Source organism: Eurytemora carolleeae, unplaced genomic scaffold (genome assembly GCF_000591075.1).
Source record: "Eurytemora carolleeae unplaced genomic scaffold, Eaff_2.0 scaffold56, whole genome shotgun sequence".
Classification (NCBI taxonomy): Eukaryota; Metazoa; Arthropoda; class Copepoda; order Calanoida; family Temoridae; genus Eurytemora; species Eurytemora carolleeae.
The window spans coordinates 440,365-505,105 of NW_019396129.1; the positions used below are offsets into that span (position 1 = coordinate 440,365).

Here is a 64,741-nt window from a genome sequence, read left to right on the forward strand (position 1 = left end):
TCCTTTTCTTTTCTAACCGTCTGCTAGGCTCTCCTTGTCTGATCTAACCATGTACTAGGCTCTCATTGTCAAATTTAACTGTAAAATAGACTCTCCTTGTCTGTTTTAACCATAAACTAAGCTCTCCTTGTTTGTTAAAACCTATCATATGGGCCCTCCTTTTCTGTTCTAACCGTCTACTAGGCTCTCATTGTCTGATCTAACCATGTACTAGGCTCTCCTTGTCAGATCTAACCATGTGCTAGGCTCTCCTTGTCTGATCTAACCATGTACTAGACTCTCCTTGTCTGATCTAACCATGTGCTAGGCTCTCCTTGTCTGATCTAACAGTGAACTAGTCTCTCCTTGTCTGTTCAAACCTATTACTAGTCTCTCCTTGTCTGTTATAACCATGTTCTAGGCTCTCCTTTCATATAATACCATTGTTATTATTGCCCGTAGGGAGCAGATTGCTTTTATTGAAACCAAGGATATCTTTTACCTCGATGCTGTTCAATCATCACTACCTTTATCCGCAGAAGTAAAAAACCCCGAATATGAAGCAATGCAGTCCAAGCTTACTATGTACAAGGTTGTAATTTTTATGTTATGTACTTTCCATAAGGCATTTTCACAATGGTATTTCCCTAAGTGGCAACATGTCAATTGTGCAATTTTCTAAGCTTTAACTTCCAAAGTCTGTCCTAGCCACAGTGCTTGACCCACAGTAATCTTCTCCCATTGCAACTTTTGGTGCATCAGAAGGCATAATCTAACCTTTAATGTACATTTGGGAAGGTGCAACTTGCAAATTTGCAGATTTGGAAAGTTGACCCATTGAAAATTGTCCCCTGGGAAGTTGAGCTAGGGAAAATACCTAACACCGTTATTTCTATGTATGGAATATATGTGCAAAAACCCACATTTATTTTCTAGGGTTGCTTGTTAATTAGAATGATGGAGAACTTTTTAACCCCAGAAGTATTTAGACAGGGCATAAGAAATTATTTAAAGGTTTGTTAAAAATAATGGCATCTACACTTAAGGTCCACATTCTACAGCGGATCAAAAGAATTCCAGAATAGGAAGACAACAGGGATGAAAGATCATATGTTTTGAGTTTATTATAGAGCAAACAGTTTAGATAATTTTACCATATTCATTGAACTATTTAAAATCATAATTCTTTTGTCAAAAATCGCCTTCTTTAGTGCCAAACATTGTACGGAAATATTTTCAAAACCCGAACTTTTGATTACGATGAAGCTAAGTCACAAAGCTATTAATTCATTTCAATCTTAACTTTTGATGGTTTTAGTGGAAATATAACGAATGTTGCAGATTAGCTAGATCCATTTAAACAAAAGTCTTTGGCTCTGAAAACTTGTGATAAGATAAAACACCTACTTAAATAAATAGATCTTTCAAATTTGCTTTTAAAGTGTAAATCCCCTTCTTCTCATTTAATAGGAACACGCTTATGATAATGCTGTCGAAGACAATTTATGGGATTCTCTTGGAGAACATGCTCAAGACAGATCCCTCCCAAATGATATGACAATGAAGAATGTTATGGATACCTGGACACTACAACAAGGATATCCATTTATTCATGTAAATTTTGCTGAGGGAAGCTGGAATATTTATCAGCAAAAGTTTACTCTTAATTCTGAAACCAACAAGGAACCAAACTTTATAAATTGCAAGAAATTGTTGAACTACGGTGGTAGGCGATACTATCAATATCATGAATTCAACTTTTCTATTTAAGTTTTTATTGATAACAAGCTTTTTTTGAATTATAAGTTTACAAGTATTTAGGGAAAAGCTTATCTTTCCATTTTTTGTGCACATCCATGATGCTTAAAAGAAAGTTGTCTTCATTGTATTGATATGATCGCCTACCATCGTATGTAGAGAAGGTTTAATTACATATCTCTAAGGCTGGTTTAACTTGAAGTTTTAAAATTTTGAACCATCCTACAGTGAAGAGCAGAGTTTTTTTTCAGCAAATAGATTTATGAATTCTATTTTTTCAACACTCTGATTGGTTGGCATTGTCAGCGAATTGTCTGTTTCAGCCGACTTCAAATTAGGGTTGTTTAAAGTCTTAAACTTTGAATCAGGTATTCAGAATTTGAGCCAGTGAGTACTTGAGAAGTAGTTGAACCCATGATTTCTCCCATTCATTAAATTTGGTCCCAGAAGGATGAATTTCTCTGGGTGATTCCAATTTCATATAAGAGTATATCTGGAAATCTATCAGATACCTCAGGTAAGCTGGACTTCTGGATCACAGAAATCTCATGTCTATTAAAAGTACAGCACTGTGACTTTAAGCTCCAGGTAGATTAAGTTGTACAATACCTGAAAAGTACAGGATTGTGACTTAAAGCCAGGTAGATCAAGTTGTACAATATCTGAACAGGACTGTGACTCAGGTAGATCAAGTTGTACAATATCTGAATAGGACTGTGACTTTAAGCCAGGTAGATCAAGTTTTACAACATCTGTGCTCTTAAGCTCCAGGTAGATCAAGTTGTACAATGTCTAAAAATGACATTTTCTGTGCGAATAATATGGAGAGTTTTTTAATGGTGTGTTGAGAAACCCTTTAGCTATTCCTAAAAGTTTTATGAATTTTCAGAGTACTACAAATCCCCACACAATGTTAACTGTTTCAAAACGTTTTCTCGACAAAATGCCCCCTGCTTCAAAATGTTTACTTTGAGAAATGTTTCCAGTCTATGTTTATTTGTTAAGAATTGATTTTATAATTTTTATTGAATAATCTTAAAATATTCTTTACTTTTAAATTTGAATTAACATAAACTACTAACAAAAAATCTCCAATTCGGAGTGAAAAGAAAAACATGGAAAACATTGTTTGTTTTCAGGTGAATTACTCATGCTATGTAAACTCTATTTTTTTCCTGGTGTAAATTGTCAAAACATTTATCAATTTATTTTTGAAAATATGTTCAATATTCACAATTAATAATCAAGCTAAAGAAACAAGCATTTAGTGGAAACTTTTGAGTAGTTCACATTTTGTAATAGGATCAGCTTCTTTTTAGGGAAACATTTAATAATAGAAAAATTTTGTTAAAGTTTACATTATGTTTTGTAGTAGGAAACGTTTTGTGGTTAAAATGTTATGTGAGGAATCATTTTATGGCAGGAAACACATTGTGGAGGAAATATAGAGCAAAGGAAAATTTAATGTAGAAAACGTTTTATGGCCTGAAATTTTCTTTGGTGGAGAAGTTCTAATAGAAATCTTTAGTGGGGAACATTGCGCGAAGGAAACCTGTAATGAGAAAAATGCTCCGTACATTCTATGTCACACACATAAAACTAACTACACTTTTAAGTACATAGACGAGTTCGAATTTGTCACTTAATTTACACATTAATTGGGATACCTTGTACATCCAAATTATAAAAATAGAGCCCCACAAAAGAGTACAAAAAGCAAATACGAATCTCCATTTAATGGGTCAAAATGGATTTTAAAGTAAGGACTTACCAACAAGGACCTCTATAGTTTACCAAGAACAGTATTCAGCTTTCATTTATAGAAGCTTCCGAAGTGGTCTGAAATTGCTAATTCTCTGAAATTTCTAAGTTTATAAACTAATTTGTTTTAGTGAACTTTTGGTTAACAGGAAAGTCGGCTTCTTTTCCAGCTCGTAGCAAAGAATTATGTATCTTCAATGCAGGTAGTACTTGTAAACAATGAAATGAACCACACTCTGCTAGGCCTTTTGGAACCACGGACAGGTTCAACCAACCCATCTTCTTATGGAATAATTAAGTTTGCTATTAAAAGCCATTAAAATGGGTTTGATCATTTCTTAACAGAAAAATTTCTAACTAATAATTTGGAACCAAGTTTTACCTAGACACTCTTGTTTCTGTGTAACTGAAGAATTTTTTTTAGTTTTTTACATGGGGATCTCTATTTAGATTATGCTTGTTGATTATGTAGATAGATAGAAAAGTCTATTCCAGTACTGCTCTTGTAATATCAGAATAGACATCAGTGAATCTATTATGGATTAAACTCTACTTGATAGTATGTAACTAAACTTTCCCTAAAAGTAACAAAGCTAAATCATTACAGTAGTTCCGCCGAGTTTCAAAAAGAAACTGTGAGACAAATCGGTTAAGTGGTTCATGACTCATGAGTTTTAATTGGACATAAAAGCAGAACAATAGACGAACAGAGATCAGAAATATAAATATATAGATATAGATCATAATATTGAACGTTTTTGAGTTTAGGTCGAATGGGGTATTACAGGGTTAATTACTCTCCTGCACTATGGGATGAGATTATTGAAAATTTTCCCAAACTTCCAAATGTGGTCCGATCACAACTAGTGGATGATGCTCTTTTTCTATCCCGCATTGGTGAACTATCCTACTTTTCCACATTTAATCTTCTCAATAATCTCAGGTTTGGAACTTTGTAAGTACCAAGAATACATTGAAAGGGTCACTTATTTGGGAAATTTCAGGGTAGACTAAATAGCCAATTAGCATCTCATTGTTGTTTGTTTTGTTATTATCTTTTCAGTATCAGTTCCACCTCTGTTCTCAAGCGTACAACACCCTTTCATTATATACCTCCCCCTCTCTGATGGGGGTTCCATCTGTTTCTTACCTTCCCGGTGCCCCACTGCTCCTGCCCCACTGATTGGTTGACGGGAATTCAATCATCACAAAATAGAACCTCTAGCAATAGACCTCATCTGGAGTCAGAAGCTGAAGCTGGACCTGATCCATTTCAAGCATCTTCTTCTATCTCTCATACCAGATTCTCTTATTTGTAAACCTCCTGGTTTCTCAATCATGTCTGGAGAACGATAGATCCTGTCCTTGTAGATCCTCATGTAGATCCCGTCCTCGTAGATCCTCATGATCTCTTCTTTACCTGGAATCTTTGGTCTATATTGGTATTCTAGCTGCTCAATATCTCGGGTGTCTCTGTTGAAAGAACCAGCTCGAAAATATGGAGCTTCTGCATGTCCTAGAGGTCCTGGCTGCTCTGTATCTTGGTTGTCAATGTCAATAGAACCAACTTGAGAATATGAAGCTTCTGTATGCCAAAGAGGTCCTGGCTGCTCTGCATCTCGGGTGTCTCTGCCAATAGAACCAACTCGAGAATATGGAGCTTCTGCATGTCCTATAAATACTTTAGCTGCTCCAAGCCCCCAGTAACTCTGTTCATAGATCCAGCTGGAGAACAAAGACTGGATCCTCTTGCTGCTCTATGTCTCCAGTGGTTCTGTCCGAGAACAAGCTGGAGAGTAAAGAGAGTCCTCTGATATTTTTAGTGATGCTGAGGATTGGGAGGATGTTTTTTCATGTTGGAGAAGGGGAAGATCCTGGGGTCCTTCTTAGTCCTCTGGTAGTCATGATGAAGATATATCAGTCTGAGAGCTGTCCATGAAGTGGAAGAAGTCCCCAGGCTTAGTCTCAAATGTCTATCCTGTATATGGTCTTGGAGTGCACTGTTTCTTTTCACCAGGTTCTCTACTCAGCTTAGATATAGCTAATACCATTTATTTTGAAAATGTCAAAAAATTAATGTCGGAGGTGGATTGTTCCATACTTGTCTTTGAGAAGTATTTTTACAAGCTGTAAAGATTTATTAAAGGGATTACAGCAACTCTATTAAAATAATTTTGTACACTTTTGTATAAATCTTTAATGAAAATTTAAAAAAATGACTAATACCAATAAATATTTGAATGCTATTTGATTTACCCTGAAATAACCACGTAAGTGAACGGTGCCTTTATGAGTTTGATGTCTGATTTAGGCGCTTGTCGGAGTAAATCATTTCCCTTATTTGAAGTTACATTTGATTAAATTCTAGAATCCCAAAAATGAATTATTCTCCAAATACTGAACTTAGATATCTTTATCTGCAAAATAAAACTAAAAGGTCTTTAATTTTCAAATTTTTTTTCACTATTGAATAAAATTATAATTTTTGATTTGCTGTGTTCATATTTTCCATCTTATATGAGGAACTTTACTAGAACTTTTAGTGGGTTGGACTTTGAAAGGTACCACACAAACTCTGCAAACTTGTGAAGGTTTGTTCAAACATTTTAAAACAATTTTAAAGAAAAAACATACCAAAAAAACTATCCTTCTTGGGTTGTTTTCTGTTCGCATATCTTTCTCAAAGTCAAAATTTGGTAAAGGAAGCAAATGTTTAGAATAAAAACAGTTTTAGTATTTGCAAAACTGTTCAGATTTTTGTGGAACCTTTTAAAAGTCTTTAAACATAAAACTCTCATATCCAATACTAGATATAAATGCACTGTTTGTTACAGAACTGAGACTGACTATGTAGTTCTATCAGCTGCTGAGAATGGTTTAAAGTTCTTGATGAATATGCTGGTTGATGATAGAAGATATCCAGCTTTTCTCAAGTTCACCAAGAGTCTGGTAGTGAAGGTTTATGATGAGGTATTTGTAAGGTTTTAACTGTTAGCTTAGTAGTAAAAACAAACGGAAAGAACTTTAATTGAACAATGTCGATGCTTATCCTCGCCTAAACTAAAATTTCTAATGCAAGACAGGTATAAGCAAATTGTTTACATAAATTGCACAGGTGAGTAAAAGTACTTCCGTCAGATACCAAGACGTAGTCAGAAGAAACTTAGTTATGAAATGGACATGCTCTTTGGATATCAAGGACTGTATTGATAGAGCTGAGAAAAAGTTTAAAATCTGGAAACAAACAGAAGAAAATTATGAGCTAAGGTAACCAGAAAAAAGTTAATTTACATTTGCACCTTTTTCTTTGGTTCCAGTAAAATATCTTTCTCACAAAGTGTGATTTTCTAATGATTAAATTTTTGCAACCCACTGCTAATTTAGACCTTAGATATTTGAAACTATGAATCCTGTTATATCAAATAATCCTAGTTTAAAATATCAAATTTTTACACCATCAGAGGCCAGTGTCCGGATTTAATGAAATTGAGCCGCATTTTAAATCCGCCAAAAACCAGTTACAATTGAGCGCCGGCTTAAATCTTGAAACATTGAATGCAATTTTAAGTGAAACCAACCATTTCTTTAAATTTGGCCTCAGATTTCAAGAATTTGAGCTGCAATTCAAAAATAGTTGGCTCCAATTAAAAAAGTGTTTTGACATTTAAGACGGTGCTCCATTGTAACAGGCTTTTGGTCGATCAGCGACACGGTTTAAATTCTTTAAATTCGGACTCTCGTTGCACAAACACAGGGATTAAAAAAATTGAACCCTCGTGTTTAGCGTAGGTCCTGATGAAAAAGAGTGGGTGTATTGTTATGGTCTAAAATATGGATCTCAGGAGGACTGGGATCTTGTGTGGAAAAGGACTCAGGTTTAAATTAAGTGCTTTGCAGTAAAACAATTAGAAACCCATGTGGAGTTAAAGGCTGCTACCTCGAAAATTACCCACAATAAGATTCAAAATAAGTTTGTGGCCTTAGTGCTTGGCTCTAGAGCTTGTTCTAGCCGCAGTGCTTGGCCTCTAGTTTGTTCTAGCCACAGAGCTTAGCCTATAGCCTGTTTTATCTGCAGTGCTTGGCCCCTTGCCTGTTCTAGCCCCAGTGTTTATCCTCTAACTTGTTCTATCTGCAGTGCTATGTCTCTAGTCTGTTCTATTGGCAGTAATTCATCTCTATCCTCTTCTATCCGCAGTGCTTTGTCTCTAGCCAGTTCCAACCGTAGTACTTGGCCTTTAGCCTGTTCTAGCCGCAGCGCTTGGCCTATAGTCTGTTCTTTCCAAGGTTCAAACGGTATATATATATATATATATGTTTTGTATTTTATTATGCGTAACTTTCAAGGTTGCACACTTTTTTCTCAGGGGGGGGGGGGGAGTCCACAGAGTGTCGACTAGGATTAAGGCAAAATTTGCTAAAACTGTTTAGGAAACTAAAATAGTGCGTGAAAAATCTGCTCTGTATGAAGCTCTCGCATGCACTGACAGTATCAGTCTTCTTGATAAATACTTGGACATTTCTATTGATCCTAATTCTACAATCAGGTCTCTTTTTTATTAAAAATGATCGCTAACAATAGGAGAAAATGGTTAAAAACGCCTCATACCCATGAGCGTAGAACCCTTGATGAATTCATGGAAAACATGTTTTACTTGTTTGGGTCACTAGGTGTCTCTAGCTCTCATTATTTTAGGGATTTCAAATTCGTTTTAAATCTAATTGACTTAATTACGCTTTGGATTGAAAAATGAAACGCACTAATGAGTATGAAGCGCTTTTTTCACTTAAACATACGTGTGCAGTCCTTTTAATGATAACTAAATTAAGGAAGCAAGATAAGAGATATGTGTATTCTGCAATTGGTAAAAATAATGTAAATGGAGCAGTGCGTATGCTTGATTGGCTTGATGAGAACTGGGAACAGATATTGGTAATTTTTTCTTGAATCATTTTTGTCTTGTCTTAAAACTTTGAGTTAAACCATTTTTTGCTACTACTTTTTGCCAGAAAAATAATGTTGAAATCTTTTTTTTTTAGAAATATTATGAAGGAAATTTCCCATACAACGCAAAATTTATGATTGAGCCCTATTCTGAAAATGCTTGTACCCAGGAGCGTTTTGATAAGTTAAATCAGTTCTATAACAAGAACAAGGCTAAGCTTGGCACTGCAGGACAAATTGTTGAAGAAGTTTTAGACAAAATCAAAGCCAACTTCAATTGGAGGGAAACGTTTTTTGATGCTGTTTTCAGGCATTTAGAAAGAGTGCTAAAAGAAACAAGAGCAGGCAATGAAGAGACCACCAATACCAATGAAAATGATAAAATTATTGTTGATGAAGGACCAGGTGACAATGAAGAAGGATCTATAACTGGCCATGAAGGTTCTGAAACTGGCAATGAAGGATCTGGAACTAATAATGAAGGATCTTCAACAAACAATCAAGGATTGTCAACTGACTATAAAGAAACTAAAAAAAGCAATGATAAAACACCAGAAGAAGATGAATATGAAACAGGTAATGCATATTCCAATGTATTATTGTAAATTCTGGTTTATTTAAAGTACTAGGCCATCCTTCAGGCAGACTAAAGGATTTTTTTGCAAACTAACTAACCATGTCAAATTAACATTTACTCATGCAATGATTTTGTGATGTTCATCATTCACCCCAGTCTAACAGAAGTACTTTCTCAAAGGCTTATTTGCAAGCGGTAACTTCCCAAGGGTATTTTCCTAAGTGACAGCTTCCCAAATGTTCAATTCTCCAAGCGGCAACTTTCCAAGTCTGTCCTAGCCCCAGAGCTTGGCCTCCTGGCCTTTTCTAGCTGCAGCATGCTGCCCCCAGGCACAACCTAGCCTTATCATTCGGCCCTTTGCAGCCTGCTGCGCCTCAGAAGCCTTAGCCAAACCTTTGGAAAGTTGCTGCTTGGGTAAAAGTACATTAGGGAAATTTTCAACTTGGGAAGTCGCCCTTGGGAAAATGACATTGGGAACATTCCTAACACCATCTAAACGGTGCATGATTCGTGCTGGTACAACACATACAATATATGTATTCAGTCGTATTAACTTGATGTAGAGTCAATATTTTTATTTAAAAGGAATGTCGTCCTAGATTTCAGTGACCTTTAATTTCAAGTGTTACTTTACCCTACTCACACCGGTCCGATTTAGCTAATTATCGGGTTAACAATGAGAAAGATGTCATTTTTATTTCCTTAAAATTTAGAATTAAACTCTTTCATTTTTTTTTCATTGCTTCTTTTGTATATGTACAATTAAAAAAATTCAATTGTAAGATAAAGCAAAGGATGTATAAATGATTTTGAAATTACGCCGACAGTTTCTTACAGAAACTGAAAATAATATTTTAACTACAGAAGCAACAACCACTACAGAAGCAACAACCACTACAGGAGCAACAACCACTACAGAAGCAACAACCACTGGCAAAATAAGAAGTGGGCAACGGAACTCCTGGTGGAGAACCATGATTGATTTTCTGATGAAAAACGGTTGGATGTATCAAGAAGCTAAAGCTATTATCACAGACAGAAGTCGGTTGAACAATATACTGTTGAATTTAAGGTATCTGTCTTTTTTTTAAATTTTTAATATTTTCATAAAGTATTGAGTCTTTGCCACAAACTTTGATTTCTATAAATCCCTTTGTCTTTGCTACTCAATGTCGTAGATCTTAGATGTTTCAAACTAAAAATTCCGTTGGATCAAAAATCTAAGTTGAAAATTTTAACCACCTAAACCAGCAGGTTGCGAAGATATAGGGATTCTAAAATCCAAACTTTTTTTCTTACCCCCTGTGGTTTGGTAATGTGTATAATGGGCCTGATTTACAGTGTCACCAGGCACCTATTTCTTGTTTTAACCGTACCCATGCCCACTTTAAGTATTTTTATAGTCAACGTGTTTTTTCTAACTTCAGTTTTATTGAAGTATTAAAAAAATCTAGTAGATTTTCGCCCTAATTTCGATAAATTTACGAATCTAAGGCGCAGATTTGATAATGAAATGTTTAGAGGTTAAATGTGGAATCTTGAAGACGACTGAAATGAAAAGATCACGCGGCAACATTTTTCATGAACAATTTGAATATGAAGACGATTATTATAAAGATAATTATTAATTTGGATTATTTTTCCCCCTCATGTAAAACGTTTGTATAATAATGTAGTTGGAAATAAAGTATATTAAACATTCATTTTTAATATTTCTGTTAATAAAAATGTTTATGGGAGGTGCACTCTTCTTTTATTTATTTTATTATTATCAGTTGATAATGCAGAGAGGTTTTAATATAATAAGGTTGGTTACTCTCTATGCGCTCCAATGTACGAAAAATGTCGTCTTCTAAGATAGATAAAAACATCATGTGACGTCACTCTAGCCTCTGTAAAAAGTGACGTCATATGATGTTTGTATCTATCCAGGGAGCAAGGAATAGAAGGGAGAGACAACTGACGTGGTTCGCCCTACCATATGATTATATCATTATACATGCTTTGCAGACGGTACTCCATTTTATATCGAGCTGTTTGGTTTCTTTAGTAGGGCCCTACAGGAAAAATATGTATTGGCGAAACTGGTGAAAGAAAATTGAGCCAATACATATTTTTCCTGTGGGGCCCTACTAAAAAATCAAACAGCTCGATAAAAAATGGAGTACCGTCTGCAAAGCATGTATAATCATATGGTAGGGCGAACCGCGTCAGTTGTCTCTCCCTTCTATTCCTTGCTCCCTGTATCTATCTCAGGAGACATTTTCCGTACATTGAGGCGCCTCGACAGTAACCTTCTTTTTTATACAGTAAGTCCTTATGACATTCAGTTATTGACATTTAGTTCTATATGTCCATAGCATAACATTCAGTTTGTGACATATCTTGACATTTAGCTCTGAACATTTAGTTCTATATGACATATCTTGACATTTAATTCTGAACATTTAGTTTTTAATATCTTTTCTTCCAAACAAATTCTTTTTTTATATGCTTGATTTTTTGACAATCATTTATTGACTTTTTTATTCTAGACACAACGCCAATTTTTTAATTTGTTTACATTAACATTTATAATTTTGTACTTCCATTTCTTAGATTTTTATGCAATTTTTAACAATTAACTCTTGATATTTCAGTACGTGCAGATTTTACATCAGTTATATACAAAGCTCTCTTTTATTTGATAAATATATATAAAGTAAGTTTAAACTGTGTTCTAAGGAACGGAAAGTTGAGGTGACATCTTGCTATAAACCTAAATTAATTCATACAAATTATCATACTGTTGCAAATTTAACGCTCGTATATGCAAATTATTCTGTATATTTGCGCGGCAAAGTTCACAACTCACAGGTTGGAATCATAGACACAAGAAACTACAGGGTGTCCCAATAAACATGGGAATTCAGTGAGGACTTTTATATCGTCTTCAATCCATGCAGGATTTCATGAACACAATTGATGCAGTATTCCAGCTCAAGCATCCAATATCGAAAACGCCTGGTCTTGAGATTTTCAAACTGTGGTCTACCATTTTTGGATCTTCAAAATTCACGGAGATAATGCAAATTTCAATAAATCAAAATTCCAAAGGTTCCTAGGAGAGTCCTAGTTGTTCCTGGAGGTTCCTAGGAGAGTCCTAGTTACCTGGACGTTCTTAGGATAGTCAAAGTTCCCTGGAGGTTCTTAGGAAAGTTCTAGTTCACAAGAGATCCATAGGAGAGTCCTAGTTCCGCGGAGGTTCCTAGGAGAGCCCTAGTTCCCAGGAGGTTCCTAGGAGAGCCCTAAATCCCCAGAGGTTCCTGGGAGAGTTCTAGTTCACTGGAGGATTGAAGGAGAACCCTAGTTCCCCCGTAAGTTCCCAAGAGAGTCCCATGGTTCCTGAGAGGTTTGCAGGAGAGTCCTAGATCATTTGTGGTTTCTTGGATATTCTTTGATCTATAAGAGTTAAAGTTTAGCATTTTTCACTAAAAACTTAAGGTAGCTTTATGCAGTGAACTATTGCTACTAAACTAAATGGCACTTATGTGACCATGTGAACTGAAGAAACCTTAATGATTTGGGAATTTGCGCGATATTTGCTCAACAATTGAGGAATATTCTGATGGGAGCCTTGCAAAACGTTGAAAAATTATCTCCGGTTTTCTCTCCCTTCAGTCCCTCGAGTCCTTGTCTAGATTGTTAGGGCAGAAATATTTACTTCTATATAAAAAAAGTTTTCGCCGAACTTATTGGAAAAGTAATTGAGTCTTTGCCACAAACTCAAATGTTCAAATCCCTATCTTTACAACCTGATGGTATTTCAAACTTAGTATATTGAATCTAGGAGAAATCATAGTATGAAAAATCGAAGGTCTGCAACATTGGGTTGCAAGGATATAGGGATTAAAAAATTAGAGTTTGTGGCAAAGACTCAATTAATTTTCAAAAATGTTGCGAGTAACTACAAATCTTATAAATGAAGGACTGCGGCGTGGAATACCTCTGACTATAGAACCGCACAGTTATAAGACGAGATCAGTATTGAAGGTTGTGTTGCAGATCCCTCTGTCTACAGCACTGTGTTTGTTCTGTCTGGATGATGTGTGGTAGATAGAATGGCCGAGCTCAAACTCCATAGATGTTCAGGATTTCGCTTACTGCAGGATTAACTGAAGAGGAGAAATGTTCATTGTTAAGATGAGATTTGCATTGGAAAAGATGAAACAACTCATGTTACTGGTCCTGTCACGTCTATCTATCAACTCATGTTACTGGTCCTGTCACGTCTATCTATCAACTCATGTTACTGGTCCTGTCACGTCCATCTATCAACTCATGTTACTGGTCCTGTCACGTCTATCTATCAACTCATGTTACTGGTCCTGTCACGTCTATCTATCAACTCATGTTATTGGTCCTGTCACGTCTATCTATCAACTCATTTTACTGGTCCTGTCACGTCTATCTATCAACTCATGTTACTGGTCCTGTCACGTCTATTTATCACTGCAAACCAAGATGGTCACCCTCTCAAGCAAAAATAAAACAGTGTTTTGCCAATTACTCCTTTTGAACAAGTTATTTGCAATTTTAAAATGTATTTGTCTGGGGCTACAAAAAACGTATTAGTAAGTTGGTGTAGTAAAACCAAAGGCCAAGGCGTTGTGACACTTCAAAGCAGAGGCTGTCTAAAAATGTATAGATATAAAAAATGTGCATGATATAATAACCACACCTCATGGCATCAAAACTGCCCGGCCTCCTCCTATCAAAGATAGTGCTGGGCACATTTAGACTTTTTTTTCAAACCATTCATTTACTTTTCTAATTACCGGAACAGACAACCTCATCAATTAGCAGATATTTTAAATAACTTAACTGATTCTATACAATTTAACACACAACATCGGAGACATCAAAAGAATTAAAAAAATATTGTTATGACAATTTTTCAATGTGTTTTATATAGGGTCTCCAGCAAAGAGGGGAAGTCGTTTTGCGAAAGTTTCGCATTTGTTCGCCATTTTCGCTGTTTTTTGCGAAATTGGCTTTAAGTTTAACGAAAAAATGCGAAAATTTCGCGAAAAAAATGCATATTTGCGAATTTTTCATCAAACATTTATTAAAGTAAAGGAAGAGAAATCATTAATTATAAATAATAAAACTTCTGTAGTTTAAAACTAATTATACCTAAATCTGAGTAATTGTAAAAATAAACAAATAGCAATGAAATATTTGGGAACAGTTTTTAAGAGCTTCAAATAATAATTCAATAAAAAGCTAAATATCTGTGGCATTCCTTAACAGTAGGTTAAGAAAACGACATTTAATTTATCTTTTGATTCTCAAAAATTCTGGGTTAAACTGTAGCAAGTTATACAAGTTACACTGTAGCACGTTATACAAGTTAAACTGTAGCACGTTATACAAGTTAAACTGTAGCACGTTATACAAGTTACAATTTGGAATCTTTTACTGGCAATAGCAGAAGATTAATTCCAATATTCCTTTACTGTATTCACACTTCATTAACCCTCTCAGAATTAAGACTACGACATTTTAAACATTTAGTGCTTGTAAATTTGAATACTGTCATTTGAACTACTGATCCTATGAACTAATATATAATTGAACTAAAGCTTCTTTTATTACAGGCATGGTTTTATTTCCAGTATATTAAATATACTGGAATATATCACTTATGTTAACTTTTAAGGAACGTTTTCAAAAATACTAATGTGTCCAGTCTTATATAATAGTTTATTCTCTTTTTTATCTGTATAATGTCTAAGATTCTAACCAGAAATGTGAACTTTACCGCGCGAATATACAGAATAATTTGCATTGCAGCTTTAGATTTGCAACAGTATGATAATTTGCATGAATTAATTTGTTTTGAATGAGAAAAAGTAAAAGAGACAATGTTGAAAATTTAAGCGAAAGTCAAAAAATAAAGCTAAGTAAAAATGCCAAGAATATGTGTCAAAAACCTTGTGACAAAATTTTAAAATTCGAATGTAAAAAAATAAATAAAAAAAATGTAAAATAAAAAAGAATAGTGCTTTATTAGTTTTTAAAATAACTAAACGTCCATAACTGAAAAAATCCGTTATGGACATTACAAGATATGGACGTTACAACTAAGATATGAACGCTACGACCAAGAACTAGACGCTACGACCAAGAACTTGATTTAACAGTCAAGATTTGGACGTTAACGACCAATATATGGACGTTACAACTAAGATATGAATGTCGAGACCAAGAAATGGACGTTATGGCCAAGAAATGGACGTTACTACCAAGATATGGACGCTACAACAAAGATATGGACGTTGAGACCAAGAAATGGACGTAACGACCAAGAAATGGACATTAAAACTAAGATATGGACGCTACAACCAAGATATAGACGTATGAACAAGCTATTAACGCTACGATCAAGAAATGGACGCCAAAGATTAAGATATAGACGTTTCCACTAGTAATGGATTGTTTCCATTTTTTTATAAACGATCGTTTCGTTTTTATAAAGACAAAGAAAAACTAAACGATCATTTTTTGAAAAATATCGTTTGTTAAAAACGGTCGTTATCAAAAAGGATGAAAAACCCTAGTTATAACCAAGTTATGGACGTTAAAGACCAAGATATGGACGTTAAGACCAAGATATGGACGTTTCAACCAAGATATGGACATTACGACCAAGATATGGACGTTACCAATTAAGATATGTATGTAACGACCAAAATATGGATGTTACAACCAAGATATGGACGTTACGACCAAGATATGGACGTTACAACCAAGACATGGACATTACAAATAAGAGATGGAGGTTACGATCAAGATATGGACGTTAAAACCAATACATGGACGTTCAAACCAAGATATGGACGTTCAAACCAAGATATGGACGTTACAACCAAGATATGGACGTTGCAACCAAGATATGGACCGTGGATATTACAACTAAGATATGGAGGTTACGACCAAGATATGGATATTACAACCATGATATGGACGTTGCAACCAAGATATGGACGGTGGACGTTACAACTAAGATATGGAGGTTACGACCAAGATATGGACGTTACAACCAAGATAACTGGACGTTACGACTAAGATATGGACATTACAACCACGATATGGACGTTATAACTAAGATATGGAGGTTACGACCAAGATATGGACGTTGCAACCAAGATATGGACGTTACAACCAAGATATGGACGTTACAACCAAGTTATGGACGTTACAACCAAGATATGGACGTTACAACCAATATATGGACGTTACAACCAAGATATGGACCTTACGACCAAGATATGGAAGTTAAGACCAAGATATAAAAATACCAAGATAAAGGTTTAAAGGGCACATCGCGTCGTTGTGAATAGAAAATGTTCATCTTTAAAGGAGAGATCTTGAATTTACGTCGGTTTATATTACTATATATTCAAAATCATTATTCATAATATTTATCTTCATATTCAAATTTTGCATAAAAAATGTTGCCGCATGTTTAGTTTAGTCCTTTCAGTCGTCTTTTCAATCACAGGTTCAAAATCTAAACATTTAACCATCGTCAGCGCCCTGGATTTGGGAACTGAGCGTAATTCACGCGAAAATTTAAAATATTACTCAAATTATCAATCCCCCAGTTTTATTGATAGGAAAAGGAGTAGAGTGTTTGCCAAAAAAATGTCATATCTCTGCATGATGTCGTAAACCTTTGACATTTCAAACTATGATTTATAGATTCTATTGGACTAAATAGTATACGTTTGAAATATCAAAGGGTTACACCATCAGGTTGCAGAGACATGGATATTTTAGAATTTTCGGCAGCAACTCAAGCTTTTTTAATTAAAAAATTCTAAGTGTTAGAATAGTCTGATACCTGTTATCAAGTATTTTTTTTAACCTATTTTCGTCTCTGACAATAGCTTTAGCCTCTTGATAGGGGTATCCGTTTCTCATCAGATAATGAATCATGGATCTCCACCGTCTAGAGTTTCTTCTCCCACTTTTTCTTCCACCATTGGTTGTTACCTCTGTATCTGTTAAATCTTCTTTATCGGTTGTTACCTCTGTATCGCTTGTTTCTTCTTCGGTTACTTCTTTATCGGTTGTTACTTCATTAGTAAAAATATTAATTTTAGTTTCTAAAAGTTACCGTCGGCGTACTTTCAAGTGTCTTTAATTTCAAGATTTGCATTGAATCATGGAGTTCCGTCTCCCGATTTTTATTCTGCAATGGGAAAATGAAAATCTAGTGTTTTTTATGCCTTTTTATAAAACTGTGGTTACATTCATGCAATTAAATCATTTTAAAGTGCATTAATTAAAGCAGACTTTTAAGTCGTTTTTCATCTCCAAGGGATTTTCTTAAGTTGAAGTTGAAGTTAAAATAATTACCAACGAAAAAGAAAAAAATGATATGAAACTTTTCGAAAATTTAAACAAGGGCTTTTTTACGCTCTTTATCTTCATAGAAAAAAAAAACGAAAAATGCCTTTATTCGCATGGTCATTGGACCAAACTTTATACCACATAATTCGCATTTAGACGGCCTGGTAAATAAACCAGAATACTCAGTGATACTTTGCGATATTCATATATTTGCGATATTACCTTGTTCTTCATAGTCAGTTGACGATCCTTGATTGTCAGTTGAGGATCCATCATTATTAGATCCAGATCCTTCATTGCCAGTTGAGGATCCTTGGTTATCGGTTTCTGATCTGTCATTGCCAGTTGCAGATCTTTCATTGCCAGTTGGAGATTCTTCATTACCAGTTGCAGATCCTTCGTTGCCAGTTTCAGATTCTTCATTGCCAGTTTCAGATCCTTCACTGTCAGTTCCAGATCCTTCATTGCCAGTTGCTAGTCCTTCATTGTTGGTTTCAGATCCTACATTGTCAGTTTCAGATCCGTCATTGCCAGTTGCTAATCCTTCAATGCCAGTTTCAGATTCATCATCGCCAGATCCAGATTCTTCATTGTCAGTCCCAGATACTTCATTACCAGCTTCTAATCCTTCATTGCCAGTTTCAGATCCGTCATTGCCAGTTGCAGATCCTCCATTGCCAGTTGCAGATTCTTCATTGCCAGTAGGGGTTTCTGTATTTCCAGTTCCAGATCCTTCATTATCACTTGGCCCTTCTTCAACAACAATTCCATCTATTTCATTGGAATTAGTGGTCACTTCATTGCCTGCTGTTGTTTCTTTTACAACCCTTTCTAGATCTCTGAAAAGATCTTCATAAGAAATTTTTCTCCATCTGAGGTTGGCTTTGATTTTATCTAAAACTTCTTCAACAATCTGCCCTGAAGTACCAAGCTCTGCTTTGTTCTTGTTATAGAACTGATTTAACTTATCAAAACGCTCCTGGGTACAAGCATTTTCAGAATAGGGCTCAATCATAAATTTTGCGTTGTATGGGAAATTTCCTTCATAATATTTCTAAAAAAAAAGTTTTTTTATTCGAAAAAAAGAAGTTGTCTCTCGATAAAAGAAATACTGGAATAAATGCTGTGTTTTACTTTTAACTAAAGTTAAGACAAAAATGATTCAAGAAAAAATTACCAATATCTGTTCCCAGTTCTCATCAAGCCAATCAAGCATACGCACTGCTCCATTTACATTATTTTTACCAATTGCAGAATACACATATCTCTTATCTTGCTTCCTTAATTTAGTTATCATTAAAAGGACTGCACACCCAAAGTGATTCTGAAGACGTATGTTTAAGTGACCAACCATTTACTATGAAATATTGGACTTATTACGATACACTTAACATATGTACACACATTAACATTAATTACTTTCAATTGTGGTTTCTTATAGATTTTGTTGCAGAACAACGATATCTTCCACATTGTTGATCAGAAAGTATGTAACGGGTACTTTTGTGAATTGTAAGTGTCCCTCTATTTAACTGAAGTACTTTGCATTGACATCTCTTTCAGGGTGTGTAAAAAAAAACAAAATTATATTTCTCATCAGAAAGGAAAAGATTATTTTGATTATTGAGATGATTTAGATTATACTTTAAAAAATTTGCTAACTTCAGAGTTACTTCACTTAGGTTAATACAAACTTCTAATAAAATGTACACATGGTGACATGATATCCTCATGTACACATGGTGACATGATATCCTCATGTACACATGGTGACATGATATCCTCATGTACACATGGTGATGTACACATGGTGACATGATATCCTCATGTACACATGGTGACATGATATCCTCATGTACACATGGTGACATGATATCCTCATGTACACATGGTGACATGATATCCTCATTTCAAATTTAGGTTTAAGCAACATTTTCAAGAAGCACGCTTGGCATAGTCGCAACCGATAAAAGTAAAATTAGTGGCATACAATAACGAATTCAATTCGATATCAGCCTATATCATTTTTCGAGAGCACTCCCTTTGAGATGACACCTGATTTTAGAATTAGGGAGCAATCCCTTTAGAATGAGACCTGATTGTAGAATAAGGGAGCAATCCCTTTAGAATGAGACCTGATTGTAGAATTAGGGAGGAATCCCTTTAGAATGAGTCCTGATTGTAGAATTATGGAGCAATCCCTTTAGAATGAGACCTGATTGAAGAATTAGGGAGCAATCCCTTTAGAATGAGACCTGATTGTAGAATTAGGGAGCAATCTCTTTAGAATGAGACCTGATTGTAGAATTAGGGAGCAATCCCTTTAGAATGAGTCCTGATTGTAGAATTAGGGAGCAATCCCTTTAGAATGAGACCTGATTGTAGAATTAGGATCAATAGAAATGTCCAAGTATTTATCAAGAAGGCTGATACTGTCCGTGCATGCGAGAGCTTCATACAGAGCAGATTTTTCACGGATATTTTTCGTTTCCTAAACAGTTAGATAGATAAGATACAGTTAGATAGATAAGATACAGTTAGATAGATAAGATACAGTTAGATAGATAAGATACAGTTAGATAGATAAGATTCAGTTAGATAGATAAGATACAGTTAGAAAGATAAGATACATTTAGATAGATAAGATACAGTTTTAGCAAATTAAAAGTCAAATTGGTGGGGGGAGGGATTATTTTCATTTATTATTCCAAAGCTGTTTAAACCTGAGTCCTTTTCCAAATAAAATCCCAGTCTCTTTCCGATCTTCCGAACTTCAAACCATAGCAATACACCCACTCCTTATCATCAGGACTAACGCTAAAACATGGGTTGAGAAAACTGATGCAGTGTTTGTTAACAAAAATCTTAAACCTATGAATTTGACAACTTGAAATTTCTAATCCCTAAAAATGTGCAACCAGATGGTGTGAACAATCGATATTTCAAACTTAGATTATTTGTTCGGTGAAATATCAATAAGACTAATGATTAAGAACAAATGAACAAAAAAAATGTTCATTTGAACTATAATTAAAATTTTCATCATTTTGACACAATTTCCAAATTCAAACGAATACATTTTAGAACAAATGAACAAAAAATGTTCATTTGTACTAATTATGCTAAAATTTTCATATATTTTTGCAACAATTTCCAAATTAGTTTAAACAAACACATTTTAGAAAAAATGAACAAATAAATTTTCATTTGTACTGAATGCTAAAATTTTCATAAATTTGCCACAATTTCCAAGTTAGTTCAAACGAACAATTTTTCTGTCGAAAATGTTCATTAGGACTAACGTCCAAAAGCACTTTAAATTTTTAAGAACATATTTAGTCCATTTGAACAATTTTTTGTGTGGAAAATGTTCGTTATGACTAACGTTCAATTGCACTAAATTTCTGAGAAAATATTTAGTCCATTTGAACAATTTTTATGTGGAAAATGTTCAATTTAAATAATTTTCAAATGCCATAAAATAGCACGAAGATCAATGATAAATTTTAATAAATAAAAATTGGCGGGAAAAATATATAATAAGTTTAATTGAACATGTTGAATGTGGATTTTGTTCATATGGAATGATGATCAAATGGACTACAAACCGGTTTGTGAACAGCTAACTTTAGTGTAATTGTACGTTAGTCCAATCGGCCTTTAGTCCTATCGATATAGCATCTATCTATAGTTTGAAAAATCTAAGAACGACGATATTGGGTTCAAAGATATAGGGCTTAGAAAATCTGAGTTACAAATTACCAAGAACATGGTTGAAATGTTATTTTTTAATGCATTTACAATTGTAAAAGATCAAAAGGTTGATGTACCCTTAAAAGCTTTGTCTGATAAGTTTAAATCAGATATCATATTGGAACTGATTATTTTCAATTAGGGTTTCTCTACACTTGACTTGCGCATTACTACTACAGAAAAACATATGAGAATTTCTAGAATTAAACACTATTATGGCTAGAAAAACGATAGTATCTTTAATATTATTGATCAAATTAAGGTTTCAAGGGTACCATTGTGAATCGTACATTTCCATGGAGAATCACTGAAAAAATGCAGTTACATTTTCTTTAAAGTGAAAAGGTTGTTTTCTTCAGAATTGAAGTCTAGATTTTGCATGTTTAATAAAAGCAAACGTTTACACAAAAGAAACAGTTCTACCTCCTAGATTTTTGGGAAGCCGAAAAAAATAAAAGAATCCAATAGCATCCAGGACACTAATCACAAGTATTAATGGTTACAGGTTACCTTAGCTCATAATTCTTTTCAGTTTGTTTCCAGATTTTAAACATGTATTCAGCTCTAGCAATACAATCATTGATATTTAAAGAGCAGGCCCATTTCATAACTAAGCTTCTTTTAACTACATCTTGGTATCTGACGGAAGTACTGTCTCTCACCTGTACAATTTATATAAATAATTTGGCTTAGACAATAGACAATAGATATGTATACATATACTATGCTTGTCTGTCTGGGTGTTTTTTGTCTGTTTGTATCTTATAAACGTCAAAACAGCTGAACCCATCGGGCAAAAATTGTTTGTGGGACCTCGCGTGACCCGATGGAAGGGTTCTGGATGATTTTTGAAAATTTTAAAAATCCACGAAATTTTTTTATAAAACCAGCTAAATTTTTATTTTTTTTATTTTACAATGTTTTCAAAGAAAATATGTTCACAATTGCCTAGTTTTTAAAGGGTTTGGTTTTAAACATTCCAAAGTTTTAGTTCGGAAAAATTTGGCCTAACATTGGAAAATTTCAATTGAAATTGCCCATTGACAATGTTACCCTTGAACCTTAATCTGATCAAAAACGTGGAAGAAACCGTCGCTTCTTTTTGTGATTTTTCATATAAAACAAGGAATCCCAAGGAACTTTTGCAGAGAAATCTTAGATGAAAATATTTAAAGAGACAAAAACATTAATATCTAATTCTGTTGACTTTAAAAGTCACTATAGTAAAATAAAGAGATCTAAAATGGATATTTCTAACATTTATTTAAAAAACGAAAGTTTTGAAATATTTGCATTTAAGGTGGAGTTAAAATTGGTTGATTTAGAAATTAACAAAGGAATTAATGATGAATATTTGTGGGTACTTCATGGGAGTGATGTAGAGCTTCATGTTGGTGGAGCAGATCAACAGGAGCGTCGCACTGAGTATCTGCGTCATCATCATAAAGGAGTCAAGAGGCTCCCTGTGTCGGAGCTGTTACCAGCTCAACTCTCCAAACCTAACTGAGCTGGGATGTGTTATAGAGGGGTGAGGCGGGGAAAGAAGGAGCGAGGGTTACATGTGTGTACTTCATGGCGGAAATGGATCTTGTGTACACACGCATCTTGAGAAAAGGCTACTGCATTTGAGTCGGAAAAATCATCTTCCTTATATTTTGAATTTGTGTTAACAAATTCATATCAAATTTATACATGTATATTAAGCATTGTTAATATTAATACTGCATATTATATATTAATTTTCAAAATTTACAGCTTCTCTTTGTTACTTGTAAACTTGTATGTAAAACAGTCTGTTAGAAATCAAAAATCAAATAGATAAGTCGTCTTTATGTGAAAAAAACCTGTTAGAAATCAAAAATCAAACAGAAAAGTAGTCTTCATGTGAAAAAACCTGTTAGAAATCAAAAATCAAATAGAAAAGTCGTCTTCGTGTGAAAAAACCTGTTAGAAAGCAAAAATCAAAGAGAAAAGTCGTCTTCATGTAAAAAACAACCTGCTAGAAATAAAAAATGAATAGATATGTCGTCTTCATTGAATCAATAAAAACACCGACGTACCTCGTAATACACCTTCTCTACCAGGGTTTTAATGAAGTCGAGAAAAGTGTCATATCTTCTATCATCAACCAGCATATTCATCAAGAACTTTAATCCATTCTCAGCAGCTGATAGAACCACATAGTCAGTCTCAGTTCTATAATAAACAGTGCACTTATATTGAGCGTCCCATAGCTGAAAACTTTAGAATGGGATATCCTTAATCCTGATCGGATAATTAATCTGGAGATTAAAAATGAGAGGAGAACAAGCAATATTTAATCTCGAGATTAAGAAAAAGAGTGGATTCAGCATTAATCCCGTTATCCACCATTCTAAAGTTTTCAGCTCATATCATATTATCTCCAATCTTTAACGCCAAAATACTCACATGATACTCAAAAAATTTAGCATTTTCTACAAATAAAATTTTCTATTAGCCTTATTAAATTTTTCAAAATGATTCATTCTTCTTAAATTATCTGATTTGTCCCCAAATCGTAATTTAGACCCATTGGCGCGGTCTAATTTGATGTTGGACACCCTGTATCTAGTTTTGGACAAGAGAGTTTTATGTTTTTAGACTTTTAAAGGATTTCACAAAATTCAAAACCTTTTTTTCTAAACAATTCCCTACCAAATTTTGATAAAAATATTAGCAAAAAAAATGCACCAAATCGATAGATGTTTTGGTTAGGTCTTCTAGAGTTTTCTCTTAGATTAAAAACATTGCATTGTTTAATAAAAGCAAACTTTTATGTTATAGTTATGAAATGTTGGAACCATAAAAAGTATTTGTTTGGTGCTTTTTAAAAGTCCAAAACCTCTAAAAGTTCTGGAAAACGAAAGTTATTGTCCATAACGATAGATTAATTAAGATAACAGATAAGACACTAGATGTCGTCTTTTCAAGATTTCTGTGCATGTGTTACGTTCACAATAACCCTGAGGCAAAAGCCCAAAGGAGTAACATGTAGTGGACGTAGAACAGGCTTCTGTCTCAGGGTTATTGTGAACGTAACACACAATAATCTTGTATCAATCAACATTGCAAATTATGGAAGAAGGCAATTTAAACCATAGAGAATAGAATATATAGAGAGGAATTAACTAGAAAAAAGTGTAAAACGGGCATTTTGTTGTACTGTTTCCATACTGCAGGTGTACTTCACATATTTATGCTATATAACCTGTTGGGCACTGGAATATCATTTTATAGAAAATCTAAAATTATTGTTAAAAGAAAACCAAATTATGAAATAGGCTGGTTTCATAATTAACCTATGATCATTTCACATAGACTCTTTGCCTTCCACTTTACAAACGATGATTTTCCATTATAACTATAAATCAAAAGGTTTTTTTTTATTCACCTAATTCATTATAAAGTTTATTTAACAGTTTAAAAAATTCGAAATTGAAATGGATAGTCTAGGGAACATACTGTATTAATGTACTCTACTGCATATAATTTGTGAACATTTACATGATTTGTACACTTTGAACTCCCTTTCAGGCTGAAAGGGACTGAAAAAATTCATACCGAGAGATTCTTTTAATTCCTCTCTATATATTCTATTCTCTATGATTTAAACTATTCACCAACTGTCATGTTTCGTGGGACACCCTGTAATAGTCCTATTCACGTAATTTCAAGTGACCCATTTGAAGATGATCGTTACTCAAGAGTAATACTCAGATAAACACTTGAATTGGCATTATTTATGTGAAAAAGATATTTTTGAGAAGGAAAGAAAGGAATCATGAGTCTTTGTATCAAACTCAACTCAGATTTTCTAACCCCTATATCTTTGCAACCCAATATCATAAATATTAGACATTTCAAAATATGAATTCTGTTCGCTCAAATAGTTTGTAATATAAAAGGTTTTCACCATCAGACTGCAAAGTTATAGGAATTAGAAAGTTTGAGTTTGTGGCAAAGACTAAATTCCTTTTTCGTGAATGATCGTGTCTTTCAGAACAAAACGAACGATGGACATACGACTTAGATTATTCAGAGAAATAAAAAACGGTGGCTTTTAATACAAGCGAAAAAAAAATATTTAAGATCGTTTGGACGATCTTGATCATTCAAGAAAGATTTCTTAATTGTTTGTTCTAATGCACGATTTTACTGAATGGGCGTTCAATGAGAAAGTGAACAACGAAATAGAATATATTTTTGAACAATTGAAAAACACGAAATGATCGGTCATGAACGATGAACGGAGAAAGGGAAAAAAGCCGAAGCCACCCATCTCGTCAGGGGTCTTTTTTCAATAAACTTTAAATGTAGGAAGGGTCACCCGGAAATTACGTCTAGACCTCTAGACCTTTTACAGATATTTTTGATGCTGAGAGAGTTGCAAACCTGAGATTATTTAAAAGCTTAAATGTTTGGGAGTAGAACATCGAATTAGTCCGGGATAGGAAAAGAGCATCGTCCACTAGTTGTGCTCGAACCACATTTGGAAGTTTTGAAAAATTTTCAATTACCCGATCCCATAGTTCAATAGAGTAACTAACCCTGTAGTACCCCATTCGACCTAAACTCAAAATAAAATTTGTTTATCTAAATATATTTACTATAGGCTTTAATGGAGCTTCACGCCCCTTTTTCCTGTAAATAATTTTAGCATTTATGATTCAACTGTTGCTCTGTAATTCGGGCATTTTAAAACATATTTTCAAATCTTGGCGAGTTTTTCTTTTCGAATTGGCGCAATTTTATTTCATACAAACAGACAAGCAAAGCATCTTCTAAATATATACATAAAGTTGTTATTTTCTTTTTGTTTGTGTATCTGTTTGTTTGTCCAATCAAAACTCAGGAACCCCTGGACCGATATGCCTCAAAATTTAGTTGGGTGACTCGAAAGACCCACAGGAATGTTCTTAGTTTGGTTTTGAGATTCTATGTTGAGTGAGTCGACTTTAATAGCGAAAATTTAGTTTTCCGTTAAAATCGTTCAAGTGCGGGTAAACGGGTGGGAGTAACTTTTAGTAACATTGACAGTGCTGATTTCCCAAGCTCACTGTATTTCCATCGTCCCAAAACTGGAATGCCTCGTAAGGACTCCTGATTTAAAAAGGCTATTTAGCTTGATTTCTCCCTCTAATAGGAAGTTGAGCCCAAACCTCCTTGTTATACTTCTCTTATGACTCATTTACTCGAGCTTTGAAGCAGAATGTAATACCTCAAAGAGGAAGGAAAAGATTAGTCCTAAGGCAGCAAGGTCATTTCCATCCAGAGTTCCTTAAATAGGAAGCTGTCGGAAAACGGCCCTGGTACCTTAGGAACACACTTTTCCTTCCTTATATAGGAATGACAAATGTTTCAAAGCAGACTACATGCGTCATAAGAGAAGTATAACATGGAGGTTTGGGCTCAACTTCCTATTAGAGGGAGAAATCAAGCTAAACTTGCAGTGTAGTGTATATATTTTTCTCAAAACTGATTTTTTTCAAATTCACTTAGTTGACAAATTTGTGAAAAAAAAAGATGATGACGTGAACTTTTTCATATTTTCATTGAAATGATTCCTCCCATTGTTCCTAATAAAACTATTCTCTTTTATTCTTATTTATCTTAAACCCGTTTTGTTTCATTCATATTTATTTTGAACTTTGTTGCAAAAACTTTTGGGTCAGTAACTATACTAAAAGTGCATTCCATTATTCGCAAAACTATGAGCGTTTTTCTTTTTTTGTTTTTTAATAAAAAAAATTACAAATTGCCGAAAAAAATCTGGAATTTGTTAAAATAAAATGCTTGCATAAACTTGTGGGTCTATTTGTTTACATGTGTTACCTGCGTTGAAGAAAAGTAATTCTTTGTTACGAGCTGGCAAAGTAGCGGCGCTTTCTGTTAACCAAAAATTCACTATAAACAAATAATTGTATTTTTAATCTACATATAAATTTGAGTCATGCAGATACAGAAAATCTACATTTAATGGGTGAAAATGGGCTCTAAAATTAGATCTCACTGGTCTTTTACCAGGACCGTTAATTTACCGTGATGAGGACCATAATTAACAATTTTAAAACTACGATATTGCTTTCAGACTACTTTTAGATCTGAAACTGAAAACTACATGTGAGTTTTTTATAGATATCTAGTCTGTGTTTACATCTTTTAGAAAATACGTTGATATATAACTTTGAGGAATATCAAAAAAGTTTCTCAATGCATCGCTGATCTTTTATAATTTTAATGACGTTTAAAGGTTTTCGTTTACAATAACCCTGAGGCAGAAGCCCGAAGGAGTTACGCGCATGCTACGTTGAATGACAGGACAGAGAGAGATGGTGTTCTATCTGTATTGTTATTAATCTATGTCTCGAGGTATGAAAAAAAACGTTCACATTATTCGTACTTTAAGAGTATGCTTCATTTGGCGCCCTGACCAATATTTAGTAAACCTGAGTTTACTTGATGGGTTCTGAGGCTGAATAAACCACTTCCTATATCCTTCAAGTACAGCAATTTGGATAGATAAGCTTCATCTAAATTGTCAGGCACATTCTCTTTAGACTTTTGAACTTTAAAACGCGCCCGGGCGCTCAAAAGAGGGCGGATGAGCGCAGAAGCTGAAAAGAACAGATGATAGCACCGGAACCGAACGGACGAGATCGATCTTATTTTCAACTCATGTAATCAACATATTCATTTAACTTTTAAATACTTAGATATAGATATGAAAATGGGGTCATCAGAAGCGGTGAGCACCCATCCTGCATTAGCCGGTTAAAGGTTCAGCTTACCTGTAGTATCTGACAGATTTTCCAATATGCTCTTATATGAGATTGGAATCACCCAGAGAAAGGAATCACCCTGGGACCAAATTTAATCAATTAGAAGAAAAATTGCTAAACTATCTAAATATTTCCAGCAAAAAGGGGAAATCCTTTCGCGAAAATTTCGCATTTTTTCGCATTTCTTTCGCTTACGAAGTAAAAAATATTTCGCAAAAAACGCGAAAATTTTATAAAAATAAATTGCTGAAAAAGACAAAATTTCGTAAAAAAAAATATGCTAATTTCAGTTAAATTAATTAAATTACACATTTATAAAAAATTGTAAAAAAAAGAGGGAGGGGGGTAATTTTTTAAACTTTATGTGTCCCTGTTTGAAAAAGGCATATTTATAGATTTTTCTGACTTACTTTTTTCATTTTTAAAATGGGCCTTTACCCTGAAAACATTTTTACTATGCAGCTTTTGATTAACAGAACGGGGGGATGACACAAATCCCTTAATCTTAAAATATGTAAAATATGCAATAACCCAAGAATGTAATGCAAGGAAAGTCAATTGCGGTTGTGTATACTCTGTGTACATATTGAAACCAGTTCTCTCTGGGCGGAATTTGTAAACAAGAATAGATGCATCAGTGTCCGTTTAGTATCCGAGGAGGTTAAAAGCATTAAATTTTGATAATTTTGATAATTCACATAATAATTTCCTATGACCAGAATTTTTCATTGATTTTTCATGTGAAAGATGGATCCCATGTCAGGCTTCGACATCAATCTTGTGTTTACATTACCGCCCAGAGACAGTACACTGCAGTACAAAAGATCTGTACACTTCTGAAATGACTTTCCTTGCCTTACATCCTTGCAATAATCCAACATATATAAAATTCCCTTCATCAAACTTGTAAAGTAAAGACAAATACTCTGACAATTCCATCCATTCATCAGAATGCCAAAAATACATAAAATTCATAATTTAAAAACTTTCTGTTGAACCAGCCGCAGATATGTAATTAAACTGTCTCTGCATGGTTCCCCTAGAATTCTTTGCCGCTAATTTACACATGTGGATCTGTAATTGAATTATAAGATTCGAATAGAAAGATAAATAGATACAGGGTGTCCCAAAAAAACATGGGAATTCAGTGACGAATTCGATATCGTCTTTTCAAATAATTCTTTGATTTAGTATAGTGATACCTACTGAGAAAGCTGTAATCTGTAAGAGTTTCGTCTGCTATGTTTACATTTTGTTTGTTTATGTTTTGACTGCAACAACAAAATGGCCGTTTTACACTTTTTCTAGTAAATTCCCCTCTAATATATATTCTATTCTCTTTGTCTGTAATGTAAACACAAGACGGTTGTCACAGCCTGACATGGGATCCATCTTTCACATAAAAAATCAATGAAATATTCTGGTCATAGGAAACTATTATGTGAATTATTATTGTATATGAAAGAAAATAAATAGATGCAAACACTTGTATTAATTAATATTCCACGAGTCGGTTTTTCTTACAATTTATTATTTACAAAGATACAAAAATGAAACGGTTGATACTATACTAATAAAATATTTTGAATTGAAGCAGTTTCAGAGTGATGGGGAATCTTCAAGGGAACCTCAGTTTAAGGGAGCTGACGACCAACTAACTCTTTTTCCCCAGATTTCGCTCCACCCTGGGTTCGCATTTAACCTTAGCCTCCCCGTGAGCTGGCCGGCTAACCCACCAGCCCCAGGTTTCTGGGATAACGGTTTCTCCGCGTGGCTTGGGTTATTTATAGAATTTAAACACAAACAAGAATAAATCCGTTAGATCTGACGAGGGATGGAAGAAGGGGTGGGGGGGGGGAGAAACTGAAAATGATGGAAAGAAGGAAAAAATACTATTTATGATCGCAGGAAAGATCAATCCATCACTTTCCTGCTACATTATCAAAATTAAATGCTTTTATCCGCCTCAGATACTTGAGGAACACTGATGCATCTTTTCTTGTTTACAGACAGAGAGAAATGTCGCTTTTTAATTAACATTGCTATAGCTTTCTATGGACCAAGTTAGTTTAATATTCCTTCTTAAGACGGTTTTTTAAAGTGCCATGCCAATGCAAGGTAATAATAAGGCAAGGAAAGTTTCAGGCTAGTTCAATATCAACAAAAGAACTTCCGGATAAGAAAATAATTTACTAATTGGCAAAATAAAAACAAGAAGTGTCAAACATACTAATATTTGTCATTTCAAGGTAGTGGGGTCTCATAAATTTTTAAGACAGGGTCGACTTTGAAGTATCGCATCGCCTTGGATTAGATTTTACTGCTTATGATTAGATTAGATTTTACTGCTTATGATTTTTTCATAATTTTCTGTAGCCCTTTACATTTACATCGATTTTTGCTCAAGAGCGTTAGACCTTTCAAATTACCTTAGTACTAATAAAACCGTTGGGAATACAGTGTAGAGTGTAGATGTTTAACAAACCTTAAAATAATTTCTCAGACCCTGTCTAAACACTTCTGGGGTTAAAAAGTTCTCCATCATTCTGATCAACAAGCAACCCTAGAGAATAAATTCAGACTTTTAATCCTAACTAATATTCTATTCATAAAAATGTCAACCTTGTACATAGCTAGCTGGGGCTGCATCCCCTCAAATTCCGGGTTTTTAACTTCTGCAGATAATGGTTTTGCTGATTTAACTGCGTCAAGAACGAAGATATCTTTGGTTTCAATAAAAGCAATCTGTTCCCTAGAAGCAATAATAGTTAGTATATATGATGTTCTTCACAGGGAACAATTTCAACAAAGCAATGAGAGCCAAGTGTTACAGCTAGAACAGAGAAAATTATCCTGGTGCAGCGACAAGAACAGAAAATGAGAATTTATAGTAGAGCTAGAATTAACTGGTTCCAGGTGTGTGTAGAGTAGAGTAGAGCTAGAATTATCTGGTTCCAGGTATGTGTAGAGTAGAGCTAGAATTATATGTTTCCATGTGTGTGTATTGTAGAGCTAGAATTATATGGTTCCAGGTGTGTGTAGAGTAAAGCTATAGAATTATATGGTTCCAGGTGTGTGTATAGAGTAGAGTTAGAATTATATGGTTCCAGGTGTGTGTAGAGTAGAGCTAGAATTATCTGGTTCCAGGTGTGTGTATAGTAGATTTAGAATTATCTGGTTCCAGGTGTGTGTAGAGTAGAGCTAGAATCAGGTGTGTGTAGAGTAGAGCTAGAATTAGATGGTTCCAGGTGTGTGTAGAGTAGAGCTAGAATTATATGGTTCCAGGTGTGTGTAGAGCTAGAATTATAGAGTAGAGTAGAGCTAGAATTATATGGTTCCAGGTGTGTGTAGAGTAGAGCTAGAATTATATGGTTCCAGGTGTGTGTAGAGTAGAGCTAGAATTATATGGTTCCAGGTATGTGTAGAGTAGAGCTAGCATTATCTGGTTCCAGGTGTGTGTAGAGTAGAGCTAGAATTATATGGTTCCAGGTGTGTGTAGAGTAGAGTTAGAATTATATGGTTCCAGGTATGTGTAGAGTAGAGCTAGCATTATCTGGTTCCAGGTGTGTGTAGAGCAGAGCTAGAATTATCTGGTTCCAGGTGTGTGTATAGAGTAGAGCTAGAATTAGCTAGTTCCAACTTACAGTAAATCTTCAATCTCTAGACTTTAAGTTAATTATCCTCCGCTGGATGTGCCATCTATCTCTCTATCTATACATCTATCCATCCTTCTATCCATCCTACTATCCATCTATATATCTATATATCTCTCTATACTGGAGTGAAATAAGACAATGGGTGAGGATTAGACAGATATTAGGCCAAGTTTTCTCTCTTCTATCTATATTTAACCAGCTGAAAAACAATGTATAGAACCTTTCCTTAAAATACATAACATACAAACAAATAAATAGATAGTAAACTAGATGGATACAGGATTATCCAAAAATATTGAGACTTCAGAGACAACTAAACAGAATGTTTAGTCTCTTTTGTCATATTCATGGTTCCTTGCAACTTGTTTCTTTCTTTATAAAATCTTCTAAATTCTAATAAACTTTTAAAAGACTTTTAAGTGGCAGAAATCTAATTCAAGCTTCAAGTCGCTGTAACCAAAGTGTTTCAGGTCGTCATTATAAACTCATTCCTTGTGGGTAACCCTGTAGATAGAGACAGTAGTGATTGAGTCTCAATAAACCATGCAATTTGAAATATTGAATATGCAATTCTAAAAGGGGGCACATTAACTGTGGAATAGGACATCTTGACTCAAGTTGTATTTAAATAGTTTAATAGACTTAAAACACAGCAATTGTGCAGTGTACACAGACCCATCTCACTTAATAAGCTTATTCTCAAGCTAATGTAAACCTATTTATTTTATTTTCACATTAAAAGAAATAATGCTGATAAAATAAAATGTTGTCTTCCGCTATTCTATAGTATTATATAGTTCTCTCTAAAGATGTAAGAAACCATTTCAAAATGAAGAAAAATCTCTATTTTCTTTCAAATAGTTTTGGCAATGGGATGTAGGGCAGCATTACAGGCATATTCAATACCAAACTTGATAGACATGTTTTTTTTGGACAAGCTGTAGATGCGGGACCTTCCCCCCCCCCCACCCCTTTAACTATATAACTATACTGTAAAGCTTAGACTGTATAAAATGTTTGAAAGAGAAGAAAATATCTTAATATATAATTCTTCAAACTGAACAATTTTTATCAATAATTTTAGTACAATATATCATTCATATTATCATTGATTGATATCTCAATTTATTTGAAAGAAGCAATATAATCCTTTCTAGATATTTGAAGATTACTCTTAAAGTTTGTAAAATAAAAAGTTTTACTTACAATAATTTTGTTTCAGGGCTGATAGAGTTTACAGCAACATACGCCATATAAGTGCCAAACCCTAGAAATAACAATTATTTAGGAACATATTATTTCTTAGGACAGTACATGTCTAATTTATAATAATACCCTTTATACATTTTTTTGTGTCAAGGATTAATAAAAAGATCTTGCTTTTTTAGCTGAAAATTGATTATTTATAATTTTTGCCTTCGTTTAACCAGAGATCATTCCACCATCTCATCGTCACAAGGTTTCCAAACCATTGATGAGCTATCTCATGACATACAACCATAGATATCTCTAATCTAGAGACACAACCATAGATATCAATAGTCTAGATATGCAACCATAGATATCAATAGTCTAGATATGCAACCATAGATATCAATAGTCTAAAGGTACAACCATAGATATCAAGGTTTTTCAATCAAATTTTCCTCTTGTGGGTTTTAGTTGGTCATATTGATCTTACATAAGTTTTTTGTTTTGTTTTTGCAATTTTTTTGTAATCAAGAAATATGAATTTCAAGCAAGCGGATACAAGCATATTAAAGGGACTGTAAGAGCAATTTGAGGTGACCCTCTATGCAAAGATGGCTATGCTCGATTTGCATAATTTTAGGTAATGCTCTTGGCAAAGATATGAATGATTTACAACGTAACTTTGTCTGATCAAGTATGAATCAAAGAATACAGAAAATAAACAGTGATAAACATAAAACTCTGGAATAGGAAGACCATCAAATGTACTTCAGTATTGCTTTAATCTTTATATTCAGCAGTTTTCTGGTTATCACTGTATCAGGATTATACATTTTTCAAGTCAGAACCATGACGGTATCTTTCACACTTTTAATAAGATTAAGGAACCCAGGGCACCATTGTAAATCAGGCACAAAGGGTCGCTTAATTACGCTTACATTCCCTTTTAGATAAGTGTGTATTTTAACTTGCTTATTTAATTCAGAGCTGTCAGTTTTATCATAAAAAAGAAATTTATCTCTGTAGGAAAGAATTCCCCAGTTCTCCATGGCACCATACTAAAAATTTGTAATCAAAAATAATGAAAAAATATTTTTGCAAACATCTTTTGCTATGATTATTTTCCAAACCTTGAAATCTGGGATTGCAACTAAGTCTATTTTCGCCAGAGGATACTTCAAGTCAAACATATCCTCAAAAAATGGGATTGCCTGAAAAACGATATAATCATAGAGAATAGAATATATAGAGAGGAATTAAAAGAATCTCTCGGTATGAATTTTTCAGTCCCTTTCAGACTGAAAGGGAGTTCAAAGTGTACAAATCATGTAAATGTTCACAAATTATATGCAGTAGAGTACATTAATACAGTATGTTCCGTATACTATCCATTTCAATTTCGAATTTTTTAAACTGTTAATAATGAATTAGGTGAATTTGATTTATAGTTATAACGGAAAATCATCGTTTGTAAAGAAGAAGGCATAGAGTCTATGTGAAATGATCATTGGTCAATTATGAAACCAGCCTATTTCATTATTTGGGTTTCTTTTAACAATAATTTTAGATTTTCAATAAAATGATATTCCAGGGCCCAATAGGTTATATAGCACAAATATGTGAAGTACACCTGCAGTATGGAAACAGTACAACAAAATGGCCGTTTTTCACTTTTTTCTAGTAAATTCCTCTCTATATATATATTCTATTCTCTATGGATATAATTCTTATATCCGTTCGAAGAGGTAATGAAAAAGAAGGGAACGAGAATGTGCATGAGGAAGAGAAAAGGAGAAAGAGAATAATCTTGGTAAGTATTTCATTCTTTATGCTTATTACTGTAATTTATTTAAATAATTGAATTAAGTAATTAAATTTAAATTAATAGATACAAAATTAATAGGCATAAAGGGAACGGGAGCAGGAGAACAGGAAAAAAGGAAAAAGTGAATAATCGGTGTGAGTTAGTTTATACTTCTAAAAACTAATACTGTATGTATAATGTATATATTATAGGAAAAAGGCCAGCAAAAAAAATCATGGCTAGCCATTCATTTATTTCTTACATTTCCGATGAAAACGATGAAAACGATAAAGATAAAGAACCTCATCAATTTCCAAAAGCAATAGACATATTATTATATTTCAAAAGCAGCTGCCAGCATCTGGTGACGCGGAGAGATAGTTAGACAGACAGACATATGGACCCCCAGACAGATGAGAATCCAGTAGAAATACGATACGGCCGATATTGAGGGAGGCCTTCACTCCCGCCTTACTGGTCTATTTACGCCTTCCTAAATAGCTGTAGTGCCCCGGCTTCAGCAGCCCCGTGACCCCCCGACTTGAAGCCAAATCAAGACCTCCTAGCCCGCCTTGTGGTCTGGTTGTGTGTAAACCTTTTTTTCCAATATTAGCAGCATGATTAAGCTATGTTTACCTTTTTACCAATATTAGCAGCATGTTTAAGCTATGTTTACCTTTTTACCAATATTAGCAGCATGTTTAAGCTATGTTTACCTTTTTACCAATATTAGCAGCATGTTTAAGCTATGTTTACCTTTTTAACAATATTAGCAGCATGTTTAAGCTATGTTTACCATTTTACCAATATGAGCAGCATATTTAAGCTATGTTTACCTTTTTACCAATATTAGCAGCATATTTAAGCTGTGTTTACCTTTTTACCAATATTAGCAGCATGATTAAGCTATGTTTACCCTTTTACCAATATTAGCAGCATGTTTAAGCTATGTTTACCTTTTTACCAATATTGGCAGCATGTTTAAGCTATGTTTACCATTTTACCAATATGAGCAGCATATTTAAGCTATGTTTACCTTTTTACCAATATTAGCAGCATGTTTAAGCTGTGTTTACCTTTTTACCAATATTAGCAGTATGTTTAAGCTGCGTTTACCTTTTTACCAATATTAGCAGCATATTTAAGCTGTGTTTACCTTTTTCCAATATTAGCAGCATGTTTAAGCTGTGCTTACCTCTTTACCAATATTAGCAGCATGTTTAAGCTGTGTTTTCCTTTTTACCAATATTAGCAGCATGATTAGGCTGTGTTTACCTTTTTACCAATATTAGTAGCATGCTTAAGCTGTGTTTACCTTTTTACCAATATTAGTAGCATGTTTAAGCTGTGTTTACCTTTCTACCAATATTAGCAGCATGTTTAAGCTGTGTTACCTTTTTACCAATATTAGCAGCATGTTTAAGCTATGTTTACCTTTTTACCAATATTAGCAGCATGTTTAAGCTATGTTTACCTTTTTACTAATATTAGCAGCATGTTTAAGCTATGTTTACCTTTTTATCAATATTAGCAGCATGTTTAAACTGTGTTTACCTTTTTGCCAATATTAGCAGCATGTTTAAGCTGAGGTAGTTTATCTTCTTGAGCCCACACATTGAAGCGTAAGGGAAAAAACGGGTCTTTGTAGACAATACAATTTTACATAAAGGGACTGCTCAAATATTTTGGTTAAAAGAGAAGGTACCAATTATTGAACAGAACATTCTTTACTATTCCAAGGACTTTTGGCTTTCAGGTGGTTTACAAAATTATGGACGAGTTTGAAATTTTGAAATCACTTAAAGTTTGTTTTAATTGCATGAAATTTTCCATAACTGTATAATAAAGTTTATAACTGAAAAAAATGTTTGCTTCTTTCTTAGAATCAGTGAAAACAAATAAAATATTTAGTAATTCAAGTTTGTTTGTATATTTTTCCTGTTTGCAGGTAAAGGCTCTTGAACTCGCAGATTATAAATGAAAGAAGATATGTTGACATCTTGACACTGGTTTCATACACATCAACCTCAGTTCCTTAAACCAAGGACTTTTTAGGAGAAAGGACGGAGACAAACAAAATCATGACGTCATGCAACATTTTGACTGAAAAAACTTTAATCATAAAACTGCAAATTTTGATTCTTTCAATCAAATTTATTTTTCTGAAATAAAATTTACAAAAAATTTAAAAAAAACTTATGACATCACTGGTTTCCAAACTTTGAATTCAGTAACTTTAAAAACTCTTTTTGTCCTTTATTTTAAAAATCCTTGCCTAAAACTATATCGATTTTTTCCTTCGGCATATTGGAGAGTGTGATCATATTCCCTTGTCTACCCAATATTACTTTAAATGTAGCTTTCATGTCTGGTTCGTCAAAACAAGGGAATGCCTCCCTTAAACATAAAAACATATTTCAGGACTTTTAAGAAATGTCCTTGTAATTTCAAGTGACCTTCCTGCCTGCATAGGTAGCCTAATCATAATATGGATAATATATTTAAGCTAGAGGAAATTATTAATATTTCTTGCATTTTCATCATGCTTTCAAGCTTTAAAGGGCGAGGTTGTGAATATGTCATGCCGCTTTACAAAATGTAATCTGAATTTTCATCTTCAAATCTTCCAGAAAAGGATTAATTAACAATCAAGCGATACATCAAATTCAAATTTTAAAGATCAGGCAAAAAAACATCTAATCAAGAGAAAGAAACTCAATAAATTCCGTACAGTCGTCTCTGAAGTCTTATCCTTTGTGGGTAGCCCGTTTTTGAACTGAAATGGCGTCGACTGGAAACTTTTGAATTTACGGAGAAGTTTTCTCCTGTCGTTCTTTTTTCATGGAGTTTCGCCGATATTTCAATGGATTACATGTTGAAACTTAACCAATTATAACCCAGGTTTCGTTTAGGATTTACCTGGCGTGAATAGACTGAAACTGTGTTGAACCAACTACTTTTGTCTGGTTTAATGCAAAATCAAAATAGGAGCTTCTATAGAACCCAGTCATTTCATCTTGCACCTTTCTTTACAGAGAAATCATTTATTATCAAAATATTTTGGTAACTCAAATAAAAAATTGCCACAAACTCGAATTTTCTTCGTAGACATTTCGAAACAGTTTACAGTTTACAATTTACAGTTTACAGTTTACAGTTTACAGTTTACAGTTTACAGTTTACAGTTTACAGTTTACAGTTTACAGTTTACAGTTTACAGAGTTTACAGTTCACAGTTCACAGTTCACAGTTCAAGGTTCACCGTTCACCGTTCACCGTTCACCGCTCACCATTCACCGTTCACAGTTCACAGTTCACAGTTTACAGTTTACAGTTTACAGTTTACAGTTTACAGTTTACAGTTTACGGTTTATAGTTTACACAGTTTACAGTTTACAGTTTACAGTTTACAGTTTACAGTTTACAGTTTACAGTTTACAGTTTACAGTTTACAGTTTACAGTTTATAGTTTACACAGTTTACAGTTCACAGTTTACAGTTTACAGTTTACAGTTTACAGTTTACAGTTTACAGTTTACAGTTTACAGTCTACAGTTTAAAGTTTAATGCTACATATTAGAATTATTTAGCAACTGGTTTTCGAATAAGAAAGTTCCGATTTTTGTTTACAAATCACAATCTTTTTTATTGTTTTGAAAAGTAGCGAAACAATGCGAAATTTTGCGAACATTTTTGTTTTGATAAGATGGGGTTTGTGTTTGATAATAAGAATTTTTGATATTATAATAATGGGTTTTTATTTGACAAAAAGTATTTTTGATTTGGCAATAACGGGTTTTCTTTGAAAATAAAGGGATTTATTTGTTAAAGGTTTTATTTGATAAAAAGGGATTTAATTTGATAATAAGATGGTTTTCTTCGATATGAAGGGATAATTGATAATAAGGGAGTTTTATTTGATAATAAATGATCTTCCCCTAAGAAGGCGATTTCTTTGCGCAAATCTTTCCCTGGAACCAGAGCTTCCTCTAGATATAGGATTAAAAAACTTCGATCCTTGTCATATGCAACACTATTAATAACTAGCTTGAATCCACCCATCTGTACATGCATATGCCTTATATCAATAGCCGCCTCTTTACTGTGCAGAATAATACACTGAAACAGATAAAATAGGTGTGAGGAAGGAATGACAAGTTGAATAATTTCTTAATCCGAGCCACATTTCCTATTTTTTTTATTTTCGAGCCACCTCGCGTTAAGTAACGATTATCTGTAGGTAAAGAAAATGCAGATCAATCAAATATTGAATAAAACCTCTGAAATTGTATTGACAGTTCTCACCTTATTATCACAGCTGTTTGGCGCATCTGCAATGTGCGCATTAATTTCTACAAGACCGTCAACTGTATAGTTCCCTTCCATAAGGTAAGGTACAAGTGTGATTATATAGGAGTCAGGTAGAACATGTCGTGGCAGACGAACATCTTTCACATACCGCATCTCATTGTCGAGAAGGTTGATGAACCCAACCCGGGGCGGGTATCCCAGGCTTAGTATCTTACACTCCCATTGTCCTAAATAAGAGTATTATAAAATATCTCTATTTTCCCATTCTCTGTAGATTCAGAACCGGGTATGATCATCTGGCCTGTCCTGACCTTAATTAGATAATTATTGTACCGTACTTGCACATTAGTGAACACTGATTGGAGATCCTTCAAGACAGTGTACAACACAAGGGTGTAGTACAGTACATTTAGTACGGAGTAATCTGGCCTGTTTACATCTCTACCACAAATAAAGTGTACTACAGTTTGTGGTAAGAATGCAAACAAACCCAAGACTAAATAGCACTGTGTTTCTTTACATTCCTCCAAGACTGTTGTAGTCTTGTAGAGGCTTATAGAGTAAAGTACATTTCCTTAATAATACATTTGATGATGCGTAATTATAATAAAACTAAGGTTTACTTCATTCAATTACCTACGGCTCCAAATTGGCAGTTGTCATATATAATAGGAATGTTGCTTAAAATGTATTTTATCAAAGCTTTTATAAAATAAGTTTCTTCATATTTTGTCGTTTTATGACTGATAAGTGTTATTTATAAAGTGATTTCTTATTGAAATTTCCCGAGTTTTTATCTCATAGGCTAAGATTTCAGTTTCAGAAGGAAAGGTCTCGACTAAAATTCTTGTTGTCTTTTGAAAATCAAAGTTCACATCTAGATAATCTGGATTACCTAAAAAAAATTGTGAATAAGACAATTTGCATCTTAAAAGGCAAACAAAATGAAAAATGTACATAAATGTATGTGCGAGTGCAGATATAAAAATGACTATGCAAATGCATGCGCAAACATAATAATACTAAAATAAGGTTTTTTTTGCGATAACTTTTGAAAAGTAAATGTTAGGGTCCTCAAACGTTAAGTATTTTCCTTCAAAATAGTAATGCATGTTGTATCAAAGTTTGAACGCCTTAGGTCAACTGTGTTGCTTCCTATAGGTAATGCCTGAAATTTGGAGAATCAGATAACCTCCAAATAAGGTTAATTTGAAACTGAAGCAGCCGTCATGAAGCTATTGATAGAAGTCCTGAATCTTCTGGTAACAGTCTTAAAGCTTCTGGTAGCAGTTCAGAAGCATTGTAGCAGTCTTGAAGCGTCTAGCAGCAGTCCTGATGCTTCTGTCAGTAGTTTCAAAGATTTCTGTAGTAGTCCTGATGGTTTTAGAAGAAGTTCTGATTTTTCCAGTAGCATTTTTGAAGCTTCTAGCAGCTGTCCTGATGCTTCCTGTTCTGCAAGTAGAACCAATCCATTGATGAACTTTTCAAGATAAAAAAGAAACCTTGATTTGTTAGATCTACAATATTTTGATCTCCATTATATTAAAAACTCAAGATGCATTCAGTAAAAGGAAAACAGGGAACAGTTTACTGCAAACGAAGATAAGCAGGTTCTAATAGATGTGTTTGGGGAGTCAAGTCTCCTGAAAGAAGGGAACAGACTATAGTCCCTGATAAAGACTACAATGTGCTCAAGGAAGGGTCTTGGAGGAGAACGAGGTAGAGGTCAGCGTCACCCTAGAGAACGAGGTAGAGGTCAGCGTCACCCTAGAGAACGAGATAGAGGTCAGCGTCACCCTAGAGAACGAGATAGAGGTCAGCGTCACCCTAGAGAACGAGGTAGAGGTCAGCGTCACCCTAGAGAACAAGATAGAGGTCAGCGTCACCCTAGAGAACGAGATAGAGGTCAGCGTCACCCTAGAGAACGAGATAGAGGTAAGCGTCACCCTAGAGAACGAGGTAGAGGTCAGTGTCACCCTAGAGAACGAGGTAGAGGTCAGTGTCACCCTAGAGAACGAGGTAGAGGTCAGTGTCACCCTAGAGAACGAGGTAGAGGTCAGCGTCACCCTAGAGGGTCAGCATTGTGTAAAAGAGGTATCCCTTTGAGCTGGAGAATCTTCCTTACCCACAAACCAAAATTGTCTAAAGGAACTGAGTTCTCGCAACAAACTCTTGTTTATAAATCTCTATATCTTTGCAACGCGATGCTGTAGACCTTTGATATATTTTATGAATTCTATGTTATCAAATAGTCTAAGTTTTAAAAATAAAAGGTTTACTATATCAACTGCCAAAGACATATGGATTAGAAACTTTTAAGATTTTGGCAGAACTCTGTTCTTTTGCTAACTAATATAATTTCAAATAACAGATTTTGATAGATTTTAAAAATCGTTCGGGTTAAAATTATTATTTCAAAGGGTATTGAATGTTTTGAATATTTCCTCTATGATCTTAAATTGTGTAAAGTGTGAATAAAAAACTAAGTTTTTGGGGAGAAATGTTAACACTAGAAAGTAACCCCCAAAAAAACTTTAAAACAATTTCCGAAGAAAGTTTATGCAATAAACAGGGTGCCAATTTTCAAATCAAGCTGTAACTTTGTTATCTTGGTATCTTTAGTAAACACCATATTGGAATATGGCTTAAATTAAATAACTGAATTTGCGCGTCTTTTGGTATTATAATTGAGAATTTTCATTGTATATACAACGGACTATAGAAATAAAATAATTATCATAGTTTCAAAACTGATTTGTTTGATCTTGATTTTGATTGCATAAATTTAACCGTTGTATCATTAAACATGTTTTTACTGAATTATTATTGCAATAAAAAAACGCAACAGACGCATCAGATTAATTTAAAGGAGATTTTTGCTCTAAATCATATTTATAATATTAACATACCTAAATCATTAACCTTTACTGAATGTATTTTAATAGCACACATTTGAAATTGTTTATTTGAATATGCTTCATATCTCTCTGATGTGGCGGAGCTGATATCTCTGACTTTTCCTAAAATGTAAAATATTTTTATTTCTTAAAGGGAACTGTCCCGGAATTAAAAGCCTACCTGTTCTTAGATCCAGGTTCAAGGTTTCATTTCCAGGTGCAACCATGACACAGGATCTTTTTTATTTATATTATATTTTTACCACACATATTAAACAATAAGATATGTCCCTATGTTGTAAACGCCTACTCCATAACAAATTCTCGAATCAGTATCTATCAGTTCAGTTTCACTTAGCTATCAATGTTTAAACCTGGATACAATCTTGTTAACTATCGATATCAATTGGAAGCACCTAACTATCAATGCCAAATCAAAGGACACGATCCTGTTGGCTATCGGTGTCAATATGGACACTAGAAATCAATTGATCAATGTCTCAGACAGGACGGCTACAATCTTGTGAACTATTAACACCACTACAACTGGGCGCAATCTCCTTTGCTATGTCAACCGGACAATAGCAATCTATTGATCAATGTCATAAACAGGACACGATCAACACAGCTACACTCTTGTGAACTAGCAAAGCCTGTAACACTGGGCGCCATCTCGTTTTCTATGTTAACTGGACAATAGCGATCTCTTGATTAATGTCTCATAGAAGACACAATCTCAATTCCTATGTTTCAATGAAACCATAATTACTCTCAACACTGTAATCAAAGCGGAGTTTCTGTATCAACTGATGTATTTGAGATTTATATGTTACAAGTTAAAGTTAATAAACATAATTACAATTCTAGGTCTATATTACATGATTAAGGCAATCATGTTACATATTACAGTACAGTTGAAAGAGGCAAAGTTAAGATGTACGTCATTATCTATATCACAGGATTAAGCTAATCCCGCTACGTATTTATTTGAAACGCAGTTCAAAATGAAAAATGGGGCTTAAGTAAAAGTTTACAAAAATAGATAGTAAAAGATGTAAGATTGATTTGTGAAAGTTGTAAAATTTCTTATAGATTTCAAAGATATTTTTTTGCCTGAGCTAGGAACTTTTGAAAGGTGGATATCAGGTTTAATGCTTGATCCACTCTTTTTCTTAATATCCAGAATAAATAATGCTAGTTTTCCTCTTGTTATGAATCTCCAGTTTAATTAACTGATCGGCATTAAGGATATCCCATTCTAAGGTTTTCAGCTCAGGAGTGATATTATATTATGACCAATTGCTTGATAAAACTAGATAAAACAGAATATTAGAATAAATCCAAATTACAGATATTGGATGTGGATTATGGATATTTAATTCTTTTTTATCACTTTAAAGGGAGTGTATGGCTAGACATTCCTTGTCCAGCATTCTTATCTCCAATAACAAATATTTACATTGCACATCCAACGAAAGCCTTTCATTTCGAAAAATGTCAAAATGATCAAAAAATCTTAAAAGTAAACTTTATTTGAGATTAAGACTTATTTTTGTTTTTTTTTAATTTCGCAACTTCTTAAACTTGTGTTTAATCATTGCAGCTTTATTTAAAGATAACAAATATAAAGATTTTGCTGGATGTATAATCCAACTATTTGTTTTTGGAGATAAGAATGCTGGACGCGGAGTAAGAATTGCCGAGGCTTGGAGACAAAGCGTGAGACACGGGGATGACTTTGATTGTCTAGGAGGTAATTTGGCGAATCTGGACCCTCCGTAGGTCATTTTACGGGGCTCATGGCGGCTCTGCACCCTCTCACTAGCCAAATACTTCCTTTAAGCTTAGGTTCAAATATAAATATATTTGTATTCCTTGAGAAAATGGGGTATGAGGTTTTACACCAGATTGTTGCATTTTTCCCAATCTCTGCTGGATAAGTTCGGTCCATACTAGCAAATATTTGATATGAGATTGTGGTTGCTATAACAAATTGGAGTAATACGACGACCTTCACGGAATCAATTTGACGTAGAGTTAAACCCTAAATAAGCCATACATCGAAAGAATTCATCAAATGTCGTATTCTTTACTTTCTGATAATGGAATGTTGAAGATATTTAGTTTTTTAATAAAATGATACTATGGAGCTCTTTAAAACTGTTCCCGCATATTCATGGCTATTTATTTATTTTCGCAAATACTAAAATTTACGTAATAGAGTATAAAACTCATTGAAAAATTGTCAAGACGACATTTGATAAATTCTTTCGATGTATGGCTCATTTAGGGTTTAACTGTATGTAAAATGTATAACGCATAGGTTAAAAATCAATAGGAAATTATATGATTCGATGATAGCTCGAAATTTTGGAATAGGAATTCGACTTTTAAACTCAAGTTCTGCATTTAAATAGTTCAATAAACATGAGTCCCAGCAATTATACAGGTTTAGTGACCCATTTCACTTAATAAATGATTTAATAACTTACTACTTTTTAAAGATATTTGCTTTTTAACAACATCAAAGGCATATCAGTATTGATTTAATGTCGTCTTCATATTCTACAGTTTATCACTGTATTAAATATAAAAAAAACCAAAAAAATCTTCACTATATATATATAAATTTAACAAAATTGTTGAAAACATTATTAAAATGTTTGTTAATTGACTGTTTCATAAAAAAAAATTAAAGCAAAGCCAATGTTTATGAAAATCCAACAATATAAATAAATGAAACAATTGTGATTTTTAAAACAAACAAACCATTTGTAAGGTATTTGAACCAGGGAGCAAGGAATAGAAGGGAGAGACAACTGACGCGGTTCGCCCTACCATATGATTATACATGCTTTGCAGACGGTACTCCATTTTATATCGAGCTGTTTGGTTTCTTTAGTAGGGCCCCACAGGAAAAATATGTATTGGCGAAACTGGTCAAAGAAAATTGAGCCAATACATATTAAAAAAAAATTATTTTCAAAATCATCCCTCCAGATTGGACAACCCAGGAGGATTTTAAAGATTGAATTTGCGCTCTTGCTGAACAATTATACACCGTAAAAACGTCTCATAGGTCTAAAATAAATCCTGAACAATTTCTCTATAACACTGCACTCTTAGTTCAACTACCATGTCTAGCCGGTCTCTCCCTTTGAAGGACCGTCTGCATATCACTTATCTTGTTTTAAAAATAGTTTTCATTAATTAGGTTTTTACATATATTAGTCCTAAAAAACCTAAGATAGGGTGAAATCCAAAGTTAAAATACATCTTCTACCAGAGTCTGAAACTAAAGAGACGATATTTGAAACCAGGTTTGGGGAAAACTGAAATAATATACAAAACACCGTAAGTTCTAAATTGTCGTAATTGAGGACAATATTGCGGATAATCTTTAATGGTTTATTTCTTTCAGTTTCCAAGATTCATTACAAATAAAATCTATCAGTCAGCTCAGTCGATGTGGCTAAGTACAAACTCAACCAACAGTTTTAACCTTAGAATAACATTGGCGGAAACTTTTTAATCTATTCTGTCCTGAGAGGGAGTTAAACTCAAACCATTAAGATTAACTGATCAATCACAAATGTACAAACTAAATTCCCAAACCAAGTTTTCTGAACTTGTTTTAAGTTTCCTACTCCTGGCAAAAGTCCTTTATCCTTTCACTGATGAATACCAACTACACGAATATTAAACAATGTTAGAATATTTTATGACTTTTTTACAGCTTTCTTTGAAAATATTAAAGACTAGATACTAAATTGGAGAAAGGAGTTACAGTAAATAAGTTTTTGTATTTTAAATTACTAATATCATTCATTCATTCTTTTAAACTGAGGATCATAACAACGCTGAAATAAAAAGGTGTCTTTCAATTTAGAACTCATGAATTATGGAGACAGAGAAATACTTTTCTGAAAAATCATGGATAAAAATTTATCTGAAGATTTTCAGAAGAAATGGATTGCTTTTAGAGATGGAGAAAATTTACTCTTTATGATAGAATAAGTAAATTATAAAAGACATTTTGCAACTAATTTTATTCTTTAAAGGGTGTTAGAAACAATACCCATAAAAAAACTGTGGAATAAAAAACGACTTTTGAACAATCTTATATGTACTTCGTGTTGTTATAAAGCAAATAATTTAACCAGTTGTAGTTTGAAAATCAACGTACCAAGTGAAATGGCCTTGAAAACTGCACAACTTCTCATGTTTCATGTTTATTGGGCTGAAAAGTCGTCTTCCTATTCATATGCTTCTTACTGTAGAAAATATATATTTTATGAAAAATAACGGGAGGTTAATATCTGCAGCATTTTTTCTGTGTGATTATCAATTCTCATCAAACCCAAATTATAAAGTTAAAAAAATTAGGTTAGAAATGCGGCAATAAAGGACAAATCTTAATTAGACTGAAATCAAAGATAATATATATATAGATATGCAGGCAGGTAGAAACCTCCTTCCTAAATTGCTTGTAGCAGACAACTAATTTTTGAACCTCTGAGAAAATGTGCAAGGAGAGACATCTATAGCAAATTGATTACTTTCTATATTCCTTTCTAGACAGAGATGGTGCTGTTTGCACATTTTCTCAAGACCTCTAAATTTATACCTGCCTGCATATCTATATATATATTATCTTTGACTGAAATACGTATTGATATATTTAGTTATTATGTAATATAATATTTTATATCCTATCTAATACTAAAAAGTAAATATGCCGACATCCTACCTTCATAATTAAATGTTTAGATTCAAAGCAAAACATTATGATATTGTTCTGAAAACTGAATTTGATATATTTAGATATCAAAATAAAATTCAAAGTAAATTAATAAAAAAATTAATGTAAGGCGGTTCTTTTAAAACCAAAGAAATTCTTTTAATTCATTTCACTGAAATAACTTTTATCTGAATTAGTTTTCTCTACATCTTGGCTTATTTAAATAACATTTTTTGATCATTATTGTTAAAAGAAAAAGTTCTAATTTAAGATGTAAAATAGATTGTGATATTTTAGTATACCCAGCTGGACAAAAAAAATATGTCACATCACAATTTACAGGGTTACACACAAGGGATAAGACTGTAAAGACGACTTATAACTCTTCAGATATGTCGATCTCAAGTAGAAACTAAGTTTTCTGTCTTTAATTTGCTCTTGAAATGGTTTATTTAATGATTTGTCAAAGAAAGAAATATGGTTAGTTTATAGTTGCAGGAAAGAATGAATATAAGTAAAGAGCCAGTATAAATTCCGAACCTTCTAATCCTTTGTAGGTAGCCCTGTACGTTAGGACTGAATAATAATGATAGTTGAGCAGAATTAAAAGACGAAGAAAAATAAATACAGACCTGAAATCCATCTCATCAAAGGCTCATTATATTCGTCAACATTCATGTGCTGTTAACGTTTTTTCTCTTGTTGATATCGATTCAGATTGAATAAAGAAATAGAAAATTGTTTTAAATTTGTAAAATAAACGGAAATATTTTTCTTCAATTAAAAATCAAGGTTTTATGATTTTTACTAAATATGGTTTCAAAAAGTACTCAAAAAATTGATTTGTAATCTAATAAATACAAATTCATTAGGTTAAAATTGATCATTTTGATGTAACTACTAAATAGATAAATGTAGTTTCTATTGACATAGTGATAATCAATGTAAATAGCACTAACCTTGTAATAGTTCTATATTTTTGTCAGAAACTAGCTTGAGAACCCAGCGTTGCCCGGGGTACTTAAAGTTACGTCCGCCGTTTATCCTCGCTTGGTCGTAAATTACGATTTTAGCTATTTTCCCTATAGAAATTGACCCACTCAACTTAAAGTCTCAAAACCAAGCTAAACAGAACATTTCCGTGGTTCTCCCGAGTTCCTCGCTCAGAATTTGAGGAAAATAAGTCAAGGGGTTCATAAGTTATGATTGGACTTACTAACAAACATGCAAACAGAGATTACAACTTTATATATAAATAGTTACCGATAAACAAAGGTAATTTTAAGTCATGATTCATAGTAAAAAAGTTCAGATTTTAGATAAAAAGATAAATAATAAGAATCCGTTCATTTATCTATTATCTATTCATCATATACAAAATGTACTTTATCCGATGAAGGTCAAAACAGTTGAAAAATTTACTTAAACGAATTCGATTTTTCAAAATCCACAAAAAAAAGTATATGAAAGAGAAATATTTTAGAATTAAAGTAGAATACATGAAAGCCACAATTGCCAACCGGCAAATTCCAATTTCCAGAGCAAACCGTTCTTATTTTTAACACAGACAACGATTTAAAGGGAAACGTCGTTTGATTTGTGAATCGATTATATAACGTGCGGTTTTTGATGTTGTTAAAATCAAATATATATGAGTTCTATCAGGGGTGTATAACGGGGGTGGGGCGGTTGTGATTTAAAAGAATTCTTGTATATGCCCCTCTAGATCTAACACTGAACTCTGATTGGCTGTTCAGCTGAAACCAAGGTGGCAAAAACATGAAGTTTCAAATGTTTGTATTTCGCATCAAAATGTTTATAATTGCGTTCTACGAGAATATATGGAGCAAACTTTGCAAAGATACAAACTTTTTTACCAGCTCCAAACTTTTCAGATCTAGTGTATATATATATATAGTTAGATTTTATTGTAATATTTGTAAATAAAAGTTTAAACATCGTGTTTAAAAATAAAATTATCTGAAACCACAAATATTTTTTTACTATAGTTGAAACAAAATTTTGAAATTTTATTGTAAAGAATGTTTAAATTAATTTTTGCAGGTTCCCAAAGTTTTCTAATATTACTGCTATAAACACTCCAACTTGAAAGTTTAAAAATCAAACTCACATTTTCCTTTAATTATTGAATTTATTTTCATTCATTTCTCTCTTTCTCAACTTCTTTCAATCTTTTATATTTGAACAAATTTCTGTTTTTGTTTGTCTAATCCCAGACAGTCTTTCTATCAAAAATAGATATTCAGGGCGCGTCTCGACTCTCTTTCTTTAACATCTGTAAACAGTACATTTATAAACAAAACAACAAAATTTCCCAACGTACATTTAGATTTGTAGAGTGTAAGTGTTTTATCTTTAAAACCAACCCTGGAGCCATATCTGAAAACACATACAAATGTGGATCCATTTGATTCAGCCGTATTGATATATAACCATGTTCAACCGAAATTATTGATAAATAACCATGTTCAACCAAAATTATTGATAAATAACCATTTTCAACCGAAAATATTGATAAATAACCATGTTCAACCGAAAATAATGATAAATAACCATGTTCAACCGAAAATATTGATAAATAACCATGTTCAACAGAAAATATTGTTAAATAACCATTTCCAACCGCAGATATTGATAAATAACCATGCTCATCCAAAAATATTGATAAAAAACCATTTTCAACCCGAAAATATTGATAAATAACCATGTTCAATCGAAAAATATTGATAAATAACCATGTTAAACCGAAAATATTGATAAATAACCATGTTAAACCAAAAATATTGATAAATAACCATGTTCAACCGAAAATATTGTTAAATAACCATTTTCAACCGAAAATATTTATAATTAACCATGTTCAACCAAAAATATTGATAAATAACCATTTTTAACCGAAAATATTGATAAATAACCATTTTCAACCGAAAATATTTATAAATAACCATGTTCAACCAAAAATATAGATAAATAACCATTTTTAACCGAAAATATTGATAAATAACCATTTTCAACCGAAAATATTGATAAATAACCATGTTCAACCGAAAATATTGATAAATAACCATGTTCATCCGAAAATATTGATAAATAACCATGTTCAACAGAAAATATTGTCGCAATCAAGCTTAAAATGTTAAGAACTCATAAATTTCTCCGTCGCGTCGTGTTTTCATCAGAATATTCCTTACGCTCTTAAAAATATGAGTTGATTAAAAGTACAGCCTGTCTTTCTGTAGATATTCTCTTATTTGTTTTCTAGCGCTCGACTCTTAGACACGTTGCGGTTCATTTTCAGGAATAATTACTTCGAGAATGGTTAGAAATGGCCGATATCAGAGCTACCCTTAAGAACTAAAATTGTAAATATGAAAGGGGCGTGAAGCGACCTTAAAGTCTACTAAATAATAATTAAATATCTCCGCCTTACGATTAATACATGATATGTATTTCCGGTTAAATTCACGAAACCTCTCCATGAAAGTTTTCCCAGATTTTGGCGGAGAAATTCTTCAAGATTTACTTCTCTATAGTCGGGACCTTATTCTCCTCCGTGTGGAAACAAATACAAGAATAATAGTAGAACAATCATTGTTGTATTTTAGTTTTACCCGTGCTAAATCTCATATTACTCTTTTAACCTTGCTTCTTTTATATTCAAAACTTTATTTATAAATATTGGAATTTGAAAAAGTAATATATTCCTTCTAACATATTATTCATGATTATTAGAAATGTCTCTAACATCAGATTAGTTGGAGTTTTCTGTTTTCTGTTCCTCTCCTACCATTTTCTCATTTCTTGCATTTTACTTGGTGTCCCAATTAACACAGGAATTAAATGACGACCTCTATATCGTCTTTGTTCAAAGCGGGATTATTTCACATTTATGATTTTGTAGTCTCACAGTTAACCCCTTTAACATCGAAAGCAACCAGTTTTAAGATTTCCAAAATGTGGTCTTTTTTATTCGGAAGTTTGTCCAGATTTCAGTTGAATAAAGATCAACACGTGTTAAATATCTCCGTTAATTTTAAAGATACAAAGAAGGCAGCCCACATTTTGGAAAGCTCATGATCTTAATCTTATTTATGTACTTTATATCATTTATCAATTATCCAAAATCAAAGACGATATTCAAGTCGTCTCTCAATTCGCCCATGTTTAATGGGACACCCTGTATAAATGATCTCTTTTATTAAAGTAAAACAAACAATATTGCATAATTCAAACAATTTAGATATTCTGTAATACTATCCAGTTAATTAGTTATTTTAATAAACTTTTTTGATTTATAAGAATTAAAATCATAGTTTTACGTATTCTTTTCATACATTTGATTAAATTTCTTATAAACTACCTTTATAAATAACCATTTACAGTACATTAGAATTAGATTCTCTATGTAAAATCTGAAATTGGTATATGAAAAATATGCTTAGGTAAGCATAGTTTAACCCATTTTGTTTCAATTCTAATATCTTTATCTAATTTCTGATAATAACTCTTATAAAATATAAAGGCTAGCTTGGAAACCCAGCTTTCCCTGGAAACAAAGTTTTCCCCGTGCAGAAAAGTCAACCAACACAAATTATAATTTTAAGTTTAACCAACACAACTGAGATTTTTAAGACCAAGCTAAGAACTTTCCCGTGTTTCTACCCAGTTCCTTTATCAAAATTGATGCAAATTGGTAAAGGTGGTTGATAGTTATGGTCGGACATACAAACAAACAAACACTACTAATACTAGCAGGAACCCAACTTTGCTTGGAACCCAAAGTTTTCTTTGTAACATTCCACCTATTCAACTTTAGACCTTTTAAACAAAGCTAAGAAAGTTCCTTGGGTTCTCAATATTTCCCCAATCAAAATTTGAGGCAAAATAACAAGGGGTGATGACACTAACAAACAGACAGACACAAAGATATTTCAGAGAGAGAGAGAGAGAGAGAGAGAGAGAGAGAGAGAGAGAGAGAGGAGGGGGTCTGACTAGACGAAGATTTAATCTTCTTTCATGTTTCAATGTCCTCCATCATGTCCTCCATGTCCTCTATGTCCACCTTGAGCAAATATTTGTTTACATCTGAGGAGTAGTTGTGTATACAATCAGGGGTTCACATTTATCACAAATTGTTTATATAAAATAAAAAATTTACCTAAAACTATTTTTAAAAACCAAAAAAAAATTTTAAAGATTTTGAAAAACATTTTTTTTAGAAAACAGATTTATCTCCTTGAATCTTTTCAATCAAACCTTAACATCATCCTTGAGATGTTAAACAGGAGGAACCAGAAAACATGAGAACAATTTCATCCTTGAGATATTAAACAGGGTAAATCAGAAAACATGAGAACAATTTCATCCTTGAGACATTAAACAGGGTAAACCAGAAAACATGAGAACAATTTCATCCTTGAGATATTAAACAGGGTAAACCAGAAAACATGAGAACAATTTTATCCTTGAGATATTAAACAGGGTGAACCAGAAAACACGAGAACAATTTCAAAACAATAATTAATCCTAGTCGTTTATTTGATTACCATTCATTTTAGAGTATTATATTTCAGGTATTATAATGTTTTATTATTACAATCTGGGATCTCCACAAAAATTAAATATAATTGAAATAAATATCGTATCAAAACAGCTAAAAATAAAATATAATTGAAATAAATATCGTATCAAAACACTTAAAATAAAATCTAATTGAAATAAATATCGTATCAAAACAGCTAAAAATGAAATCTAATTGAAATAAATATCGTATCAAAACAGCCTAAAATGGTTCCTTCTTAATATACAAATAAGCCAAAAAAAAAAAAATCTGATTAAAATAAATACCCCGTTTTTCTATTTTACACTAGTTTGTAACTTCATAAGACAAATCTGCAAGATAGAGATGGTTGAATTATAGAATAAAACGTTATTGAATTCAAACTGAAAAAAAACATAACGCATTTCTTGATTTTACCTCTCTGAAAGAATTAAACTTTTTTTCAGCCATAGACATCTACATTTTATAGAACTATAAAGCACTTGTTTTTAGCTTCAGTTTTTTACCCGAAATTGGCAAGAATGTTCTCAGTTTTCATATTTATAAATATATGCATTAAAGAATTTTGACTGCTGAAGATTGTCATGAGACGGAAACATAATGTTTTGTATAACTTTTAAAAAATAAAATTTGAAGTTTAAAAACTGATATACATATATATGATTATATATAATATATATATCCATAAATAATTACTAGTTTCCAAAATGGCGCGCGCGATTACTTTTTCTATTACACTATAAACTGTAAGTAATTCATGAAAATTTTTAGGTCGACACCTCTTAATTCTAGAAGATAATGTGACCACCAATATTTTAAAAAGTAAAAAAAGTATAATAAAAAAATTCATGAAATTATGATGTTAAATAATAAAAGTTTTAGTTTTCAATTGGGGAACTCGGATCCGTCGAAATTTTTGAAAAAAATATTAAAAATAAATCAGGTAGGTCCAAAAAACTGTCTAAACGTTGTTTTTTAGAAAAATACATTTTTTAGCGTTTTTTTGGATATAAATTTTTAAATTTTTCAAAAAATTAAACGGATTTCGTCTTTTGGACAATTACGAAGAAAATGATATGTGACATGAGAGATATTGAGCTAAAAATTTAGATTAGTTCTCACGGTACAGTGTCATGGGAAAACTACTGCGCGCATTTATATTCAAAAATTGGGCATCCGTGGATACCCTAATATATATATATATATATATATATATATATATCCTCTTTAAATGTTGAAAATTCCCCTTACAAGATAAATAATAATAGTTCCAAGATGTGGAAACATAATTTTATTTGGTTTTTACTTTTTCAGGACATTCGGGAAATTTATGAATATTAGAATATAATTTCCTTTTACTTCATGACAAATGTTAGGAATTTCATCTTTACTTGAATTTATAAAATTTATGAAAAATGAATTAAAAACCAGTATTATTTTACATTAGCTAAAATTTTTTTCTACGTAAATTTAAAAAATCTATGAAAATGAAAATAGCAAATCAGTTTTAATTTACATATTTTGTTTTTGTCACAAAGATGTATTAAGCTATGAATTTTGTCAGATCAAATATTTTAGGTTTATACCATCAGGCTGCAAAGATAAGGATTATAAAGTTTTGTGGGTAAAACTCCATTCCTCCATAGCCTTTTTGGAAATATGGGTGCCTGCAGAAATTAAATTATTTTGATTCCTTTACAGATTTTGTTAAACAAGTTTATTAAATTATTTTGATTCATTTACAGATTTTGTTAAACAAGTTTATTAAATTATTTTGATTCATTTACAGATATTGAATGAGAGTGGTTAGATGGGGAAAAGTATTTGAAGGAAAGCAAACAAAATAATTTTAAAAATTAAAAACTTAAAATTAGACACCTAGTTAACATGGGACCAGATTTAATGAATTTGAGTTAGGTCTAGAGACGGTTCAACCACGTATCTTGAATCGGTGATTAAGGATTGGGAATCGACTGTAGATAGTTGAGCGAACAAGCTCAAATTCATTAAATTCAGTCTCTGGGAACAGAGGCTATAGTGTAACTTTTAAGGTTTTAATCTTTTTCTTAAATAGAACTTCTCTTCATAGAATGACATAACCCGATTCACAACGGTACACAATAAAGTAAAACTCTTTGATGATTAAAACTCGACATTAAAAATCTTTTTTTAAGATTTAAATTTACAAATAAATCAAAATAATGAAAATAAATGTTTTTGCGTAATAAGAAACAATTTTATAGCTGGAGGAAAACAGTAATGGATAGCTCTGTATATACTCTTTGGTAAAAGAGAAAAAAGATTAAGTGAATGATAAATATATATAAACCCAATTATCTGTAGTAAATGCCGTACTCTTAAAACTGCTTCCAGGACTGTATCAATCCAGGTACAACTCGTCAGCTATAAATGTCAACCGAGACACAAAATCTTAAGCGATCAATGCTAAACCAATGGGCACGATCTCATCGGCTCTCAATGTTACACAGGAACACAAGCGTAGCTATCAAACAAGCTCTTCATCGATCAATACCAAATCTCTAGGCACAATCTCAGCTTGTATGTTTCAACAGGAACCAAATTACTCTCAACACTATAATCAAAGCGGAGTCTCTGTATCAACTGATGTATTTACAAAGATATTTTGAGATCAAAAGTTTGAATTGGATTTTTGACTTCACTATTGTCTTAAAATAGCATGATAAATGTTTTCCTTAAAAAGAAACAAATTTCCAAAGACAGAGAAACAAACTTAAATAAATGGTTCGCATAATTTCCGTACATTCATCTATGAAGTCTAATCCTTTGTGGCCGTGGGTAACCTTGTATATAATCTTTAATTGAGTGAAAAAGATTAAATAAATGATAAATATATAAACCCCAAGGAAATGTCTAGATAAAAGAAATATAAAAGTTTTGGTAAATCTTATAAATTAGTAATGGTAGGATTTTTGTCAAGTTTGCACCTTTGGACATCACACATGACGGGTAGATAGGGTTATTGTATAGATAGATAGAAAGATATACAGATAGATAGAAAGATATTCAGATAGACAGAAAGATATTTAGATAGATAAAAAGATATTTAGATAGATAGAAAGATATTTAGATAGATAGAAAGATATATAGATAGATAGAAAGACATTTAGATAGACAGAAAGATATTTAGATATATAGAAAGATATTTAGATAGATAGAAAGATATTTAGATAGATAGAAAGATATATAGATAGATAGAAAGATATTTAGATAGACAGAAAGATATTTAGATAAATAGAAAGATATTTAGATAGATAGAAAGATATTTAGATAGATAGAAAGGTATTTAGATAGATAGGAAGATATATAGATAGATAGAAAGATATATAGATATATAGAAAGATATATAGATAGATAGAAAGATATTTAGATAGACAGAAAGATATTTAGATAGATAGAAAGATATTTAGATAGATAGAAAGATATATAGATAGATAGAAAGATATTTAGATAGACAGAAAGAAAACCTGCAAAAATTATTTCTTTTTTTAAAGGACGGATAAAAGCAATATTTTGGATTTACAACCCCGCATGTGATTAAATGCATCTTTATAAGTGTATGTGCTTGTATGCTCATTTTGAAACTGCATTATTGGGTAATACAGTTTAACTTCTAAACATACATTACCTACTGTAGACACGATAGTTCAAAAATTTAACTGCAATAACAAAATCTCAAAAAAGGGGTCTGCAGTGGAAAAAAGGGGAGCTTAGATAGATAGATAGATAGATAGATAGATAGATAGATAGATAGATAGATAGATAGAAAGATAGATAGAGATAGATAGATAGATAAATAGATAGATAGATAGATAGATAGATAGATAGATAGATAGATAGATAGATGAAATAAGATTAAAATTTATGAATATCTAGTGCGATCATTTACGTTTGATTTTTTTTTCGTTTTTGGCTAGGAGATTTGGTTAAACAGCAATCATATAGTTTATTTAGCAAAAATATAAAAAATCAAGAGAAGTTGAGAATGTACAAATTTAAATAGAACAAAAAAGTAACTTAAAGTTTGTTTTTAATCTTGATGACAGAATCAATCTCAAGAACTGACGCGGGTCAACCCAGACCGAAATATATTTTCAATTAATGTGGAACTAAAATCTACTTTTTTACTCTACAGAGGTTTGGTCCATCACCATCACCGACTTATTTATTGTTACTCAGACATATAATTTAAAATATTTAAAATTGAAATTTCGTCGACATTTCCTTTAAATCAAAATTGAATATTTCATTAATGCAGGAATAATAATGTTGGTGAATGTTTTTACAAAAGTTATGAATATTGATAATAGATAAATTATTAAAGCTTGTGGATTATTGAAATCAGTGCATGCATGCAAAAAGTTAAATATAATCATAATAGGAACAAAAAGATGTTTGATCAGGTTAATCGATTGGTTAGGATTGGAATAGGTTGATTGTGTTGTTAACCCAGTGTTTTGTTTCCTATCCGCTTATTACACTTGAATATACTTGATATTGCAAGGCTTCTGAGAGGGGCACCATAATATAGGCTTCTGAGAGGGGTACCAGGGGCACCATAATATAGGCTTCTGAGAGGGGTACCAGGGGCACCATAATATAGGCTTCTGAGAGGGGCACCAGGGGCACCATAATATAGGCTTCTGAGAAGGGCCCCATAATATTGGCTTCTGAGTGGGGCGCCAGCACGTGGATTTAACGGTTTTGTCAATATTCCAGAAAACTGTGACTTTCGATCACAATTTGTCCTATTTAACATCATTTTTTAGCCTTTTTTCCTGTATACTTTTTTGCCGGCATATGCATTTTGAATAAAAAGTATAAAACAAACAAATCCGTCAGTTTAAAGATTCTTTAATTATAAACCAAAACGCGTAAGATTTCAAATAGAAGAAACCGAAAGCCTCTAACTCTGGTTAGTCCAGTGTGTCAGGGGCACCATAATATTGACTTCTGAGAGGGGCACCATGATATAGGCTTTTGAGATGAGGGGCACCAGGAGAACCATAATATAGGCTTTTGAGAGGGGCACCAGGGGCACCATAATATAGGCTTCTGAGTGGGGCACCATAATATTGGCTTCTGAGAGGGGCACCAGGGGCACCATAATTTAGGCTTCTGAGTGGGGTACCATAATATTGGCTTCTGAGAGGGGCACCATAATTTAGGCTCCTGAGAAGGGCATCAGGGGCACCATAATATAAACATAATTGAATCATACTTAAACAGGTCAAAGTGTACGAAAGATTGAAATATTAAATGTTTTTAATCATAATTATTCTAATTGAAGAGATATTGAAAAGAATACGAATGTTCTGAATTTCTAATATGTAAACAGAGAAAACTTGATTTCTCATACTTGTGCTCTAAACTCAAAACTAGAGGAGCTACCAGGTCACAAAGTCGTAAAAGTAATGTAGCATAAATTTAATCTCCTTTTTCCGAGTTTAAAGGGAGTGTTCGCGAAAAATTAAAGGGTGTATAGGTTTAATGCGATAAAAAAGCGCTTTTGATCGCTACTAATCTTACTTCTATCTGTTGCGTCTATAAGGAGAAAATTGTTAAAGACGTCTCATACCGAATAACTTAGCGCCCATACAAATTCAGAAAATTGCAACATACAACTTAGACCGTAAAAATCAATTTAATTTCAAACAAATCATTCAGATATTACAAACTATAGTCAACGATTATCTTTCGCCACATTTGTATATAGTTTATATTTTATAATATTTTTAATCAATTTGTTTAGAATTTGAGTATTTCTCTTGTCGCTTGCGCAACTATCTAAGAATGACGCGCACCACTCACATTTTTCAAAATCCGTTAAAACGTTTTCTAAAAAAATAAGATATTATAAAATATCAACTATATACAAATGTGGCGAACACTCCCTTTAAGATAAATTCAAAGGTGCTAAAAAGGCAAAGATGGTTAAAATATGACAAATATGTTACCCCTTCCCCTTCTTACGATTTCCCTGTATACGGCCCCTAACCCCGCGCCCATCCTTCCTGTGTACGCCCCCTGCAATCCTTCACTTTGTACAAGGTTTATCAAATTTATGGCTTCAAAGCTGGATTATACTGTCTCAATTGTCAAGTATGGAATCAATAATTAAAAAGGTTAAATTCTATTGTTTAGATTAAAACAATATGGNAAGTACAGTATACCGACTTTTTAACAGCTAGGGCAAGGTGTTCGGTAGACATAAAGCCTATTTTTAATCAAATACACATGAGATTGCTCAAATATCGGATTCCTTTTCTACGGTTTTTTGAGTCTCACTGCACTGTAATCTCTAGTACATTTCAAGTACAGTATACCGACTTTTTAACAGCTAGGGCAAGGTGTTCGGTAGACATAAAGCCTATTTTTAATCAAATACACATGAGATTGCTCAAATATCGGATTCCTTTTCTACGGTTTTTTGAGTCTCACTGCACTGTAATCTCTAGTACATTTCAAGTACAGTATACCGACTTTTTAACAGCTAGGGCAAGGTGTTCGGTAGACATAAAGCCTATTTTTAATCAAATACACATGAGATTGCTCAAATATCGGATTCCTTTTCTACGGTTTTTTGAGTCTCACTGCACTGTAATCTCTAGTACATTTCAAGTACAGTATACCGACTTTTTAACAGCTAGTTCAAATGTACTACGGCTGCCCGTGATCTCTCCCTTCCTTATTCTATACAAAAGTAGTCAAATCAAGTTAAAAATGGGCAAAAGTTAAAATCAGGTGCATGGTAGGTGAAAAATGAGCTTCTCCCCATCTTGTCCCCGTTTTCCCTCTTAAAAACTAGTTGACAAATTTTCTTTGCGCTTCGCGTCATGTATTTTCCAATTTTACCTAAGTATTTCCCTAAATCAACCCCCCCCCCCCCTTCCTTGATGAACAATTAAAACTATATGCATTGTGCAAGTGTTTGGCATGTCTTCCCGCAAGCCCCACGAATGTCAGGGGCAGATTACATTAGGAGAGGTGGGGGGTGAATAAAGAGGACAAAGGACTATAATAATAGTCTAATAGTCTTCAGGAGACTACTCAGGACTTCAGAGAGTAATACAAAACTATACAAAGGGGTACATTAAAATATATAGTCCTTGAATGGGATTACAGTGGGCTACAAAGGGGAGTAGTCTTCAGAAGACTACTCAGGACTATACAGAACTATACAAAGGGATATATAGTCCATGAAGGGGGACTACAATGGGCTACAAAGGGACATGTAGTAGACTTACTATAAAATGGGATTCAAATTTGTTTAGTTTGTCTTTAGATGGTTTCATTTAAATTAGATTTTCGACTCGTGATAATGAAAATAAAGGAATTGAGTTTTTTTCCGCAACTCTAATTTGTTAACCCCTTTATCTTTGTAATTAACCCGAGATCATAGACCTTTTATATTTTAAACTATGAATTCTTTTAGATCAAACAGTCTAAGTTTGGAATATAAAAGGTTTACACCATCAGATTGCAACGATCTAGGAATTATAGAATCTGATTTTCATTTGGGTCTTTTATGTAATTGTTTGAGAGAGCCATGCAGTTGTACTGGTTTCAGATTTTATTGACTAAGATTTTAAGATTGGTCTGTTCCGAAAAGAAAAAGTCATTTTCATAAAGAAAAGTAAATAATATAACTTTTCTCTGATTAGAACATAATTTTAATTTATCTAATACATATTTTATCAATTTCAGCCGAAAACCTTCTGTCTAATTCAACCTGGCACTTTTGAAATAAAAAAGTCAATATTTGAAATTTGAAAATATTTTCTGAGATTTATTGTTTTGATTTTTGTGAGGATAGAATTATGACAGTTTAAAAGGGTGTGAGAACTGATACTAAAAGAGTAGAAGAGGAAGGGGAGGAAAACCAGCCCCATCAAGAAAGCCTCCGAGCCCCATTCTTCTCGTTTGTTTTTACCTCATGAATTTGTACACAAGACAATTGTTTAGAGAATTTGTATACTCGTTTTCTTTTGTATACATGACAAACAGTCTTAATAAGACATATTTTACAAATTACAGTTTGTATGGTAATTGAAAAAAATAGTGGCTCAGACAAAGTAATTATGAATCTCGAGGAGGAATGAATTGACTTGGACTTTGAATTTGATGTGGCTAGAACACATGATAGAAATGGCTTAAATTCAGTTTATATTCCTGGAATAATTGTGACCACGGACCCAGATCAAGGGACAAAAGTCAAAATATTAAATGTTTATCTTTTATCTTTTTTTCTGCATTACAGTCTCAATTTTTTTTAGAAAATTTGTTTATCTTTTTTAGGACTGTAGACATATTTTCAAGTAACCATCCATTTATAAATTGGCATGTCCGATTCCTATTAGCATACTTTAATATGCTTTTGCGAAATATTTTTTTCTCCATCCTCACAACCTTTCTACGGCAAACATTAATGATCTTTTGCTCTAAAGTAGGTTTGCTTCGTAACACAAAAGTTTGAAAGTCAAATGCTTTTATTCTGTCCAAAATATGATTTTTCTGTGTTGAGTGTTCACCTTAGAAAATACAACATATATCTATCTACATAAAGTAGTAATCACTTTTTTTTGTATGTCCCAATCGCACCCTGGACCGATGTGCCTCAAATTTTAATTGAGGGCCTTGTCAGAATTACGGGAACGTTCTTAAATGGAGTTGAGTGAGTTAACTTTTATGGAGAAAAAGAATTGAGTCTTTGCCACAAACTCTGAATTTATAATCCTATATCTTTGAAACCCAATGTTGTAAATATTTCAAACTTATTTTATTTGATCTAACAGACATCATAGCTTGAAATATCTACGATCTACGACATTGGAATCCAAAGATAGAGGTTTTAGGAAAGCAGAGTTTTTGGCAAAAACTCAATTCATTCAGATCTGGGTGGGTTTTCAAGTTAATAATATTTCTTTTAAATATGTGCAGCCAACTCCGTACATAAGCCCCCCCCCCTCCTCCCACTTCTGAATTTCTATTTTATAGAATTTGTAAAATATAAATCTGCTATGATGTTGAATTGTAAGTGTGGTAAAGGATAAAGGTGAATAAGATTTAAATGTGACCATATTGTTTCCATAGAAAAATCAGTCAACTGAACTACCCCCCCCCGATTAAAAGTTCTGCATACGCGCCTAGATTTGTCAGCAGTTTTTAAGGGCATCATGGACGAAGGTGTGGTCTATCGTTATTTCGAAATATTTACCAAAACAATGAAATCTGCTAAATATTTTGTTTCTCCTTCCTCCCCACCTTTTTAGGAGGGGTGGGGGTGGGGGGGGGTTGAGAATTGTAAATGAAACCACGTTAAATTTAATCCTAAAGAAAATTATTCTCATATTCTAATATTCTATTCAATATCTTGAGAAAGCTTTGCAACAACAATATCTTAGCATTTAAATATTTGGTAGAATAGAATATTTTGCAAAATAAGACTGCAATACCTCTGCAAAAAGTTGCAGAATAAGATGTATTTAGCAATTTTATTCTTAAAATGTACAATATCACACAATGGAAAACAATGGAAATGTAGCAAATTTACAAAACATTAAATCAATGATATGAACGCTTAGGTAAAATTTGTATCAAGTTGGAAATTTCTGAATGTGGGTTAATTTAAACCGGGATTATCTTCTGGTTCAAAGTTAAACTTGTTCTTGAAGTATTTGAACTCTGTAAATTTTGAGCCACCACACGTTAAACTAAGTAAATTTAAAAAAAAAAATGTTATATGTTTTCAATCATAACTCATTTTATTAAAGAGATATTGAGGAAACCAACATTTTTCTAAACTTTTAATTTGTAACCAGATGAATTTAATTTGCAACCAGATAAATTTAATTTGTAACCAGATGAATTTAATTTGTAAATAAATTTAATTTGTAACCAGATAAATTTAATTTGTAACCAGATGAATTTAATTTGTAAACCAAATAAATTTAATTTGTAACCAGATAAATTTAATTTGTAACCAGATGAATTTAATTTGTAACCAAATAAATTTAATTTGTAACCAGATAAATTTAATTTTCTTACACTTGTGTTTAAAATAGAAACTAGAGAAGCCAAGAGGTTACAAAGTCCTTTAGTAATGTCTTATAAATTAGACCTTCTTCTTTTGTCAAACTTGCAGTACCATACTATTTAGGTTCAGTTTTTGTGTGAACAGAGACAAAATCTTGGCAATTATGTGATCACTAATATAAGTCAAATCACCTCAAAAAACAATATTAAAAAGAAAAAATCTTTCCCGAATTTGAACATACAGTTTGTAGTATTCTAGTATTATGTCTATATTGGCCATGGGCTAATTTAATTTGATTTCTTAAACTTTTTGTCCGTAAATTTTTTGGTTCTATGGAAAACCAAAGATTAACAGAGAGAACCGACTAAAAAATATCGACAAACAACACATGATCTCTGTTTTTTAACCAACTTTATATATTTAATAAGTTTATTTTTAAGTTTGTGATACAAATATTTGCTTTATTTTTAATCAAATACACATGAGATAGCTCAAATATCGGATTCCTTTTCTACGGTTTTTTGAGTCTCACTGCCCTGTAATCTCTAGTACATTTCAAGTACAGTATACCGACTTTTTAACAGCCAGGGCAAGCTGTTCGGTAGACATAGAAACTATATAAGGCAAAACGGGACGGTACACCAAAATTATCAGCTGCTTCTTTGGAGATCACTGTGATCTTGCCAGGCTACATTTGTTTCATGAAACGTGCTGGGTCGACTCTACACTCTGTAGCCTGACTGGATTGCATGTACAGTACGTGTTGTACCGGCAAGGATCATACAACTATTAGACTGGGGTGAGATTCTAGTGACTGAAGTCCTTCGGTTGAATTATACCTTGGTCAGTTGAATGAATGAATGCTTTCATATTGTGAATGCACTAAACTGCAGAATAAAATGTGAATGTATATTTTCATGTTTTCTGATTATTTGCTTTTCAATCCAACATCAAAACAAATATGTATATACATCACAGAGATATGCAGAGCTACCCATATATAGAATACTATTTCTGCTGGGGTGATCTAGAAGTTTAGAAGTAAAAATGTTATGTTTGTGCTAAATTTTTCATGGTCATTATTTTTTCATTCTTCATGGGGTTTACATGGTATGAATAATGTTTACAAAGTATATTAGTGTTATACACAGACTAGATTTATTCAGACTCATTGGCTAGGCTAAGCAGGCCTATAGTTGTACCGGCAGGATATGCTACATTTCCACGAATAGTTTATGACCGCAACTTGTTGAACATAATACGCATTCAGGGGGGTTAAATTTTATAATTTCTAAAGAAATACTCTAACTTTCAACACAAAACAAAAAATTTATGAATTTAGTCGTTTTTTGAAGGTTTTGTATTTATTGGTCGTGTACTGCAGTTGTACACAATGGAACCTGCCGTGTAAAATATTGTATATTCTAGCCATTTGTAGATCTCTGTACTCTCTTATATCGTACATGTAGATCTCTGTACTCTCTTATATCGTACATGTAGATCTCTGTACTCTCTTATATCGTACGTGTGCAGACAATAAATTAAATAAATAAAATTAAAATTTTTTCTTTAAAGTATTTTTTATGCAGGTTTTTTGGTCATAGGAAGAAAACTTGAATATCATTTTGGTAAGATCTTTGTTAAAAACCTTTGCAGCTTGCTTAAAAAGGGCAAAAAATAATAATGGGTGAATAAAAATAGTTTCTGGATTATAAAGTGGATATCTGTATTCTCAAATAAATATTTGACATTTTGACAGATATCACTTTTGGAGCACGTACCCTATCCGATACACGGTCAAAAATATATTTGTTTATAAATTATTTAGATAAAAAATCCCATTTGGTTTTTAAATGTGATCAAGAAAATCCTCACGCAAAACTAGCTAATGTTAAGTTTGTCCGGGCTATTAGGTCTGGTAGATAGATAGATAGATAGATAGATAGATGTGGCATGAATAACCCTAAATTAGCCCCCTGACATATCTAGTGTGTATGGTGAACTAAGTTTATAGTACTATATAAGGGGGAGGAAAAGAGCACTTGCCGTCCCAGCACAACAAAGAGAAGTACCGTGCCAGAGGCAGATGAAAACTTTTAATTGCTTTCCCTGGAAATTATGAATTCTTTTTATCATTTTTCAGAAACCCTTCAGACTTCTCCAAATGGGATTTTAAATTTAAACTACAGAGAGATAGAAATTGAGAAATAGTCATTAATAATAATTCGATTACTTAGATAAAAAGAAATCATGCATTTTACAGATGATTTTTTTTATTTAACACACAGTTTACGATTTATACTAAATATTTTTTTTGGAGTTTGGTATTTTATTATTTAGCAAAAATATGTACATAGATACCCCCTTCAAAACTGGTGGAATGAAAAGTTTTCCAAAAACAGCATAGAATTGGTATGTTTATCATATTTTTAGTCGTTTGCCTTTTCAATGTTCCAAATTGACTATCACTGTAATTAAAACTCTATTTTTTTGAGAGGGGGGGGGGGTGTCTAGC

The 64,741-nt window shown here is 32.8% G+C and overlaps 2 protein-coding genes across 4 annotated transcripts in view; one reads left to right on the plus strand and one right to left on the minus strand.

Moving 5' to 3' along the window:
- Window positions 1-10,720, plus strand: part of LOC111695802 (aminopeptidase N) — a 30,979-nt gene extending 20,259 nt beyond the window's left edge. Inside the window, exons 17-30 of the mRNA XM_023465242.1 lie at window positions 442-571; window positions 916-993; window positions 1,450-1,662; window positions 2,185-2,254; window positions 3,630-3,701; window positions 4,267-4,441; window positions 6,333-6,468; window positions 6,614-6,765; window positions 7,283-7,373; window positions 7,927-8,042; window positions 8,326-8,428; window positions 8,536-9,016; window positions 9,882-10,089; window positions 10,539-10,720. Coding sequence (XP_023321010.1) covers window positions 442-571; window positions 916-993; window positions 1,450-1,662; window positions 2,185-2,254; window positions 3,630-3,701; window positions 4,267-4,441; window positions 6,333-6,468; window positions 6,614-6,765; window positions 7,283-7,373; window positions 7,927-8,042; window positions 8,326-8,428; window positions 8,536-9,016; window positions 9,882-10,089; window positions 10,539-10,545 — 2,032 coding nt within the window. The 3' untranslated portion in view covers window positions 10,546-10,720. The remainder of the gene's footprint in view (window positions 1-441; window positions 572-915; window positions 994-1,449; window positions 1,663-2,184; window positions 2,255-3,629; window positions 3,702-4,266; window positions 4,442-6,332; window positions 6,469-6,613; window positions 6,766-7,282; window positions 7,374-7,926; window positions 8,043-8,325; window positions 8,429-8,535; window positions 9,017-9,881; window positions 10,090-10,538) is intronic.
- A 5,720-nt stretch (window positions 10,721-16,440) lies between these two features.
- LOC111695807 (aminopeptidase N) lies at window positions 16,441-43,809 on the minus strand. Of its 3 annotated transcripts, none has more exons than XM_023465245.1 (26): window positions 43,704-43,809; window positions 42,011-42,066; window positions 41,842-41,952; window positions 38,927-39,159; window positions 38,559-38,740; window positions 37,541-37,648; window positions 36,897-37,018; window positions 36,560-36,655; window positions 36,176-36,261; window positions 33,948-34,028; window positions 33,790-33,875; window positions 33,043-33,140; window positions 32,833-32,893; window positions 30,593-30,722; window positions 30,456-30,533; window positions 27,980-28,049; window positions 27,024-27,095; window positions 25,584-25,758; window positions 23,231-23,366; window positions 21,681-21,832; window positions 20,141-20,234; window positions 19,793-19,908; window positions 18,595-18,697; window positions 17,640-18,471; window positions 16,906-17,143; window positions 16,441-16,572 (listed from the first exon to the last, which is right to left on the minus strand). In XM_023465245.1, exons 1-26 carry the CDS (start codon window positions 43,778-43,780, stop codon window positions 16,566-16,568), a joined length of 3,600 nt encoding a protein of 1,199 aa, XP_023321013.1. In that variant the 5' UTR covers window positions 43,781-43,809; the 3' UTR covers window positions 16,441-16,565. The 3 variants fall into 3 exon arrangements, with proteins under 3 accessions (XP_023321013.1, XP_023321015.1, XP_023321016.1); XM_023465247.1 differs by having other exon boundaries at window positions 16,906-17,140; window positions 43,704-43,808; XM_023465248.1 differs by lacking the exons at window positions 38,927-39,159; window positions 41,842-41,952; window positions 42,011-42,066; window positions 43,704-43,809 and having other exon boundaries at window positions 38,560-38,615.
- Window positions 43,810-64,741: the final 20,932 nt, after the last annotated feature.

Coding starts and splice junctions, on each gene's coding strand:
- LOC111695807 (XM_023465245.1), bottom strand. CDS start 43,780: ATGGACCGAACTTATCCAGCAGAGATTGGGAAAAATGCAACAATCTGG. Junction 37,649..38,558: donor AAAGAAATCGCCTTCTTAGG/GGAAGATCATTT, acceptor TTCTCTGTAAAG/AAAGGTGCAAGATGAAATGA. Junction 34,029..36,175: donor CTGCTAATATTGGCAAAAAG/GTAAACACAGTT, acceptor ATCGTTTTTCAG/GCAATCCCATTTTTTGAGGA.